General features: G+C 45.5%; 2 protein-coding genes across 2 annotated transcripts in view; one reads left to right on the top strand and one right to left on the bottom strand.

The window, feature by feature from the left end:
• RP1L1 (RP1 like 1) overlaps positions 1-3,985 on the bottom strand; it is a 20,939-nt gene extending 16,954 nt beyond the window's left edge. The window contains exon 1 of the mRNA XM_061626136.1: positions 3,347-3,985. Within this exon, the coding sequence (XP_061482120.1) occupies positions 3,347-3,985 (639 nt within the window). The remainder of the gene's footprint in view (positions 1-3,346) is intronic.
• Positions 3,986-23,416: 19,431 nt separating this feature from the next.
• C4H8orf74 (chromosome 4 C8orf74 homolog) lies at positions 23,417-71,003 on the top strand. Its single transcript, XM_061626135.1, is given in 5 exon segments — positions 23,417-23,425; positions 24,775-24,840; positions 31,003-31,195; positions 60,826-61,226; positions 70,719-71,003. Coding segments are annotated over 5 exon segments (954 nt in total).
• Positions 71,004-72,089: the final 1,086 nt, after the last annotated feature.

The following is a 72,089-nucleotide window of genomic DNA, read 5'->3' as shown; positions in this document are numbered from 1 at the left end:
TGTGGAGGCTGTCAGAGAGGTGGGGGAGTGGTTGCTTAACCCTTCCTCCTCCTCCTGCTGTCTGCCCTCTCTCATAATCTCCCTCTGCAGATTTTCTTTTTGCAGGGGAAAAGGTACCAGGATCCATCATTTTCCCTCTGCAGGTAGGAAGGAAGCTGAGAAGGGACTTGTTTTTGAGGAGGAAAAGAGCAGGAAGGGGGAAGGTTAAGGCCCTCCCCTCAAACACTTCTGCTCTTCTCTCCAGCTTCTGAAGCAGCTTTTCAGTTTAAAAGGGTTTTTAAAAAACCCACTGGTGAGCTATCCTACAAGTATCACTTGCCTAACGTTGACTCTAAGGCTGTGAACACACTGCAAAGCATTTCAGTTAGCCACACCTGGAGGGGGAATGGGTTGATCTGCTGATCAGTTGTGAAATCTCTTTGAAGCTGAATATTTTTTAAGAAAAGCACTCAAGCTGCTGCCACCAGGTTTTACAGTAAAAAGGGGCGAGGTTTGACTAGCATAGTGTGCCCGTTTTCAGAAGAGAGAGGTGGAGACGCGCTGGACCCAGCAGAATAGATTGCGTGTTTCTACCTCTAAGTCACCTAGAGAAATGAAGACTAACTTGCAAAGACTGACTTCTTAAAGAATATCCCATCCTACAAAAATGCATATATATATAAGGCAAAATTGCATACAAAAATGTGCATGTTAGGTTAAAAATATATATCAGAAACTGATGTGGATATTTGGAGAACTGAATTTAAGAGTAGAAAAATGAGAAATGCAAAAAAAACGAAATTGGCAAATTCACCAATCCTAAAAAGGTAAAGGTGTCCCTGCGCTTGTAGTGCGAGTCGTTTCCGACTCTTAGGGTGAGTGGCAGACCGTATATATGGGGTGGGATTGCCAGTTCCGTCCCCAGCCTTTCTTTACCCCCCAGCGTATGCCAGGTACTCATTTTACTGACCACGGATGGATGGAAGGCTGAGTGGACCTCGGCCCCTTTTACCGGAGATTCGACTTCCTCTTTCCGTTGGAATCGAACTCCGGCCGTGAGCAGAGCTTCGGCTGCGTTACCGCCACTTACCACTCTGCGCCACCAATCCTAGTGGGGTGCAAACTTTCTAGAATGGTGGCTATTATTTTCTGCCTGTTCAATGCATCTTTATGGGAGAAATGTACTTTCTAATCCATGATAGCCATTCTGAATGTGGAGTGAGGGTGTTAATTACGCCATACAAATTGATCTTAAGTGTGTGCATGCATGTCAAACTAGACTTGATGATAACATTGCAATCCTGTATGCGTCTACTCAGGAGTACATCCAACTCAAGTCAACAGAGCTTACTTTCAGATAAGTAGAACCTAGGAAGTGGCCTTATATGGAGACAGATCACTGATCACTCTAGCTCAGTATTGTCTCACTAACTGGCAGTCGTTTTCTGGGATTTCAGAGGTGATGGTCTCTCCCAGACCTACCTATAGATGCCAGGGACTGAACCAGCAACCTTCTGCATGCAATGCAGGTGCTCTGCTACTGAGCTACAGGCTTGCAGCCTAAATGTGTTTTTGCATTTGACGTGCAGGCTTTCAAAGGCTGCAAACACACTAGTCGCCGGATCACAGTGTTTCCATTAACCACATCTGGAGGGGGAACGGGTTGATCTGCCAATCAGTTGTGAAATCTCTATGAAGCTGAATGTTTTTACAAAAAACTGCACTCAAGCTGCTCCCACCAGGTCTTACAGGGGAAAGGGGCATGGTTTGACTAGCGTCGTGTGCCCCCGTTTTCAGAAGAGAGAGGTGGAGACGCGCTGGAACCGGCAGAACAGTGAGTGTGTCTCTACCCTAAAATGTAAACACCATCAGGGGAACAATATGGAATCGCAGTAGGTGTGGAGGGGGGCAAAATTTAACTGTCCCTCTTCTGGTGTTGTCCTAAGGAAAATCCATCTTCTTCTGAAGCTGCTATTGGCTCTGGGGTGAAATCCCCAGTTGGCACAAAATAACACCTTCAGAGGAAGGGTTTTCCTCAGGATTGCAACAGGGGAGGAATGGGTTAAAATTCTCCCCTCCACAGTTGTTGTGATCCCAGTAATTATCAGGGGTCCCGCCACTTGATGTTATTTACTTTAAAAAAAACTTATATTTTTAAAAACTTGCAAAAACACATTCAACATCACATCTGGTTTGGCCGAGTGTGAGCCTGTGTTTGTGCACAACTTCTCAGAAATGGCTGCAGTTTTTAATTCCCCTCCCCTCTTCCGGAAACTTGTAAAAACTATTTTGTTCCGGTGAGCCTTTGGTTGGGACTGACGGGTCAGCCTGACACTGTTTAAAGTTTTTTATCTTTTTTTTTATCTTTTAAGGTTTTTTTTTATTCTCACTCTCTTATATGTGCATGCACATATATACATGTATGTATGTTTGTATGTGCATGCATAATGCATTTTATGTATGTATGTGCATAATGCATTTTATGTATTTTAATAGTATTTTGTGCATTTTAATTTACTGTAATGTTTTGTGTTTTTATTGTGTATTTTATTATATTTGCGTGCGATTTTATTGTAGCCACCCTGAGTGCCCTATTGTAGGGTAGAAGGGCGGGATAGAAATATTGTAAATAAATAAATAAATAAATAAAAGGCTTGTGGGTGAGAATACTCTGCTTTGTCCCCTGGCAGCATGGAGGCCTTCTGCAGCATTTCTGAGTAGTGGATAAGGTTGGCTTATGGACGGAATCACTTAATACGTACAGGGATACACACATCTAAGCCTGTGACTTGCATCTGTGAACTTGCACATAAAAATGCACCAAACTTTGTCACAATTCTGTATGGCTGCTTGTCCGTGGCAGGGAGGCCCAGACGGTGGTGACGCTCAGATCACTTATTGCTAAGAGCTCAGTGGCAGAAAACCTACCTAACATGCAGAAGGTCCCAGGTTCAACCCCAGGCAACCCCAGGTAAGGGTTGGGAAAAGACTCCTGCCTGAAACCCTAGAGAACAGCTGCCAGTCAGTGTAGGCAGTACTGAGCTAGACGGACTGTTGATCTGACTCAGTTTGAAGCAGCTTCCTATGTTCCTAAAGGATTGGGTTTTAAACATCCTGCCTCCGAGACACCCATCCCACATGGACTTATCTGCCAAGGACTTCCCCTGCCGATCCATAAGTCAGGCATGGAACTTCAGTGCTTTGGTGAGGATTCTGAGCCATGATCCAAGGCGCATCCTCAGTGTACACTGAGCACTACCCTGACCTGGGGGGGCTTTCATCATTACTCCATGTGATCTGAATCTTGAAAGCTGTCTCCCAGCTCAGGCCCTTCTTATGTGAAGTGATCCGCAGCACAAAGGCTCACCCTCTTCCCATCCACCGTGTAGACCTTCTTCACTGTGAACTGCATAATCTCTGAAATCTCGTCCAAGAGGGTCTTAAAGCTCTGTGCATTCCTGTGGTTGAGGATAACTGGCCACCTGGTGGTGACATCTCTGTTCTTAACCAGAGTGACTTTCTTTGGTATCCTCGGGCTCTGTTGGGTGAAAGCTGTTGAGTAGCCTTCATGCTTGACGTCCTGGGCCACCCTCCTTAAATCACTGGCCGGTGGGTCGGTCTTCTGAGAACCTGCTCTCCACCAGGCAGGGCCGATGCTGATGGGCGTGATGTATTTCTTATCGGAGCAGAGGTAGCATCCTCCATCCTCCAGCTGGTCCAGAGTGTTGATGCAGTGCACTCCCCGTGGTGTCGTGATGGTCCGCACCCCAAAAGGCAGGGGGACCCTGTTTGAGAGGTCATCCATCAGGGCATTGAAGCTCTTGAAGCTGCGCTGGTTGATGGCCATCTTGACCCCTCCAAACTGAGGGTCTCCACTCTTGTAGAAGGTTGTCCTCTTGGCAGGGGGGACCTGCATGACAGCACTCATCCGCGCCACGGAGGGAAGAGGCTGCTCATAGTTGTAGGGGCTGGCAGTGGAGAGATAATCAGAGGGCACTTGGCTCATCCTGACGAACACTTAGAGGTAACTGCAATACAAGAACAAAAGGTCAAGATATGATTTATATTTGTCTTTTTCAAAAAAATTTTTTTATTTATTTTATTTATTAAATTGACATCCCTGCCTTTCCTTCCAGAAGGAGCCCAGGGTGGCAAACAAGTCTCTGCCCCTAGGTGCTTGTAGTCTAAAATTTGACACAGATGAGACAACAGAGATTGGAGGAAGAGATGAAGGCGGGGGGAGAGGTCTTTATTTGGGCTGCATGTACTTAGGCTTAGTTAGGGTGGGGCATGGGCTAAGGAGTTGTGTCAAAAGGCCTCTTAGCAAAGATGGCCTTTTCAGGAAGAAAGTTAAGAGAGGTGGCCTCACAAAGGCATTCTGGGAGGCAGTTCCGGCCATATGGAACACCAAGGAAGGAGTCATTTGAGGGAGTGGGAGATAAATCAAAATGTGAAACATAACATCCTAAATATTGTGAAATCACCAACACTGGAGGTATTCAAGCGGCAGCTGGACAGCCACCTGTCGGGGATGCTTTAACTTGGATTCCTACACTTAGCAGCGGGCGGACAGGGGTAGTTCAGTAGTGGAGCATCAGCCTTGCATGCAGAAGGTCCCAAGTTCAATCTTTGGCACCTCCAGGTAGGGCTGGGAAAGATTTGTTATCTGAAACCCTGGAGAGCTGCTGCCAGTCAGTGTAGACAGTGCTGGGCTAGATGGACCAATGATCTGACTGAGTATAAGGCAGCTTCCTTTGTTGGGTTGGATGCCTTATAGGCCCCTTCTAGCTCTACAGTTCTAGGATTCTAAGCCTCTGCTCCAAGATCTTGTACTATTTATTTTTGTATTTATTTATTACATTTATACCCTGCCTTTCTTTTTTCATGAAACCCAAGGCGATTTTCATGAAACCCATATGATTCCCAGGCAATCTTCCATCCAGGCACTGACCAGACCCGACCCTGCTTAGCTTCAGCAGGGAGCTGGCCACATGTGCCTTCAGACCATAGCCTGGGACTGCTTCTGGTATATGCTACCATTTCCCAGTCCACACTCTGTGGCCAGCATTAGTGGGGTCATCAGGCCTTTAAGAGGGCCCACAGACTTTTGAGGAGCTCACCACGTGGATCCCTGCCAGCAGTGGAGATTGGTGGCTCCAGTGTCAGTGGGGCAGTGACTCTGCTCCGGATTAATCAAAGCTCTGCTTTGATTTGGATTCCTGCATTGCGCAGGAGGTTGGACTTGATGGCCTTATAGGCCCCTTCCAACTCTACTATTCTATGATTCTATGATTAGTCTGAACCAGCCTTTCCCAACCAGTGTGCCTCCAGATGTTGTTGGACCACAACTCCCATCAGCCTCAGCCAGCATTGCCAATGGTCAGGAAGATGGGAGTTGTGGTCCAACAACATCTGGAGGCACACTGGTTGGGAAAAGCTGGACTCTGAATGTTCAGTGAGCTGTCCACAGTGCTGAAACATATTCCCACGATAGGTTCAGAACCTGGAGTGGATTCACTGCCCCACAACTTACAAGAATGAAAATAAACAAACACAAGCCTGCAATCCTAAGCACACTTTCTCGGGGAGCGGGGCGGGAATGAAGCTCCATTGAACACAGTGGGCCTTACTTCTCAGTAAACAGGTGTACGATTCTGTTAGATGAATGAGCACATAAAGGGAACTGAAGGCCCTCCGACAAGGCCCTCCAACAATCCAGGGTGGCAGCACAACAGAGGCCAATGCGGGCTCGGCAGCTGCCACTCAAACTGTCCTCAAAATGGCTGAGCATGCAGCTCACAGAGTTAATCGGGAGAGTGTTGCTAACATTAGACAGCAAAGCCGCCTAATCGCTTCGAGAAGATCTTCAATTCCACGTTCCTCTTTAGACACAGCACATGTTGCTGGCTCTCACCTCCGCACACCCCCTCCGCCAAGCACACCTTGCTAGGATCCAGACCACCAACTTAATTTCAGTAGGGCTAGTCCAGATTTGCAGCAGGGTTATAAGTGAAGAACCTGCCTTGCAGAGACGGAACAGCTTAAGAGCAGATAAACACGCCTGCGCCCTCATTCAAGCCCACACAGAAATATAGGAATTTATAAAGCTTTATAAAGATTCAGACCATTGCTTCATCTAGTTCAGTATTGTCTACAGCAGGGGTGGGTAGCCTTTTCCATCTTGAGGGCCGCATCCCTTTCTGAGCCGCATTCCAAGGGCCATGTGCCGTTGGTGGGTGGAGTCAGAGGCAAAACTGGGTGTGGCATCAAAGGTACATTTTACTTTGGTACAGCAGGCTAGCTTCTAGGGATGGGTGAGAATTTTGATTCAGTTCCCATTTCAAGCAGAATTTATTAAATTCGCATGTTCTGAAACTATATGAGAAACGAAACACAGCCGTCCTTCGAAATTCGCATTTATTAGGATTTTGGGATGCAGTTCGCCAGCTAAGCAACATTTACAAAAATGCATTATTTGTTTATTTATTATTTGATTTATATCCCGCCCTTCCTCCCAGCAGGAGTATTAGGAGAAATTCCCAGTACTAGGGGAAAGTGTGTGTAAAAATGAATAAATGAGTGAAAATAACAGGCAAGAAGGCATCTTGTGATGAGAAATGGCTTGCAAAAATGTGTACCTTTGCCAACACTGCCTACAAAAATGTGTTTATTTGGAGACATTCGCACTAATATGGTGGAGAATTTTCATGAGGATATTTTTTGAAAAAAATCTGCTGCAGAAATGTTGTTGTTGTTATGTAACTTCAAGTCGATTATAACTTATGGCAACCCTATGAAACAGTGACCTCCAATAGCACCTGTCATGACCCACCCTGTTCAGATCTTGTAAGGTGAGGTCTGTGGCTTCCTTTATGGAATCAACCCATCTCTTGCTTGGCCCTCTCTTTCTACTCCCTGCTGTTTTTCCCAGCATTATTGTCTTGTCTAGTGAATCCTGTCTTCTCATTGTGTGTCCAAAGTATGATAACCTCAGTTTCATCATTTTAGCTTCTAGTGATAGCTCTGGTTTAATTTGTTCTAACACCCAATTATTGGTTTTTTTCGCAGTCCACGGTATGCGCAAAGCTCTCCTCCAACACCACATTTCAAATGAGTTGATATTTCTCTTACCAGCTTTTTACACTGTCCAACTTTCACATCCTGTTATCTTTTCGGCGCCAGGTCAAGACTTTCCTTTTCTTTCAGGCATTTTAGCATGTGTTTTATACTGTTTATATTGTTATGAGCATGGGGGGGGGGCTGGAATGGATGATTTCTGTGGGTCACCTTTCCAGCCTCTGATTTGGAATCCTATGCCTGGGAGGCTGGCTCTGCTAGCCAGATGAATCTCCTTTGTTAATCAAATAGAGTGGCCAGGTAGTTAATGGTAGGACTAAGAAATTAAGGTTGATATAGTTATGAGAATACTCAGTGTAAATTTAATAAAACATGAAGACTAATATCAAGCTACAGTGTTTAAAGAAGTGAATGTCATATTTCTTTGGATATCGTTATATTCAATTTTTGTTGAAGTCATATTAGCAATTCCTTTAGTTATCGCATTATATTCAATTTCTGTTGAAAGTCATATCAGTAGCCATTGAAAAAGACAACTGTCGAAACGCGTCTGGCTGGACTTTTTTAACAAAAAATATATTTCTCTTTTCTCTATAAAAGAAACGGACCATTTGAACAAAATTTGTACACGTCAGATACATTCTTCATGATGTATACTGTTTTAGTCACATACTTTTGAAAATCATAGTATCATGTTTGTTATTGTTTGATTTTTGTATGTTATACTTTTTATATTCCTTTTTATTGTATTTTTATATGTTTTATTAAATTTACACTGAGTATTCTCATAACTATATCAACCTTAATTTCTTAGTCCTACCTCCAGTATCTGTTAAGGTTCCATTAGACTTGTCTTGATCCCAGGTAGTTAATGGGCCTGTTTAATTGCCCTGGCAACTGGTGAAAGGGCTAGGAAGATCCTTTTGTCATTTTAAACTCTACTGGAGGAGAGTGTCTCCCCCCCACTCTTGGGCGGGCAGAAGTGTGTTTGTAGTTGGTAGTGTGTGTTCGGGAAAGAACTAGGGCTGCAGGCATGTGGAGAGGCTGGCTCCCTGCATCGTGGCGATAGGATGCCCCTGCACCTAGATGGAAAAGCTGGATATTAGACTGCTGATGCCTTGAACCCCTACATCCTAAGCTCAGGTTGGAATGTGTGTAAATAAATAAACCATATTTCATAAAGACACCGCAGTCTCCGCTGACCTTCTTCCCAAAGGAAACCAAACCCTGGATGGGCGCAGGGACCCCCCTGAAATCTCACCGCTCGGAGATTGGGGGAGGCGCGCAACAATATTTTTAAATTGTGTTTTAAATTGTTTTTATAAGATCTGTTTTAAATTGTATTTGTTTTAATGTTTTTAGTTACTGTAAACCACCCAGAGAGCTTCGGCTATAGGGCGGTATACAAGTACAATAAAATAAAGAAATAAAGAAATAATCCATACATAGAGATCGGGAATACCATGGTCTGGATGATCCCGACTTTAGTGTTCAGTGATACATCTTTGCATTTGAGGACCTTTTCCAGTTCTGCCCTCTCCAGTCCTAGCCGCCTTCTGATTTCTTGACTGTTGTCTCCATTTTGGTTAATGACTGCGCCGAGGTATTGATAATCCTTGACACGTTCAGTGTCCTCGTTGTCAACTTTAAAGTTACATAAATCTTCTGTTGTCATTACTTTAGTATTTTTCACGTTCAGCTGTAGTCCTGCTTTTGTGCTTTCCTCTTTAACTTTCATCAGCATTCTTTTCAAATCATTACTGGTTTCTGCTAGTAGTATGGTATGGTCTGAAACTGAGAGAACCGAAACTGACAGATCTTTCCATCCCTACTAGCTTCTAAACACACACACACACACACACTCCAACCAGGTAAGCAAGAGACATCATCAGAATTCAGAGTTCTTCGGGCCAGGCAAAAACACTTGGGGTACGAAGATGGGCCAGCAAGGGGCATGGCCTTGGGAGAGTTCTGAGGGCCAAATAGGGATGCCTGGAGGGCCGCATTTGGCCCTTGGTCTATACTGACTGGCAACAGCTCTCCTGGATACCAGGCCAAGGTCTCTCCCAACTCTACTTGGAGATCCCAAGGATTAAACCTGGGATGTTCTGCATGCAAAACAGATGTTCTACCACTATGCTGCAGCCATTCCCTGTCAAGGGATACTCTTGGGTTAACTCCACTGCATACAACACATTTTTATACCTAGGAAGCATGAAACTCTTTGAATGTGTGTGTGTGTGTGTGTGTGAGAGAGAGAGAGAGAGAGAGAGAGAGAGTGAGTGAGTGAGTGAGTGAGTGAGTGAGTGAGAGAGAGAGAGAGAGAGAGAGAGAGACATTCTAGTTAACATTTAAAGGTGATCCTACCTAATCTGCACCTTTCAAAACAATATGGGAACTGAAACACAGCCATCCTTTTAAAGGTGCACTTCTCTGAATTTTGTGCACTTCTCTAGCCAAGCAATGTGTACAGAACTGAAAATAATATTTAAATGTGCATTACGTTAGGGGAACTTGCTCCATAAAAAAATGTGTGTGCTGGGCAAAACTGCATACACAAATCTATATATGTTAAGAGCAATTTGCGTTAAAATGCTGGTGACATGCCATGAGGCCTTTATTTAAAAAAACAAACCTGCAATGTGATGTGGGAATGTGAAGAACTGGCTGTAAGCACCACTGAATGCAGCAAGGCTTGCCTCTAAGTAATCGTGGAAGGGATTGTGTGGCATGAATGACCTACATGCGCAGTACCAGAGTCATCGTTTTGGTGGCGGTGGGGTGCTTTGGAAATCTAGACCTTTGCTTAGTGAATGAAATCTAGCACAAGAGCATCTCCAACAGGTGACTGTCCAACCTCTGGCTGAAGACCTCCAATGATCAAGAGCCTGACCCAGGTAACTTTCTTTCTTTCTTTCTTTCTTTCTTTCTTTCTTTCTTTCTTTCTTTCTTTCTTTCTTTCTTTCTTTCTTTCTTTCTTTCTTTCTTCCTTCCTTCCTTCCTTCCTTCCTTCCTTCCTTCATTCATTCATTCATTCGTTCATTTAGTTCCAATTCCTAAGAATTTTAAAACACCAATGTTGATATGGGACTGTTTTATTGTGGCTAGAATGTTGTCTGTAGATGGGAGGGGCGATCTCTAGGTCATTCATCTTGTGATGTTAATTAAAAAAAATCTGTTCAGTGAGTGGAAGCAAAGGTGGATCACAGAAAAGAGCTTAGTTTTTGGCAAGTGGAACCTGGGATTTTGGAATGGACAAAGATGTGGCCTGCCTGACAGATTTTGGTGCGTCAGAAGGCAACAGTGCTCTTGCGTTAAGGTCCTGGTCGCGGGCTTGCCACAATAGGCTTCTGGTTGGCCACTGTGAGAACAGGATGCTGGACTTGATGGGCCACTGGCCGGATCGAGCTTCAGGGCTCTCCTTATGTTCATGTCAATTAATATAACAAGAAGCTCCCCTCTGCTCTAAAGTCTCAGTTTAGTCAGCAAAACGGTTCATACCAAAGCCAATGTTAAGCTACAATACAAATAAAAATAGGAAGGTTTGGCAACTCTAAGAGTCCTTGAGGGTGTTTGTGTGAGTTTGTCCCAAAAGAGTAAATGGATGTGTTTGCAGTTGTTGGTTAAACACAGGCTCCTGCCTCCATTCTGAAAATATTTCACGACTGCCTTTGAACACACACGAAAGAGGCAGGTTTCGGCTTTGTGGAGGTCATCAGGACCTGGGCTTGGTGTGTGTTTGACTTGAGATAATCCTGCCCATGTTATCTGTTTGACTGTGCTCCTCCATTTGGCCTCTGGCTCAGACCGGCACACCAGGCTAAGATGTAGTGTTATTGAAAGCCTAACGTGATCAGGAGGCCAGATTTTGCCCTTCCTTCTATCTCTCATTGAGCCGACCATTTCCATCTGTAAATAGTGCTTATTTGGTAGGATGCCATCCATAGAATGGAAGTGAGGGCCAACAACTTTAAAAGAGAACTAAACAAATTCCTGGAGGATAAGACAATTAGTGGCTACTACCCATTATGGCTAGCTCTACCACCATCGTCGGAGGCAGTGTGCTTCTGAACACCAGTTGCTGGTGTTATTGTGCTCAGGTCCTTCTTGTGGGCTTCCCAGAGGCCTCTGACCGGCCATTGTGATCACAGGATGCCAGACCAGATGGGTCTTTGGCCTGATTCAGCAGTCAGGCTCTTCTTACATTCTTTTGAGAGCCAATGTGGTATTTTTGTGATCGTAAGTTGTTTTAAATTGTTCTTAAGATTGTATTTTAAATTGTAATAATAATAATAATAATAACAATAAATAGCAGCAATGAGTGTTGGACTAGGATCAGAGATACCAGCATTCAAATCCCCATTCAGCCATGAAACTCACTGCATTACCTTGATCTAGTCACCAACTCTCAGCTCAATGTACCTCACAGGGTTGTTGTGAGGATAACATGGAGAGGGAGGAGAACCACATACACCACCTTGAACTCCTTCGAGGGAAAGGTGGGATATAAATGTTATGAGCAGAAGAAAGTAAGATAAACTGGCAGCCAACATTATCAGGAGAGACTGTATATTATATGTCGGTATGGCTTGTATTTCTGTGCACTGCTTGGATACGCTTTACATCAGTGGTGCCCCAATTTCCCCCCCCATGGAGCACTTGAAAATTCCTGGGGGTCTTGGCAGACCACTTAATGACTGTTGTAGCAATCCGAATGCACAGTATTAGATGCTGCATGATTTTTAATTATATTTGAATTGCTTCTTTTGTTTCTTATATTGTATTTTATACCATTAATTAAAAAACACAAAATCATAGGATCATAGAGTTGGAAGGGGCCTTGTAGGCCATCGAGTCCAACCCCCTGCTCACAGCAGGAAATCCACAGCTACAGCATCTCCCGCAGATAGCTGTCCAGCCTCTGCTTGAAGACATCCAGCGAAGGGGATCCCACCACCTCCCTAGGCAGTCGGTTCCATTGCCGAACCGCCCTTACTGTCAAGAAGTTCCTTCTAATGTCCAATCTGAATCTACGCTCCTGCAACTTAAAACCATTAGACCTAGTCCTCCCCTCTGGGGCAGCAGAGAACAAATCTGTACCCTCCTCTATGTGACAGCCCTTCAGGTACTTAAAGAGTGCAATCATGTCACCCTTCAGCCTTCTCTTCACCAGACTGAACATGCCAAGTTCCTTCAACCTTCCCTCATAAGACTTGTTCTCCATACCGGCTATCATCCTCGTCGCCCTCTTCTGAACCCGCTCAATATGAATATTTTATGTGGACATGTCACGGACCACCTAAATCAAGCCCACCGTTTGGGAAGCCTCGCTTTGAATGACAGGCAGCATAAAAACCTCCCCTTCACTCTGACGACGGGCCTCTCACTGGTGGGCCCTACTAAAGACAAAAAGCCTGTGCTCCACGCAACTCTTGCCCATCATCAATGAACTTGCCTGGGCACTTAGATGAGCCTTTGCCAACCTGGTGCCCTCCAGATGCTCTGGACCTCAGTTGCTATCAGAATGCTGGCGGGGGCTGATCAGAGTTTTTTAGTTCCATGTCAGAGTTCAACGTCTGGCTCAGTTCAATGTCAGAGGCTCTGCTCTACATCCACAGCCCACTGAAGTCTGGAACAGGGGTCAGGAGCATCCGGTAGGATAAAAATATCTAAATAAATAGCTAAATTGAGTCAGACCATTGGTCCATCTAGCTCAGTATTGTCTCCACTGACTGGCAGCAGCTCTTCAGAGTTTCAGGCAGGGGTTCTCTCCCAGCGCTACCTGGAGATGATTGCCAGGGATTGAACCTGCAGCCTTCTGCATGCAAGGCAGATGGTCTACCGCAGAGCCACAGCTCTTCCTCCTGTGTATATCTGATGCTAGTCCTATTTGGATCCTACGGCCAAGCTCAGCCAGGCCATATGCAAATAGCCAAGGGTGGAAATTAGGGGGAGATGACAGGAGGGAGTGGAGACCACCCACCTTTATAGAAAAAATGTGTGTGTACATGGGGGGGGGGATTGAGTGAACCCTTTGCCTGATCCCAACTAGGGATGGGTGAGAAATTCTATTCAGTTTGCATTTAAAGTTGAACCTATCAAATCCGCACATTCTGAAACAATGTGAGAACTAACACACAGCAGTTCTTTCAAATTTGTACTTACTCGATTTTTGCAGTCCAGTTCACCAACCAAACAATGTTTACAGAAATGCATATGTTAGGGGAAAGGGTGCATAAAAAGGAATATATAAATATAAATAACACACACCATTAAATGATGAGCAATTGCTTGCAAAAATGTTACATTAGTCACAACTGCCTGCAAGAATGTGGTTTTTTTAAGGAGAAATTTCACACTAAAATGCTAGAGAATTTTCGTGAGGATTTTTTTTTTAATTGCAAATTGCTGCAGAAATGTGGAGAACTAAAATTGAGATTAGAAAAATAAGAAACCGAGAGAACCAAAATTTAAAGATCTTTCCATTCCTACTCCAAACATCTCCCCAAATCAAAGGTCAATGACACTCCCTGTAGGCCAACTAGGGAAGGTTTGATCAACATTTAATAAACAATGGCTAAGTTGTGTCACTTGGGCAACCCTGGTCGGAAAAAGGTATGAATTGGTTTTGAGGTGGGGGAATATGACTTATTATTATTATTATTGTTGTTGTTGTTGTTGTTGTTGTTGTACTTATATACTGCCCCATAGGCAAAGCTCTCTGGGCGGTGTACAGTAACTAAAAACATTAAAACAAATATACAAATTTAAAAACACATCTTTTAAAAACAATTTAGAACACATGCTAAAATGACTGGGAGAAGAGGAAAGTCTTGACCTGGTGCCAAAAAGATAACAGTGTTGGCGCCAGGCGCACCTCATCAGAAAGATCATTCCATAATTTGGGGGCCACCACTGAGAAGGCTCTCTCCCTTGTTGCCACCCTCCGAGCTTCCCTTGGAGTAGGCACCCGGAGGAGGGCCTTTGATCTAGAACATAGTGTACGGGTGGGTTCGTATCGGGAGAGGCATTCCATTAGGTATTGTGGTCCCAAGCCACATGATTTTCTTGAGCCCACAACAATTTCCAGGACGTTTGAGTGTAAGATATCCTGCTTTGAGGATGCATGCTAAACTAGGAAACTGGTCGATACTCTTCCAATTTTTAGGATTCCAATTGCACACAGGACCAAAATTGATGACAGTTCCAGCTCAGGAAAATTTCATTTCGTTTTCATTTCATTTTTAATTTGTATACTGCCTTTCTACATCACTGCACTCAAGGCGGTTTACAACCACAGAAATGTCAAAAATATACAGAAGTAATCATACTATCATCCTATAATAACACAAAATAAACTTAAACAACAAATGTTACAAAAATACACGATATTACATATACAAGTGTTGCACCAATACAAATTGCTCTCACCCAGGACCCAAACACAACTCACCCACAGAATCTCGCAACACAGAAGGGACCTGGGAACTGCTTACATCATCATCAAAAACAACTTGAAGCTTGCTTTTATGAATAACACTAAGGTAAAATGTCAGCTTCTGTGTGCTGGTAGCGTGCATAAATCAGGCACAGTTTGGCTTTTGGCATGGAATCAATCACGAAACATGGCTTTATTGCAATGCACCAAATTATGAAGCTGAGCTGAATTCAACCCATGTTGGAGTATATATATGGCCATCTCAGCAGAGGCTGAAGCATCTGGAAGTCAGTGCAGCCAAGACACACAGGTTAGACTCAGTAATCACAGTGTACCAGGCCAATTTCAATGTGTTACTATTTGTATATAAAGCCCTTAACAGTCTGAAACCAGTTTATTCGAGGGTTCACCTTACCCCATATATCCCCACTCAACTTCTTTCATCTATGGAACTGGCACTGTTTCAAACTTGTAAAAAATCAAACTTTTAGCATAGCAGCACTTTGGAACTCCCTGCCTATTGACATCAGGCAGGCACCTTCACTGTACTCTTTTCAGTGCCTGCTAAATATTGTTTAGGCAAGCATATCCAGTCGTGTAGAAATCACCATGCATTTTAATATGTTTTTATCTTATTGTGGATTTTTTATTTTTTTACATTTCTGTTTTTAACTCTGTTTTTATTGATACTTTTGTTTATTTTTTGTAAACTGTGTAGAGGTTCTATTTACAATCCAGCAGTATATACATCTTGTTCCTTAGATTTAAAAATAATCAAGTGTGCTAATGTTCTTGGGGGATTCCCAGAACTAGGGATGGATTAATCTGACAATTTTGGGTTTCTCTCAGTCACTCATTTTCCCATGCTTAAATTCAGTTCACCCGAAGTCTGCATCAATCTGCATTTTTTTCTATAAAAATTTGTATGCTTTAACATACAAAAGATGTGTTTCTGAAAGCAATTGTTTGTTGGGGAACTACATCACAACATTTGGAGAGTTGAGGGGAAATAGCTCTGTTTTCGGTTCAGTTACTGGTTCAGGAAGTCTGAGATAGCAAGTTCACATTAAAATGCAAATGGAACAAATTTCTCCCCCATCTCTGCCCAGATCTATATGCATGGTTCAAAGCTCTCCTCCTGCCTCTCTCCCCAACACGAGAACGCTGCCCTGAACACCCACATTCTGCAATCAGAGTCAAATAATCAAGATAAAATATATTTCTTTTGTTTTGCATATTTTCTATAATCCAAAGTTGTCTTTTTAAAAATGCCTTCTTAAATTTAACTGAGGTGGGCATGATATGAATGGGGGAATTGCATGGACACATTTTCAATGGGTTTGTTACTACTATGAAATCTAGGAACTTGCCATTTTTAACACACACACACACACACACACAGAGAGAGAGAGAGAGAGAGAGAGAGAGGGAGATGAAGTTGAAATGCTCACACATTGTGCCAAATATTAGATACTATTTTCCCCTTGGAAGTTTTTCACTCAATCAGAAGACCAACCAACAAACCCATTAAGCATCAATTTTAGGGTCTGAGCCAATTTAGGATTTAAGCCACAGAACATAAATCTTAGAGCCCCTCTATTGACTTTAACAAGGCTGCTCTAGAGTAAATGAATAGAGGACTGGAACCCTGGTCCCATCAACATCAAAGGGGCAAGACTCAAACATTAATGTTGATATGTTTCTATTGTTTTAATATTTTATAGTGCTGGTCTTTGACTGTAATAAATGAAATGAATGAAGGAGACATAAACTCAAGTTAGTTGATGAACCAGGTTGCAGATCAGGGCTTGACATACAACAGATCTAAACTGCATCTCATTCTTGACTTACCAAGATCATCCAAGGACATCACTTAGTTCTTGCCCTCCTCCTCCAAAGCAAAGCCTTTCTCCTTTTCCAAACAATGACACAGAATATCCAGAGTTTCCAGGAAATGTTTTCAAACTGAAAAGTTTGTTGCAGTTTCTTGGGGATGACCCACTGGCATTCTCATGACTGGTGAGAAGGGATCTCACGGCAGTTCTGAAATCAATCCATCCTTTCCCCTTTGGGATCATGGCTCCACACTGGGCCACGTGAGAGGAGACTGGCTTCTCTCAGCATATGAAGAACAAAGTGGTGGGTTGCTCTAGCCCTGCACTGGCCACTCTGAAGAAGATTAGGACGAAGAGAAAAGCTGCTTACAGGGCAGGCGCCGTCTGCAAACTCATGAGCCTAATGAGGTTATGAAGATTATTTGGGCACAGCTGATGGGGGGCCCTCATTGCAAGAGCTCAGGCCCCCTATGGTCTCTGAAAACTTCCCTGAAATGAGTTCTCTGTGAGAGTTGAGCCGTGATCTTAAATATTTTCTCCTAATGGCCTCCAGTGTCTGCTACTCATTGCATCCATTATCAGAGACAGTAATACCAGTGGCTGGGAATCACAAATGGGGCAGGGAGGATAGGGATAGGGGAGGAAATTCAATTAGGTTCAGATTTTCATGTGAACCTACCTCATTCACCCTTCTAAAAACTTTGCATTTCTCCAAATTTTTGGATGCAGGTCTCCAGCCAAATCATGCGTGCAATCATGTGTATATTGTGGGAGAGTGTCCAGAAGAATGCACGTATTCGTGAAAAGAACATATCAAATGCACTACACTAGGTGAAATTGATTGCAGTAATGTGTATATCAGGCAAAATCGCATACAAAACGTGTATATTACGAGAAATGTGCATTATGATCCTGATGAATTTTCATGACAAATTTTTTAAAAATGCAAACTGCTGCAGAAATGTGGAGAACTGAACTTCAGACTGAGAAAATGAGAAACAGAGAGAAACCAGAACAGACGGATTTGTGCATCCCAGGGAGACTGCCATTGCGCTCAGGTCCTGCTTGCGGACTTCTGGTTGGCCACTGTGAGAACAGGATGCTGGACTAGATGGGCTTTTGGCCTGATCTAGGCTGGCTCTTCTTAGGTTCTTATCTTCAGCTCTCTCTTTTCAACTCAACTCTAGCTTTTAATTGCATGTTCATCTGCTGTTGGTTTTCTTGCTACTTATTGTTTTAGATTTTGTAACCTGCCTTGAAGTCCTTGATAAAAATGCTGTAGAGAAACATATAAAATGTAATAAATTAAAATGATCCCCCAGATGTTGGTATGTTGCCCCGCTGACAGCCTGCTTTGTTCACCTGGGTCATGACTTCCTTCAATGGAGGCTAGTCCACTAGGGCTACTGGGACACAGCCTTCCCAATGAGAATGTCAAACTATTTTTAAAAGCATTCCCCCCCCCCAAAAAAAATCTCAGCACTGCACACTCTTTCCTTCACACGATTTTATCATTTTTTGCGGCGGCTTGTGAAGGCATTTCCATCAGTCTGTTATCTAGCCAATCAGCTTCCTATTCTCTGACCAATCAGCTCTCTGCACCACTCTGCCAATCCTAATCCAAAAGTGTAGCAAACGTGTCAAAGAGGTCCCTCCCTGGACTGCCCTGCTTATCAGCCCTACTATGAAAGCTCCTACTCCATCTGTTGTTATAAGGCTTATCCTGCAGGACCATTATAGCTGATTAGGAAGGAGTTAGGCCTGCTTCAAGAGCAGCCCTACCAGGGCCAGCCCCAGCCATGCCAGGGCCTTTGGTCACCAGCCGGCCCTGGCACCTGCATGAACACCCCACCTACCTACCAGGTGGGCGGAGGAGTGGGAGGTCGGGCGGGCAAGGGGGGTGGGACAGCAGGCGAGTGAGCAGGGGAGGGTGAGTGGGGGCAGATGGCAAGCAAGCGAGCAGGTGGGGGAGGGCGAGTGGGCATGGGGGAGGGCAAGTGGGGGGGTCAAGCGAGGGAGTGGGGGGGTGGCAGGGGGGTGGGACAGTGGGTGTGCAAGCAAGTGGGGACGGGGGAGGGCGAGCGAGCGGGGGGAGAGAGCGAGGGAGCAGGCAGGGGGAGGGCAAGCTGGGGGGAGGGTGAGTGGGGGGGATGGTGAGCGAGGAAGTGGGTGGGGGGAGGGCAAGCAAGGAAGTGGGTGGGGGCAGAGGGTGAACGTGGGAGAGCAAGCTAGCAGGCGTGGATGGGCCAGCAAGTGGGTGGGCAGCTCCCTCCCTGCGATCTGCAGCAGGGAGCCTGCTGCGGACGGGGAGCGCTACTCCATCACCATAATGAGGGGCCATTCAGGCGCCCCTGTGTGCCATGGGGCCCTCAGCCAGGGCCCCACCTGGCCTCCCTTTAGAGCTGAGCCCTATGTGGTACCCTTAGTCTGATTCTGAGCATGCTCAGAGCTGTTTGCCTAAAGACCAGATCCCCTCATTGGAAGCAACAGAGAGTGTTTCTTACTTTGAGGAACTTTTTTTAAATTTAGTGTAGTATTTTTGTGTGTGTGATCTTGCCAGAGAGAGAGACACAGACAGACAGACAGACAGACAGCAAGCAAACAACAGAGAGTCTCTTTTTTATTTTTTACTCAATAATTTTGCATTTATTTTTGTGAATTGGGAAACTGGCGGGAGAAATACTGGATGACTTATGTATGTGTTGCAACAAACTCTGTGTTAACCATTTCCTTGCATTCACTTATTAAAAGCTGGGTGGAGCAGGCCAGGTTGATCTAAGCCACTTGCAATTTCAGAATATTTTTCAGAGTACTTTCAGAAAACTTGTGTGGATCTGTTTCCAACAAGCCCCTTCCATAGCTTAAGTTCATAATATTTCACTGCAGAGTAATGGAGGGAAATTCTAGTGCTATTACTGCTAGCTTTCCCCCCAAAATAAACAAAATATAACCATAACCAATACAATAAGCCCACAATTACACTATGTAGATCATAATCATATTGCTTGTAAAGATTACATTTTGATTATCCATAGTGAATTATTAATGCAATTTTAATTCATACATTGATACTGTTCCCTTTCTTTTTCTTTCCTGCAGGATTTTTGAATAGCATTCCTATCCTTTCATTTATTGTACCATTTAATAATAGGGCCATATCCATGTGTATGCCATTGGCAGGGGGATCTTTATACCTTGTAGATTTATATAATTGATAAAATTGTACCATACTGAAATGAAATTAGTCCCTTTACTTTGGCTTCTTGCTCTGTTTAAATTATCAGTTCGTTTTTCGAGTAGAGCTCTATCTCAAACTTTTATACCAAGAATCTATATTTGCTCCTTCGAGGTCTTTCCAAGATCGTACAATAGTAATCCTTGCTGCTGCTAACAAAAAACTTACGAACTTCTTATTTTTAATATCAAGATCTTTATTCAGAAATAAATGCAATATTGCTAATTTCTAGCTTTATGAGTTTTGTCAGTGATTTCTAAAATGAAAAGTTTGGGCTCTATGCCTGCCTGGATGTGGAGCTTCATCCTTTCCCAAACCTGCAGATATTCTTCCTAATTTCTGACATAACAGAGGCTGGTTGTGATTAGTCTGGTGTCAATCTAGCGCTCTGCCAGTGCATTTGCACCATGCTGACCTCACCAGTGCCTCTCCTCTCCTGTTAAGCCACGGTGATGCCAGTGAGGTCCAGTCAGGCAAGCGTCAGCACTCTGCACTGCCAAACCACTCCTGCCAGTAGCCTGACCTGTATAAGGCAGGTACTGAGGTAAGGGCCTTTTTAGTTGTGGCACCTACTTATAGATTGCCCATGCCCACCCCCAGGGTTGTTTGCCTGGCAGCACCAAATGTGATGTCATCATGACACCAGGCATAGGCTTTTTCCCCAGCATGCAGTGGGGACAGTATTTAAAAAGGGATTTATCCACTCCACTGAATTTGTACTGCTGTTGATCTGTTCCGCGGTCTTGTCTTAATTGTGGCTTAATTAGGGTTTATTTGTTTATTTTATAGGTCTTGTTTGTGTATTAGCTTTAGAGGTGAGTTGCCCTCTCTTTTCTCAAAACGGACACATGATGTTACTCAAGCTCCACCCCTTTGTATTCTTAAGACCTCGTCAGATCAGCTCCAGGTGTTTTTTTTAAAATTCAGCTGATTTTGCAGCTGATTGGTAGATCGAGCTCTTTGTCCTCCAGGTGTGGCCAAAGGAAATGCTTTGTTGCAGGCTCAGGCAGAGACAGTGATTGGCCCAGTGCTTTGCTGTGGGCAGTCCTGAAAGGTCTGAAGGCAGCAGTGGGAAAGGGAAGTGTGGAAAGCAGAGGGCACAGTTGCTTCAAAATGCAGCCAGAAGAGCCATTCTGGCTGCTTTTCAAGCGACTAGTGTGCCTTTCAGGACCCCTCCTGTATCTTCCACCCCGTCATGGTCCCACCTCAGGGTCCTGGTCTCTTAACGGGTCTCTCACCGGCCCTAGCACAAATCTCTCAAGATCCCACTGCTAGGCAGCACCACCTGACACTCCCTGTAAACAATATTGCCTCGAGACTGTGCCTTCGTCTCCTCCTGGCTTATTGCTACATTGTGTCTGGGTGCACTTGCAGGCCACAACCCCCCTGTACCTTTGTGCCTATAAAGATTACAGCCTTGACTTACTCTGGATACCTGATGATGTTACATTATCTCTTCATCGCTGCCACCATTGATACTGTGTCCCAACCTTGGTATATGCCCTGCCCACCCCTCTGGTCTGTGAAAACCCAGCCGAGGATCAGGCATTCTGGTAAACCAAGAAATATTTATTTATATATGCAGGGAATAACAAGATTACTTAAAGGTTCAGTCAACAAGCGTGTGGTTTCATAAGATGCGTTACTCTTTATATTTCTTAGTCATAGATAACCTGCCTCACTACCCGCCTAAATCCAATACACCCAACAACCCTCTCCAAAAACCCCTCTCAGAACTCCAACCAACCACCCTCTCCTTCAGCTTACTCCCCTCAACAACTGTCATCCTCTCATTTATACCTTCAGACATCTAGACGCTCAGCCAATCATCACACAACCCTCCCACTCGGTCTACTTACCACATACACTCTAATAAACCCGCACTTACCATATTTACAGTAATTACATTTACAGGGGCATCACAGTGCCCACTGCTGCAGAGTCCAAGAATGGCATTGGGGCGTCAGTGCTGCAGACTGGATTTAGTGTTGAGCACTATGGGATCATAGAAACAGGGGCATCCAATGTGGTGCTCTCCAGATGTTGTGGGACTACAATTCCCACCATCCCCAGACACACAATGGCCAATGGCGATGTGGCTGATCGGAGTTGTAGTCCAACACCACCTGGAGGGCACCACATTGGCAGCATGTTAAAAATGTCCCAAACATAACAGCGACAAAATGCAATTACAAAATGCAAATTAATTGCTACCTCAGTGCTGAAAGCTAAATTAACCAACAGCAAGAACAATAAACCCCATCCAGTTCAGAATATAAAATCTAGCTTCCCAATGCATCCATTTCACAGAGGAGCGCAGCAAAAAGTATACATCATGTATAAGGGGCACAGATGGAATTCGGTAGCAGAGCAGCTGATTTGCATGCAGAATGTTCCAGGTTGAATCCCTGCTATCTCCAGACAGGGGTGGGGAAGACCCTCTGCCTGGAATCCTGGGGAGCTGCTGCTAGTCAGTGCTGACAATTCTGAGCTAGAGGGAGCAATGGCCGGACTTGGTATATGGCAGCTTCATATAGGCTGCCTGAAACAACTAAGTCTTCAGAGACTTTCTAAATAAAAAGTGTGAGATGATATCCTCTGGATATAAATAATCCCAGAACCACGAGACCACCACTAAAAAGGCCACCTCTCTCTCTCTCTCATGCCTCATCAATTGAGGAGGGCCTCTTGTTATATTGTTTTGGGGTCAGGCCCACAGCTCAGTGGTAGAGCATTTGCCTTGCACAAAGAAAGTCACAGGTTCAATCCCTGGCTTCTCCAGTTAGGTCTGGGAGAGAGCCATGTCTAAAACTCTGGGCAGCCACTGCTAGTCAGTGTCGACAATACTGAGCTAGATGGACCAATGGCCTGACTCAGTATACAGCAGCTTCCTATGTTGTTGGGAAGGCATTTCATGATGGCCTCAGCAATGCTCAGGTGATCTGTGTCCTCTGGGCTTCCTCCTTGCCTGCCATAATCAGCTTGCTTAATCTGAAATCCTGATTAGCCAGGAGACCTTGAGCTCTGGCGCTTTGCGCTCTGCTCTGTCATTTATGCAAACAGGGTTTCTAAGACTAGATGAAGAGAATGGCCCACAGCTTTCTGTGAGGGTTTCTGATGTCCCTCAGGCGCGGGGATGGAACTGTCCATGTCAGTTCTCTCTGTTCCCACTTTTTCCGGTCTTTGATTCGGTTCTACACAATTCTGCAGCAATTTGTGAAAAATCGTCCAGCATTTTACTGCAAGCTCCTCCTAATACGCACATTTCGTCTGGCGTTTTCACTAATGAACACATTTTTGCAAGCAATTTTTTCTTATAATGCATTTTTGTATGTTATTTTCACCAATATATTCATTTTTATGCAGACTGTCCCCTAATAATATATGCAGTTCTATAAGCTGTTTGACTGGAGAACTGGATCACAAAATTTAGATAAGTGCAAATTTCGAAAGATGGCTGTGTTGCAGTTACCATGTTGTTCTGAAAAGTGCGGATTTGATAAATTCGGCTTTAAATGCAAACTGAATGGAATCTCTTCCCCTATTCCTACTAGGGCGTGGCTGATATCACAGAGTTAGCAGTTCTTAAGCGCATGCTCTCATCTTTAATAATAATAATAATAAATGAATAAATGCTGGGTGATGTCAGCTTCACTTCTAGAAAGGGAAAACATCCTTTTTGTTCAATGGTTTAACAATGGTTTGGTTTAACAACAGCAACAAAAGAATGCAACACAATTAAACCCCTTTGGAATGAAATTTTTTTGACTGTCAGTGACATTCTGCACCAACCTATACCACAGGATCCAGTGCTAGTTAGCCCCCTTCTCTATTTTCAAGAGGTGTGCATTCATGGCCAACGTGAGGTTTGTTCCAAGTGGGGTCGTTTTGGCTCACAGCTCCGCCCCATAGAGCAGGGGCAGGGAATAACAGTCCATGGGACTCTCCTTAGGCCATGACCATGCCCAGGCCAAGTCCCTCCCCAGCTCTGCTCTGCACGCTCCTTGAGCATTATTTGGCTGGCTGGGACGCGCCCTTGATGATGGCTCTCGCTTGCCTGGCTGGAGAGCAGAGAGGGGTGTTAGAAACAAGCCTCCTGGACAAAGGTGAAATTGACATCCATTGCTCCGCCCCCTTTTGCCTCTGGCCCCGCTCGGCATTGGCACGTGGCCCCCGGAAGGCTGCCCAGAAGGGCATGCGGCCCTCAGGCTGAAGAATTGGCAGTCTTTTAAAACAGTTGTCAAAACTGCTCTGAGAATGGCGTGTAGGGGCATATAGTTTGTTACCTGGGTGCTACTGACATCCCCGAGGATGTTTCAATAGGCACCTGCGTTGGCCGTAACAGATGTCTTTCTGATCAGATATAGGCCTAAATCTCGAGGTGGCAAACTAGTATCTGGATGATGCCATTTAAGAATGCAGGTGGTGGTGTGGTTTCACGTGCTGGAATGCTTCTCCTTGCCAATTAAATTAAATTAAATTAAATTAAATTAAATTAAATTAAATTAAATTAAATTAAATTAAATTAAATTAAATTAAATTAAATTAAATTAAAATCCTTTCCTCGCTGAAAACTAGAATGTCAAGACAACCCCTTTCCCTTGATATGCTAGCTTTCTGTGCAGAGGAAATGTTTTTGTATGGTGGAGGTTCATTCATTGAACCCCTGCCTCCAGCCTGAAATGGCTCAGCCCAGACACAGGCTGAACCATTTCAACTAGGGCTATGTCAGCCCTCCAAATGAAGAAACTGTGTTTTCTCATTCAGTGGGAATGGAGCCAAAGACTTGCAAACACACACATGCACACACAATGCAGTTTACAGTGGAAGCACCATGCTCAGAAAGTCTCTTTCTGACTTCATCTTCCTTGCAAACGGAGGTTCAGGGTAGTTTAAAAACCTGCCAGATGCAGAGCTTGGAAAAGTTACTTTTTTGAACTACAACTCCCATCAGCCCCAGCTAGCACCATGCTTTTCTGCTCAGGAGCTACTGAATTAGCCGCTGTGTGCGTTTCTCAAACAAAGCCTGGCATTGCAAATCTTGTTCAAGATCACCAGGAGTTCAGATGCTGGGGGCTGCCGATGGTGGCCTTTGTCCCTTTTGCTCTGCACTTCAAGTCAGCTGCTTTGGAAGGGTGAGCTGCTAACAGAACCTTTCGCTTTCCCCATTCATTCCGTGGTTGTGTGCATCATAAGCCAGCGTCTCCTAGCAACTGATCCCATGAAGTATGGCCAACTTATCCGCAGAGAGTGTCGAAACAGTCATTCAGCTACAGGTAAATAAAAGGAAAGAAACATTGAAACTGATTCTTGCAGCCCGGGGCAGGGGGGGGTCTGGGGCAATCGCCCTGAAATCTAACACGAAAAAAAATGCTGGCTGGATTTGCATCAGGATGCCTCATCTCAAATGGCTGTAGCTCAGTGACATCTCCAGACAGGACTGGGAAAGACCTCTGTGTGAAATCCTGGAAAGCTGCTGTCAGTTAGTGTGGACTATACTGAGCTAGATGAGCCAGTGATCTGATTCAGTACCTATGTTTCCTTGAGAACTGAGGCTCTTAAACTGAATGTTCAGAGTCAACAGTTTGATATTTGAGGCTTAAGTTTGGAGAGATTTTTCGGAATGGATCTTGGGTTTGTATGTGCGTGTTGCTTGTAACTGTACGTGTGCACGTGTGGTTGAGAGGGGGGTCAAATTTTGATGGCACAAGATATGTGAAATTTTAAAAAATGAAGCTACCACATTCTTTTGATGTAGATTTTACTTATTTCTCAGCTTATTTATTCAGTTTACAAGCTGCCCTATAAAAAAAGATCTCTGGGTGGCATGCAAGGTAAAATAACGATAAAGTTGAAAATCACTATTTATAATGCAAAATCACAACTGTAAAATGAAGACAAATCACTTTCTCAATGGATACTGGTAGGAATGCCGAAGTTTCCACAAACCATAGTTAAGATTAATAATATTTTATTTTATTTATTAAGCTTATTACAGAGCAATCCGACTCAGGGGAAGCTGGCATAAGTGGTGCCGGCACAAGAGAAAGCGGCATAAAGTTCCGACGCATCCAAGTGCCACTCAGGAGCTTTTGGGATGAATGAATGCCGGCTTGGCAGGGAGCTGCGTGCAGAGACCAGAACGAAAAGCCTGCTCTCCCAAATACCCAGGGCAGGTGCCAGGCATGCTGGGGCCCTTGGGCACCAACCTGCACTGGGCCCTAGCACCCGCATGCATGCCCCACCTACCTTTCCCTTGAAGTGAATACTGGCCGCGCTCTGTGCACATTCCTACCATCAACCAAGATGGTGGCAGAGGCTTCTCTAAGAGGCTTATGCCTCTGCCGCCATCTAGTTGATGGCAGGCATGCTCCTGCAGTGTGGCCAGCATTTACTTCAACGGAAAGGTAGGTGGGGCATGCAGGCATGCGTCGCGGGCCTGCATGGTAGTGGGGTGCCTGGGAGCTCCCTCTCTGGTTTCCCTGGCAGGGTCGGGAGCTGACACTGCTGTGGATTGTGGAAGGGACCACTACTCACCCACCCTAAGGAGGGGCTCTTAAGGGGCCCCTTGGCCAGCGCCCAACCTGGCCGCCCTCTGGTGCCAGCCCTCCATCAACACTCCTCATTGACTTCTATTGTATTTATTTTCTTAGGCCAACCTTTTTCTCGGAGTAACTTTTGCCTGAATTGGGACCTGCAGGGGCATGAGTTAGGTGTGGCCTATGTCCCCTCACCTCGTCCCTCCCCTGACACACCCCTGGAACACCCTTTTGGGGGGACTTACGCCAGTTTCACTTACACCGATCTTGGCTGAGCTGACTGAGCTCCGGCTAAGTCAGGCTGAGAGACTTACACCAGCATAGCCCAGCTGAGCTAGGATTTAGCTGAACGTCATCAGCCGGAGATCTGCTGCATCCAGTTCCCCTCATCCCAACATAAATGTGAGTTGGATTGCACCCTTAGTCACTTACACGAGTGTCGCAAGGCGATGCTCCATTTGTTTGGTTCAAGCCATGTGTTGAGTCTCAGTTCATCTAAAACAGAAGTGAAAGCTTCCAAACTCCTGAAACGGGAGCACCAGGCTCATTCTCATCTACTAAACGATGGCTTAGCATTGCATCCGAACCAGCCCATAGAAGAACAGGGCAATGAGGAAAAGATCCTGAAACATCTTAACCTGAAGCCAGCTTCCTCATGTCTTGCAGACCTACTGGGAAGGATCAGCAGCGACTGGTTCTTAGCAATCATGGTGAGGAGCCTCACAGGATGCTAAAGAAACAGTGATTAAAAAAAGAGAGAGAGTCTGCAGCTCTCTTGTTGCCTCCCTGGGCCCACAGTGGCCATAGGGGAATGCCCCCCTGCCCTGCACAAAGCCCAAAATGGGACACAACATTATAATATCCAAAGGGGGGGTTCTGGATCCAGATTTGACGGAGCCTTCTGTTGGTGTTTCTGGATGTTTGCGTTGTCAGTGCAGCTACACTAGAGATTGAGACGGTCAAGAAACTCCAGAGGCCAGAGATAGTTTCAGAGTCCTTTACTTGGACATTAAGGCATGAACGCATACAGGCTACAAGACGAACGGTTTCACTTTTCCCTCACGACACCTGCTTCTCCACACAGAATCAAAACCCCCACAGCCAGACTGGCAGAAGCGCTCCAGCCTATATCTCGATCTGTTGCCTTGACAGCAGGTGCTGGCCTTGAGGCTGTGCCAGGCCTCTTGCCAAGGCTCTCCAAGGACCTTCAAGAAAACTTAACTCATCCTTGCTCTCAGGCTTTCAGGCTTGATGAAAAAATAACCAGAGGTAGTATTGCCTATGGGTTAACAGCTCCCACCTTTTCATCAAGACTGCACATTACAAGTACATTTCAGCAGTACATTTCTACAATACAATACATAGGTATACATATGCATCCAGTAATACATTTCAGTACATTGCAGCATACATTACATTTCAGTTTACAGTTCACACAGCTCAAACTTTATTAATCAAACTTTGGTTGTACACAGGTCAGATACAAAGGCTCTGCATCCATCTCTATTTCTTCACACATACCCGGGCCTCTGACTACACCCACCGTAAATCTGTCAGGCGGCTTTCCAATGTTAGCTCTTTCAGAGCGTCTTAAGGGAACTGGAGCTTCGGCTCCCACTGCACCACCACCTGAGCTTGTTCCTGGCACAGCTTGCTCAGGATATGTTAAATTATCAGCCTTACGTTTCTTTGTTTTACGTTTGCTCCAGATCAGTTCATTTAATGCATCCTTCAGTGGTATTTGTGTTCCTTCCACTTTCACCCCTTGTGTTGGCTGTTGCGTTGGTGTTTCGTCTGACCCATCAAGAATAACTGTTTGTCTATGATCCCAAGGCTTGTCTGAGACTTTAATGCTTCTGCTCAGAACAACCTGCTGTGTTTGTGGAACCCAGCAACATGCATATCTCTTAATATGATGCACTCTCTCAGGCTTTAGCCTGATGTCATTAAATGATGGCTCTTCCATCTGGACAGTAAATGCTGACGGTGTGCTTTTAACGGCAGTCTTCTTGCAGCCCTGACCATCATTCCTTTTCCGCCCCATTAAACTCAAGTCATTAGCACACTTCACACCCATGGTCATGCTAAACAACCCCTGCGTCATAAATCCCTTGCAAACGATCTCACCTCCTTTTTTCACAAAACATTTGTCCTTTTCAAACTCCACTTTAAACCCAGAACTGGTTAATTTTCTGACTGACAGGATATTGTTTGACAATTCAGGAACAAACATACATCACAAATAATGCCAATCTTACGTAATTTCAACGTCCCTCATGCCTTCACGGTTCACCTTGATCCATCTGCTAATAGAACAGAGTCTTGTACTGCTTTTGATGTGTGAAACAAACTCCTGTCCTTTACAAGTGTATGGGACGCACCACTGTCACAAACCCAATCAGTCTCAATAATCCGAGGCTTTTCTGTGCTAACAAAGTTCACGCTGCTCTGCTTCCAGCCTCCATCTCTGTTTCTTTGCTTGACTGCACAGTACCTTTGAATGTGCCCACGCGCTCCACAAAAATAACACGCTTTAGTGCCCTGCTGCTCTTTGAAGCTTGCCTGCTTACTTTTAACAGCTTGCAGCTCAGTCTTTTTCTTCTCTTGTCGTCTCTGCCATTCCTGGTTCAATTTTTCTTCGATAAAGTCCAGATTTAACCCCCCAGAGGGCATGGCTTCCATGGCCATCACGAAATTGTTCCAAGACTCATCCAGGGACGCCAGGACAATATAGACTTTCTGAAGAATACTATGATCCATCCCTCTATCCTCTAACTCAGCGAATAAGCGCCCGAATTCTGTGAGATGCTCAGTCATAGTGCACTCATCCGTTAAGTGCATCTGGTACAGCCGCCTTGCCAGACACAGCTTTGATCCCGCTGTCTGTTGCACATGAAGAGCCTGCAACACTTCCCAAATCCATCTGGCTGAGGGTTCATCTCTCACGTACAAAAGTTGAGAATCGGATACAGCCAAGGTAATAAACGCCTGCGCCTTCTCATCTCTGCGCTTCCAGGCCGCTGTAGGTGCCGCTGGTGGGGCCGCTTCTGTAACATCAAATAAATCCTCTTTTATCAGGAAAGCTCTCATCCTCAGCTTCCAGCTGGCGTAATTCGATTCTGTAAGCCTTTCCATCGGCATGCCTCCAGACATGTTAACAGCCATCTCCGCTCATCTCTGTCTGGCACGATCAATCAAGCTGCCCTCTGGAACACTGTCTTCAGTTCACACCAGCCTCTTACTCCCGTGTAGCATGCGCTGGATCTGGGCCCATAACCCTGTTGGTGTTTCCGGATGTTTGCGTTGTCAGCGCAGCTACACTAGAGATTGAGACAGTCAAGAAACTCCAGAGGCAAGAGATAGTTTCAGAGTCCTTTACTTGGACATTAAGGCATGAACGCATACAGGCTACAAGACAAACGGTTTCACTTTTCCCTCACGACACCTTCTCCACACAGAATCAAAACCCCCACAGCCAGACTGGCAGAAGCGCTCAAGCCTATATCTCGATCTGTCGCCTTGACAGCAGGTGCTGGCCTTGAGGCTGTGCCAGGCCTCTTGCCAAGGCTCTCCAAGGACCTTCAAGAAAACTTAACTCATCCTTGCTCTCAGGCTTTCAGGCTTGATGAAAAAATAACCAGAGGTAGTATTGCCTATGGGTTAACACCTTCAGCAAACTGCCCTCTGGTGGGCTCCTCTCTCTACTTGCTGGTCCGGGCAAGCTTGCCAAGCAACACTAAGTTGCGGGGCTGCCACTTAAATGTCCTGCAATGCCCTATGGATCTCCAGCTGTTTCTGTCTGGCCTTTAGGACTGTCCCCATATCCCTCACCACTGTGCTGGCCACTACATTTGACTGTTTGTGCCTGGCTGGAACGTTTCCTGAAAATGCCTCTTGCTTGTCTGGATGGTGGATAAAGAGGCACGCGTGTGTGCATGCAGGCGTGGTTGTGTACTCAACCCTCTGACTTTTCTGTGGTCGAAATGTAGCCAACTGTGGAAAGGTGAGAGTCACACCCATTGTTCCATCCACTTTCCTCTCTGGCCCCGTCCACCATTAGAATGCGGCCCCCGGGGGAACGGGGGGGAGTGTGGCCCTTGGGCTGAAACAGGTTCATCCCGTTTGTTCAAGTGATTGTGTCCTGGAAGTGGAAACAGAATCCAGCACTAAGCCCCAGATACACCAAAGGTCAGTCTAGCTGCCCAAGCATTCCAATTGGCTGCTTTGACTGTCAGTATGCCTACTGAAATAGCAGCATAAGGTCTGAAGGTCGCACTCTTTGAGCCCTTCTTACTGAGAAATCCTGGGGTGCCTCTGTCAGATTCTGTGATGCAAAATTTCATAGCCACATGCGAAGTCCTAGAAACAACCAAACAATTGTTATATTTATTTATATTATTATTATTAATAATAATAATATATTATTTATAGTAATAATATTTATTTCATAATATGTATTGTGTTACTTTCAAAGCAGTAGTAGTAAGAGTATTGTTTGATTCTGAATGTCGAATTTGTATAGCATTTCTTAGGTCACACCTACACCATACATTTAAAGCACATTAATATACATTTAAAGCATAAGGCTTCCTCCCCCAGAGAATCCCGGGAACTGTAGTTTCACTGTCACAGAGCTACAATTCCCAGCACCCTTAAAAAACTACAATTTCCAGGATTCTGTGGGGAAGCCATGTGCTTTCAATGTATGGGGTGGATGTGACCTTATTATATTGTTTCCCTTTTTGTCAAGATGTAAACTGCTTAGAGATTTCTGATGAAATATGTATAAGTTAATTGATCAATCAATCAATTAAATATTGTCGAGGCCTGGTTTTTTGCCCATGGTGGTGGGGTTAAGAGGCCTTAATCAGGCATTTCTTCCTCTGTGTGTTTCATCAGCAGAAAAAAGGCCGTCAGTACCTGAGAGGTTTGCTGGGGTGGAAGGAATTTGATGAAATCCGGGATTTGCGCCAGAGCATCCAACTTGACATCCATTACCGGAGCTTGGTGTTTGCTGCCGAGAAAGGCTTGTCCTGGCCGGCTGCGGCAGAAGTTGGGAGGTTGACAGCAGAGCTGCTGGAGGAAACCAAAGGTGAGACAAGCCAACATGGTGGATGGCATCTAGGGAGTAGGGATGGAGGTTTGCATTTCAAGCCAAACTTAACAAATTTGCACTTTATAAAACCATATGAGAACCAAACCAAAATTCACACTTATCCGAATTTTACAATGCAGTTCTCTAACTGCAACGTTTACAAAAATGCATATATTTGGGGGAAGTGTGCATAAAATGAAGATATTAGTGAAAAGAACATACAGCAGTGCATTGTATTAGGAAATGTTGCTTGCAAAAAATGTGTACATTAGTCAAATCTGCATACAGAAATGTGTTTATTAGTAGAAGTTTGCACCAAAATGCTGAAGAATTTTTACGAGGATTTTTTTTAAAAAGTTTTTTTGCACATTTCTTCAGAAATATGAATTTAAGATAGGAAAAATGAGAAACCATGATTTCTAGTGATAAGAGGGTGGAGAAATTTGGTTTGGTTATTTACTTCTTTATATATGTATCAGTTAACGCCGACTTAGCCTTCCAAGTAACATAAAAAACAATTACACAACCATCAAAATGTAAAACCTCTATAATTAAAGGACAGGGTACAACAAACTAATTAAAGTATTAAAATACAAACACTAATTAAAATATGCAATAAAATAATCCCATTAAAACAACACAGCAATTAAAACAGGAGACTCGAGGGAATGCCAATGTAAACAAATACATTTTCAAAAGCCGGCAGAATGCCAATGCAGATGGAGCCTCTTATATTTCAGCAGGGAGGGCAGTCCAGGGCCACCAGTGAAAAATCCTGTCTCCACATCACCACAAGGCGATAATCATCAGGCTGTGGCAAGACCTTTGGGGTTCCATTTGTCAATGTCTTTACTGGGCAATTGACTGGGGGATCAGTCTTCCAGGTAACCTGGTCCAGAGTTGTGTATGGCTTTATATGTAAGTAGCAAGACCTTAAAACTGGCTCAGTGGTTAACAGGTGTCCAGTGCAGATCCCTTAGCATGGGTATGTTATGTGCCCAATAAGGGGCATCACTCACCCGCCTGGGCTGGTTCACATTTTAATCCAAGCGTGCCTAATTTGCTTTTCCCGAAACAATATGTGAACTGAAACACAACTGTCCTTTGAAAGGCATACTTCTCGGAATGTGACAGTGCAGTTCTGCAAAGGAATGTGTACAGAAATGGTCATCTTAGCAGAAAGGGTGCACAAAATGTGTATATGAGTGAAAACAATGTAACAATAAGCGTTATTAGTGGAGATTGCTTGGAAAAATGTGTCTACTAGGCAAAATTGCATGCAAACAGTGTATATTAGGAGAAATTTGCACTAACATGTTCATGAGGACTTTTTAAAAAACTGCAAACTTATGTAGAAATGTGGAGAACTGAACTTAAAAGTGGAAGATGAGAAAGTGAGAGAAACTGAAATTGATAGTTTTGCCCATTGCTACCCCCAGGAAAGATTGCCAGCTTTAAAAAAAAAAAAAAAAACTGATTCTGCTCCTGTGCCTTTGACAGCAGAGTGATATGCAGAAATGTAAGAAGCAAAGCTTTTCCTGGCCTGGAAATAAGCGGTGGGAAAAGGTTCCCCTCCTAATTTTATAACGTGTCAGGCTGCTGTCGAACGCAGAGGAGCAGAGCTAGAGAAAGAAAAAGGTGTCCACCCTCACCACAGTTTGGCTGTGCGGGGATTCAGAGATGAAAGTGAAGCAATGGGGCAGTAACGTGCTGCATGTCGAAAAGATGGCATGAAGCAATTTCCATTGAATTACAAACAGTTGTCTAATGAATACAGAGTAGTTCTTATCACAGTATAAATGATAGAAACTACACCCCCGGCAACTTTCTGTACAGGCTACCTGTGAAGACAACATTCTTGTGCTTATGTGTAGATAAAGGGAGGGTTTCCCTGGTTCAGAGCTTCTCACCCTTGCAGGAGCGGCACCTAAGAAAATCCCTGTTTTATGAGCTCCGTCCACCTTTGCTGCTGATCCTTGCACTTTATTTACTGGGTGATATCAGCGACTAAGGCAGATCGGTCTAGATAATTGCACTGGTAGATAAGTTTCAAAGGCAATAGATGGGTGGGCAGATCATCCTTTTTTCCAGCCATGGGGCTAAAACCCAGAGCAGTAAAAACTTCCAGCCCAAACAGCTGAACCCAGCATTCCAAGAGAGAAGATCTGCAGGTTTTCCTGGTTTGCAGATGACATGCTGCCAAGCTCACTGCCTGGAAAGGGGTGACCCTGTAGTCTGGGTGATGTTTTTTGCCTGTCTGTGATCCAGGTCACAGATATAGAAGACAGACCTCACCCTCTGCCAGGCTGGCACATCTCTGCTCTGTCTTGCGCAAGTCGAGGCTGCCTGTCTATCAGTTTCTGATTAAAACCTGAATCCTGCCCGACCTCAGCTGACCTTATTCTGGTTGACAGAAAAAACAATAGCAGGGGCTTGAATTTGAGATGCTGCCTAGCCTGTTCTCACTAAACAGGAGATCAACTGGCCAGCTCTAGGGGGTGGCAAGGTGAGGGCGAAGGATGGGGTCCTGAATACGAAGGGGGGGACAACTGAGGCTTGGTTTGGCCTATGCCAGCTGTCCCTTCAGTTGTTTTTTCTACATTTCCAGGTTGAGGAAGGCTTCTCCGTTCTGTTGCTCTAGCGGCTTATCCACATGGGAGCATTTCTTTATAGCAAATACTTTTACCATCATAATAGATTTGCAAGGTCCACACTTTGTGCTCAATGGTAGCTTCAAATCCATTGTTTTCCATTCATATAAGTAGCCATTCCTCTGGGAAGGATTAGTGTCGCTGTTTCCTTGTGGCCCTGCCCTCTAATTTTACATTTTTACTCCCTCCAGTTGCTGAGTTACTGGGCATGTGCAAATATTTTTGACCTGCATGGTATTTCCACTCCCTTCTACCCCCACTGCTTCCTGAAGTTTAGTGGTTGACAAGGTGTGGTCATCTGCCCCCCCCTTTCTCCACTGCTCCTTGCTTTTTCTGAGTTAATTGCCCCCCCCCGGAAAAACAAATATACTGATATTTTAAACAACATATTGATATCAATATTTTGAGAAAATATGAACTGATGTTCAGATGAAATCTTCCTGTAACTTGAGCCCGTTATTCCAGGTCCTGCACTCTGGGATGATCAAGAAGAGATCCTGGCCCTTGCTGAGCAGGCAAAAGGGGGTTATAAAGGAGAGAGCCCAGGAAGAGAGTGTTCAGGAAGGGATGGAATAAGAAGCAGAGGCCTGAGGGAAGGATGTGAGGAGGATAAGGAGGGGTGAGAATTTTGATACAATTCGCATTTTAAGCAGAATTTACCAAATTCACACTTTCCGAATCAGTATGAGAACCGAAAGACAGCCATCCTTAGAAATTCAGATTTATTAGAATTTTGTGATGCAGTTTGCCAACTAAACAATATTTACAAAAATGCATATATGAAGGGAAATTGTGCATAAAAGTGAATATATGAGTGAAAATAACATGCAAAAATGCATTAGATAACGAGAAGTGGCTTGCAAAAGATGTGTTGTTGTTATGTGCCTTCAAGTCGATTACGACTTATGGCGACCCTGTGAATTGGTGACCCCCAAGAGCATCTGTCATGAACCACCCTGTTCAGATCTTGTAAGTTCAGGTCTGTGGCTTCCTTTATGGAATCGATCCATCTCTTGTTTGGCCTTCCTCTTTTTCGACTCCCTTCTGTTTTTCCCAGCATTATTGTCTTTTCTAGTGAATCACGTCTTCTCATTATGCATCCAAAGTATGATAACCTCAGTTTCATAATTTTAGCTTCTAGTGATAGTAATTATTGGTCTTTTTCGCAGTCCATGGTATGCGCAAAGCTATCCTCCAACACCACATTTCAAATTTCAAAGGTACAAAGATGTGTACCTTTGTTAAAACTGCTTACAAAAATGTGTTTATTAGGAAAAATTCGCACTAAAATGTTGGAGAATTTTCATGAGGATTTTTTTAAAAAATGCAAATTGCTGCAGAAATGAGGAGAACTGAATTTAAGACTGGACAAATGAGAAACTGAGAGAACCGAAATGGACAGATCTTTCCATCCCTAGAGGAGGAGATGGTGATTTAGGGAAAGGAGAGCTGAAGACTGTCTTCCCAAAGGCATTTGCAAGAATGGGGTTGACAGGTCAGGCAGGTTCTGAGGCCTCCTTGGCAGGGCTAGCGCAAGACCTTTTGCAGCCTGGAGCAAAGGACAGAATGCCCCTCCTCACCCCGCCATTCCACATTCAGAAGCTGACCGGAGCGGCAGTTCAGGAACATCGTGAGCAGCCTTATACTGAGTCAGGTCATTGGTCCATCTAGCTTTGTACTGTCGACACTGACTGGCAGCAGCTCTCCAGGGATTCTCCCAGCAGTACCTGGAGAAGCCATTGGGGGGATTGAAACTGGGACCGTCTGCAAGCAATCAGATGCTCTACCCACTGAGCTATGGCCCCTTCTCTGCGAAAGGGTGTCAGACATTACCTTATACTGAGTCTGGTCCCCGGTCCACCTGGCTCAGTATTGCCTTATGCAGGGGGTTCCCAAACGGTGATCTCTGGACCGGCAGCGGCCCACCAGCTTCATTGAGGCGGTCCACGGCATGTCCACATTAAATGCTCGTTGTGATTCTTCAGTGTTTTTATTGCTTAGTTCCTTCTATTGTATTTTATGCTATGGAATTCAAATTGTAATACAATACAACGTATAAGAAATGAAAGCAATTAAAAACCAGACAGCATTTAGCACAGCACATTGCAACCACTACAACGGGCAGAAAAATAATTTAGTGGTCCACCAAAGCCCTCAGCAATGTTCAACCACTGATCGACACTGACTGGCAGCCACTATCTAATCCAGAGATTCAGCCAAGGAGCCTCTCCCAGCCCTATCTGGAGATGCCATTGGGGACTGGCCTGCATGCAAATGAGATTTTCTGCCACTGAGCAACAGCCCTTCCGGAGTTCAATCTTCCTTTAACACCAGGGATTAGTGAGGTGGCTGCCTCATTCTGCCTAACAGCGGGGCCGGCACTAACTGTGTATTTTGGGTATCTGGTTGTCACATTAGTCAAGCAAAACCAGCAAAGCGTTTTACAAAACATTATCTGCTTGGGAGTAAGTTCTATGGTGTGCAAGAGGGCTTACTCCCAGGTAAGTGGATACAGGATTGCTTTCTAAATTATATATGATTTCTCTAAACTTGTGGATGTTTGAAGAGAGCAGCAGAACATAACATAAGATCAGGCCAGATTGCTCACCAGGGCAAGATGGTCTGAGCACAACTGGCACATACTAGCACACCTGCACTGGCTTGTAGCCACTGATAGCCTTATCCTCCATGAATTTGTCTAATCCTCTTTTAAAGCCATCCACATTGGTGGCCATCACTGCCTCTTGTGGGAGCGAATCCCATAGTTTATATCTCATAGCTGTCTGAAGGACTTTCTTTTGTCTGTTTTGAATCTTCCAACATTCAGCTTCATTGAATATCCACATCTTCTAGTGTTATGAGAGAGGGAGAAAAACATGATATAAATAATAATAATAATAATAATAATAATAATAATAATAATAATAATAATAATAGTTGTTATGTGCCTTCAAGTCGACTACGACTTATGGCAACCCTATGAATCAGCGACCTCCAGTATCATCTGCAGTGAACCACCCTGTTCAGACCTTGTAAGTTCAGGTCTGTCTGTGGCTTCCTTTATGGAATCAACCCATCTCTTGTTTGGCCTTCCTCTTTTTCGACTCCCTTCTGTTTTTCCCAGCATTATTGTCTTTTCTATTGAATCATGTCTTCTCATTTTGTGTCCAAAGTATGATAACCTCAGTTTCATCATATTAGCTTCTAGTGATAGTTCTGGTTTAATTTGTTCTAACACCCAATTATTTGTCTTTTTTGCAGTCCATGGTATCCGCAAAGCTCTCCTCCAACACCACATTTCCTGCAATAGCATCTGTCATGAACCACCCTGTTCAGATCTTGTAAGTTCAGGTCTCTGGCTTCCTTAATGGAATCCATCCATCTCTTGTTTGGCCTTCCTCTTTTTCTACTCCCTTCTGTTTTTCCCAGCATTATTGTCTTTTCTATTGAATCGTGTCTTCTCATTTTGTGTCCAAAGTATGATAACCTCAGTTTCATCATTTTAGCTTCTAGTGACAGTTCTGGTTTACTTTGTTCTAACACCCAATTATTTGTCTTTTTTGCAGTCCATGGTATGCGCAAAGCTCTCCTCCAACACCACATTTCAAATGAGTTGATTTTTCTCTTATCCGCCTTTTTCACTGTCCCAACTTTCACATCCATACATAGAAATCGGGAATACCATGGTCTGAACTTTGGTGTTCAGTGATACATCTTTGCATTTGAGGACCTTTTCTAGTTAATAGTAGTAGTAGTAGTAAGAGTAGTAGTAATTTGTTACATTTGTTAGATAGATAGCTATATTACACACACCTAAAAATACGAACAGATAAAGCCAATTAAAAACCTTAAAAAACAAAAACAAATGGCCACCCTGGGCTCCTTTAGGAGAAATGGCAGGATACAACTTTAATTAATTAATTACAACATCCCTAAAACACTCATCCAACACAATAAGGACAAGTCCTACCCCACTCCATTAAAAATGAGCACCACAGTAAAGGCTAATGTAACAAATTATGATGATAATAAACAATGACTCACTGCTCTTATTGTCGGTGGTGGAGTATTACCTTCTCCGTTTCCCTCAAGGCTTGCGTGAGCTGGTATTCTTTTGAAGCTACACAAATCTGTATCACATCTCCCTCTTGTGGCTGGGATACCAACCTGTTACCCTTAAAACAACCCTTTGAAACTAGAAACAAGTCAGTGCCAACTTGAATCACCACTATGCACATGGGGAGACCTTTGATTCAGTTGACGTTTACAGGTGAATCTACCTAATAAGGACTTTCTGAAACAAATCACAAAACACAGCCGTCCTTTGAAATTTGCACTTCTATGAATTTTGCAGCCAAGTAATGTGTACAAAACTATGTATATTAAAGCACGTAAAATGTTCATAAAATGCATAAATGAAAAAAAAAGCATTGTACTGGGGAAAATTGTTTAGCAAAACTGTGTAGATCAGGCAAAACTGCATATAAACGTGTAAGGACAAATTCGCACTAAAATGCTGATGAATTTTCATGAGGACTTTTTTAATTAAAAATGTCACAGACTGATGTGGAAATCTGGAAGACTGAAGATTAGAAAAATGGGAAAACTGGGAGGAATCAAAATTGACAGATTCGCTCATCCCTAATCACTACTCAAGGCTTCTTCATTCCTCCACAAGTGATTCGTGTGGTATGAATGGATGCACACGCCACAGCTTGATGTGTGTGCGCATCGTGCTGAGCCTGCAACAAAGCTGCAGCACATGGAACGGGAACAACTGTTCTTTATAATCTCAGAAGATTTCCGCTCCCCTTTGAGAAATTCCGTGAAATGCCTCCTCCCCCATTTTTTTTTTTGGCCACAAATTGGATGGAGAATTTCGAGCGGGCTTTTGTGCGCAGCTTTCTGTACCCCCCCCCGAAAAAAACACAAAATAAAAATATTTCAAAATCTAGCACACCAAGGTGACTAATGTTTCAATCCCTGGCATCTCCAGATGGGACTGGGAGAGGTGCCCAGCCCAAACCCTGAAAACTAAGCTAGATGGACCAGTGGTCTGACTCACTATAAGGCAGATTCCTACGAAAGTCTTGCACAAGACTGCTTTGTTATAATTGGGTAGCGTCACTATCAGAACAGTAGTCGTTTCTCTTGGTAGTTCCACTGTCCTCAGAATTTCAGTGGGTGGCACAAAGAAGGCATAGAATTCCCTCCCCAGAGAGGTGCATCGGGACCTTCGCTATACAGCTTGCGTAATATGCTGAAGATGGCCCTCTTCACCTGGCCTTTGACGCCTGAGAGAACTGTTGCTGCTGTTAAATGTATTGCCTGCCCTTCACCAGACGCTCCCAGAGCAGGTCACAATACAATATTAAAACCAGTTTAAAGCACATTACATTCACGGCTAGAGAGTGCCGAAACCCAGGGGAAAGCGGTGGGTCTTCAACATGCAACAGGAGCTGTATAATGGACCGCCTTATTCTTCTGATTGTAGATTCTTTTAACTGATTTTAGTAGTGCATTTTTTTTTAGTGCTGTAGCCCATCCTGGGACATTATGGAGAAGGATAGAAAAGTTATCTAAATAATAATAATAATAATAATATGCATTTTTGCAGATCAGTAAAATGAAATATCACTCTTATTATTATTAGTTACATTTATATACCACCTTTCCTCCAAGGAGCTCAAAGTGGTGTACACGTTTTTCTCCTCTCGATTTTATCCTCACAGTAACCCTTTGAGATTGTTTAGGCAGCGAGGCAGTGACTTGGCCCCAGGTCACCCAGTGAGCTTCATGGCCAAGTGGGGATTTGAACGCTGGTCTCCCAGGTCCCAGTCCAACTCTCTAACTGCTACACTGCACTGGCTCTTGCACAACACCTCTGTATTATTATTCATGTCCAAATGGACATTTTTTCACACACATACATACACGCAAAAAACAAAACCAAAAAAGCACAGACCTCCATTGTGCCCATTGTAAAACATGAGAACTAAGAGCTAATAATGCCTGCTCTTGGATTATAATAATTATTTTTTTTTTTGCAGGTCTAGATAATTTTTGTTAAAGTGCACAGGTACAGAAATACCTGTGCAGATGCTCATAGAAGAAAAGTGGTGGAGGGCAGAGGAGGAGTGAATAGGGGATGGGCGGGGGGAGACATACACCCTCACCACCCACCCACCCACGCACAGAGTACAGATACATCCTGCCAAGCTGTGCCCGTTGGTGTGGATGGCAAACTGCAGATTAGGGTTGAAGAACCACGACTGGAAACAACACCGCAAATGTGTGGGAGGTGTTGTGCCAAATGCGTACACTGAAAAATGTAACTGCGTGACCGGCTTGTGATATAAAGCCGCCATCTGGAAGCCCCTGCAGTGTGGCCAGGGATGCATATAAGGTGCAGGGATGGTCAGTTCTCGTTCCTCTCACTTTCTCATTTTTCCACACTTCAGTCCTCCACATTTACATGTCAATTTGCCATTTAAAAAAAAAAAGGTCCGCATGAAAATTAACTGGCATTTTAGTACAAATTTCCCCTGATATACACACTTCTGTATGGAGGTTGCCCAACAGACACATATTTGCAAAGCAATTGTCCCTAGCGATGCACTTTTTGCATGTGATTTTCACTATGATATGCACATTTATGCACACTGCTCTAGTATGTTTATTTTTCTCCACGTTACTTGGCCGGAAAACAGCACTGCAAAACTAGGAGAAACACGGATTTCGAAGCATGGCTGTGTTTTGGTTCACATAATGCATCGGAAAGTGTGCATTAGGTAGGTTCACTGAAATGAATCGGATTCCTGCCCCCAGTCCCCAGCAGGATGGCCCCTTACGCAGTGCCAAAAATGAGGAAACGAGGTTTGCATAAAACTACACATGCAAATGTATAGATATAGGTATAAATGTAGCAAGAATTACTATGAAGAGGAAATACAACGCAACAGCTCCCGTCAGACGGCGATGGGGATCATCAAAATATAAGAGGGGAAGCCCTGTTGGATCAGACGAGAGGTCTGTCTAGCCCTGGGTCCCTTAGAGGCCAACCAGACATCTCTGGGAAGCCAAGGAAGGAGGGAAGGGCCGTAGCTCAGTGGCAGAGCGTCTGATTTTCATGCAAAATGTCCCAACCAGTCCCTGCCTGAAACCTTAGAGAGCTGCTGCCAGTCAGTGTAGGCAATACTGAGCTAGATGGAACAGTGGTCTGACTCAGTATAAGGCAGGTTTCTTTCTTCCTATGTCCATCCTTCAGCAACTGGTTCTCAGGGGCGTATCGCCTTTGAATGCATATTGTCCCTTGTGAGCTGTTGTGGCTAGCCAGGGCATAAACAGAGCCTGGCTGGAGGCAAAGGAGGGAGGGACGGACACGACAGAGGTGTATAAAATCATGCCTGGGGTAGAGAAAATGGATCGGGAGAAAACTCTCATAATACTAGAACCCAGCAGAGGCACAGTGGCAAATTCAGAAGTGCAGGTCGCTTCATGATAGTTACACACACCCCTTTTTTTGCTGCTGGGTGGAGAGTGAGATCCTTGTTAATACCTTCTCCTGTAACAACAGACGTCCCTAGGAGCCAATAATCATGAAAGCTGAGAGCATTAGCTATTGAGAAGAGTCTTCTCAGTGACTCTCTTACCTCCTTTCACTCTGATTGGCTTCAATCAGCAGGAAAGGACAAGGAAGCATGTTAGAAGACTCTTCTCAGTGGCTAACACACTCCCCTTTCATGCTTGTTATATTGATCAGGATGAGACTGAGGATAAAACAGAGTTTCTGTATTTAACAATTCTTTAACAGTAAAACAACTGCACTTGTTCTGTGCTAGTCCTCACCCAGCACACACAACACTGACTAAATAACTCCAGTAACTAAATCAGTCTAGCTCCCCCTAGGGTGTGTAATACCCTCTAGAAAAAGTTAACTCTTTCTTTGCTGTGCATCTAACTTAAAGACACATCTCACTACAATGCTGATTGCCTCATAGGATGCTGGAGACATAGGGAGTCTGCTGGGACCCTGTTCCCAAAAAAGTAAGGGGTCTAAGAGCCCCCCAAGACCCTGGATAACTACACCCCTGGAACCCAGTAGAGTCATCCAGTGAAGCTGAATGTTGGGAAGACTCAAGATAGATGGAAGGAAAAACTTCTTCACAGAGCACAGAGGCTGCTTTCACACATGGGGCTAATAGCACTACTTTAATGGATTAAAATCCATTAAAATCCATTAAAATCGGGAGCTTCTGTCCCGATTTCTAAAATCCCTTTCACACTGCAGTACCTCTTGCAATAAGGAACAGGACTTTTTCAGCCGTTATAGCGGCATTTTGCGCAACTGTCTTTCACACAGCTTGTTTTCGTCCCTCGCCCATGCACACTGCTCCTCGCTGTGTAGGAGGTCTAAGATCTTGTCCCGTCGCCATGCAAGCCCTCTCCCTTTAGGATCTGACTTTTTAAATTGTTTTAGTTGTATCAAGATGTGTGTGTGTGTGGGAAATGCTTCTGCTATCTGCGCCAATGCCGGAATACAAGTACAATGTTTGTCAGGGAAAGAAAAAAACACCTGTGCAACTAAAGGGTGGGAACGCACTGCATGCTGGGATGCCTACCACGACAGCGGCAGCAGCTAGCGAAACACTCCCGTGATCTTCCGGGTTCCCAGCCTTGCTAACGGATTATTTCTGGTATCATTTATTGCGGAAATTAGCGCTACACTTGCACTACATTCCACCAGAATTCCAGAGCTACACGGTATGTCGTGTGAAAGCTCAAATATAATGTGCAAATTACCAGGTAAGTAATCGTCAGAATAACGGAATAAAGTGCAATGTGAATGCACCCATAGTTAAACTGTGAAACGCTCTGCCACAGGATATAGCGATGGCCACCAACATGGATGGCTTTAAAAGAGGATCAGACTACCTAACACTATCAATGGCTACTAGCCACAATAGCTATGTTCTACCTGCCACTGTCAGAGGAGGTATACCTCGGAATACCAGTTGCCAGAGATCACAAATTCTCTTGCACTCAGATCCTGCTTGTAGGCTTCCCATTGGGGCTGGTTGGCCACTGTGAGCCTAGGATGCTGGACTATGGTGGGCCTCTGGTCTGACTCAACAGGCCTCTTCTTATGCTCTTATGGATCAGGCCAAGGGTCTGGGCCAGTCTGGTTGGTTTCTGAACATGGAATTGGGGTGGGGTGGGGGGAGGAATCGTATCCTCCTTAGGCAGCAAAATGTCTTGGGCTGACGCTGTTCCTGCGAGGTGTCTGAGCGGCTGACCCCCATCCCAGTGCAGACTCAAGCCTCGTTGATATCCATCTATTTCAATCGCATTACCGGCTTGGCATCTAACTTGCATACACATGCTTTCGATTGCCTTGGGTTGTAGACACTGCCTCTCGATAAACAGATGGGGATTTGTCCTGACCTCCACATCTTTCTCACCGAGAGGGCTTGTGTATTTTCCCTCCTTCCCCCCCCCTTCGTCTTTGCTTTTGCCCCCATATTGCTGCCAAGAAGTGAATTAGAGGTAATCAGGCTGCTTTTGTTTGCTTACGAGATAATGCCATCAGTTCACACCATCTAGGTGTGGTGTGTGTGTGCGTTGACTTGGAGCCGAGTTTTAAAGAGAGATGGGCTTGCGGAGGCCACAGGAGCCTGTGGATCCAGGACCATGGTGTGAATCATTTCAAGTCAGGTGTGGGGGCCGAATGCAGAGCTCCAAGCATCCCTTTCTGGCCCTCAGAACTATCCGTGGGCCACACCCCCTCTCTCCAGGCCACCCCCCTCACTGGCCCAGCTTCATAGCTCGAGGGCTTTCACCCGGCTGCTATGTGTCCTTCAACTCTGACCATTAATCTTGCTTGCCTGGATGGAGGCTAGGAAGGGTGCGGAACAGCCTTAGCGTACAAAGGTAAAACGTACATTAATTGCCCTTCTCACTTTTGCCTCTGGCCCTGCCCACTAGTATGTGGCCCCTGGACAGTTGCCCAGAAAAGAATACGGCCCTTGGCTGAAAAAGGTCCCCCACCCATCCGATTTAAATGCAGGCCATCAGCTCTAAATGTGTTTTCAGAGCAGAGTATATTCCCAGACAGAGCCAGGGTGCTTCTACACGAGCTGAAAAGTCGCCGGAGTTCTGAGACGCTCCAAAGGGAGTTGTAGTGCAAAACATCTGGAGGGTTTCAGTTTGGTGAAGGCTGCAAGAGGACCAACCAATACGTTGCTTTTACTCTGGCGATTCTCCTGGAGTCCCAGTTCCATTCAGCTCCTGTGATAAAATTCCACCCACACAGGAGAGAGTCTGATCAGACAGATTAGTTTGCTATCAAGAGAGATTATCCCACCACTATAGAGAATGATGCCTTGGGTGGAGAACATCGGAGCCTGCCATTTTCAGATTGACTGTTACTCTGTGTTTTGCAACTGTTACTCTGTGTTTTGCAACGCTGCCACATTTACACATTCACACACACACATAAGCAACAAAACACACTAATCCATGCTCAAGATTTTGTTGTTTGCATGGCCTGATAGACTCCCAGGAGTTTGTCACGTAGGAAGTGAGTGAGTGAGTGAGTGAGAGAGAGAGAGAGAGAGAGAGAGAGAGAGAGAGAGATTCAATTATCAAGGGGCACAGCTGCTCCTATGGGCACCCAGCTTGGTTTGCAGGGAGTGTGCAGGAACATGGGGGGCCAGCAACATACTGATGGGGACAGCACCACGCTCTTTCAGGGCTTGCTTCTGCTTATTTGCTTGTAAATATAAAATACTTGGACCTTATATCCTCCTTCCTCCGGATCCATTTTCCTTTTGTGTTGTGTCTTTTAAAATTGTAAACATGAAAGCAAGGAACAGTCTTCTCGTTTTGTTTTGGAGATCTGTAAGCCTCTGTCTTTCATGTGTGTGTGTGCTTTCTTTGGCTGAAGAGTGGGATAAAAATTCCTTAAATAATCAATGAATAAATATTTACAGGATAGTCAAGCTGGTTCATGTCCGTCGTCGTTTTAGGGTGGGTGGCGGCAGCAGCAGCGGGAGCCTGATGTAGGTTTCGAAGGCCAGGTGTCGTGGGCAAATGCTGTTTGCTCTCTGAAGATTATCCTGTGTATATAGAGCTGGCCCAATACCTTAGCTAGCTCTGAACATAAGAAGAGCCTTGCAGGATTAGGTCAAGGATCCATCTAGTCAAGGATCCTGTTTCCCACAGCGGCCCACCAGATCTCTCTGAGAAACCCCCACGCAGGGCTTGAGGGCCACAGCCTCAGCCAGCTCTTATTCGCCATCAACTGCAGGTTGGACTCAATGGGCTTAGAGGCCCCTTCCAGCTCTATGACTGTATGACTCTAACTGGCATTTTGTGGCAAAACTGCTGCTGCAGTTGGAGGGTCTATAAATAAATAAATGGGAGCAGAGTTGCCAATCTGCACTTGTTTATCCCACGTTCGGAACGGAAATCAATCGATATTCGCTGTTGTTGTTGCTTGTTGTTACAGCAAACGATATGTAATTGATAATGGGGTTTTTTTGCTCTCTCTCCCCTATGCAGTGCGTTTCTTTTGCATTGAAATGAATGGGGTGGATGTAATGACAACATAACTTGTATAATGTACATAATTAATTACAAAACTTATGGAAGTTACTGTAATTTCGCCACAGCAGACAGCAAGACAAATAGCGTAGGTTTTGGCAGAAGACAAACTGTAGCGTAACAGAAACAGTGCTGCGTGCTTCAAATATAGGAGGGAATCGAAAAGGGTGCCTTCTTACGTCCCTATATAATAAACAGAGGGTGGCTAGCATCCAAATGGGCAATCAAAAAGAGAAGGTCAAAGACCAAGATGCTGGAGAGTGGGAACTTTTATTTTTGATAAAACCCAACGTGTTTCAGCCTGTTATCTACAGGCCTTCATCAGGGGATAATAGCTTGTAAGATTAAAAGACGAGCAAATCGCTTTCTGTACTGTACCAATAAGCCTTAGGTCCAGGGGTCAAGTGAGGTCCTTCAGGCTTGTCTAACTGGCCCTTGGGCTCTCTCCAGGCCACACCTCCTCCCAAGGAGACGCACCCTCTTTTCCCAAGCCACAGCCCTCCCCAGCCTTGCATTGCAATCTCCTTGAGTGTCTCTCCCGGCTCGAATGTGAACTCTCATAATGCCTGTTGCCTGGATAGAGGACAGGCAGCGATGTGTGGGAATACTACACCAAGGTAGAATTTACATTTGTTGCTTCACCCATTTCCACTGGCAGGTGGTTCCCAGAAGGTTTCCTGGAAGGGAGCATGGCCTCAGTCTGATTCCTTCTGCTCTGCCTTGATCACTGAGACTTTCTGGAGGGACCCTTCTTGTGGTTCCCCATGTGCCCCCCCTGAGCTTCGGTCAGCCTCTTCTAGGGACTGACCCTTTAGCGTGGCAGGCCCTGTCGTATGGAACTCCCTGCCAGTAGAGGAGGGGTGGAGAACCTCCGGACCATGGGCCAAACATGGCCTGCCTCGCCTCCCCGTTTGGCCCTCGAGGTCCTCTTGGGGAAGCCACGCCTACGCACCCTTCATGTGACATCATATATAATAACATCAGGTGTGGGGCAGGTAAGAGTGGGACTTAAAAGCAACAATTGGGATGGGGAACATTAGGCCCCCAGGAGCAGGTGGACGCCAACTCCCATCAGCCCGAGCAAGTATGGTCAGCGGGCCAGGATGATGGTTCAATTGATTGCTGTATCTCAGTGGTAAGTAGAGCACCAGGTTTGCATGCAGAAGGCCCCAGACTCAACCCCTGACACGTCCAGGTATGGCTGGGGGAGATTCCCTGTCTGAAACCCTGGAGAGCTGCTGCCAGTCAGTGTAGACACAACTGGGCTAGGAGAACCAGTGGTCTGACTCAGCTTCCCACATCCCTATGCTTCCCCAGATTATAAACAAAATGAACAAACATCTTAGCACATTGAAGCCAGCATGACAGAGAGAGCCAGGCACTCTGGTTCTTCAGTGATTAGCTCCTAAATAGGTCACAGGTGGCAAGGGGAGTGCAGGTGTAGGATCTCCTGATGCCAGCATGAGGAGGGCGCGGCTATGTCTGCACCTCTGTCATCCCAAAACAACATAAGAACATAAGAAGAGGCTGCTGGATCAGGCCAGTGGCCCATCTAGTCCAGCATCCTGTTCTCACAGTGGCCAACCAGGTGCCTGGGGGAAGCCCGCAAGCAGGACTCGAGTGCAAGAACACTCTCCCCTCCTGAGGCTTCCGGCAACTGGTTTTCAGAAGCATGCTGCCTCTGACTAGGGTGGCACAGCACAGCCATCACGGCTAGTAGCCATTGATAGCCCTGTCCTCCATGAATTTGTCTAATCTTCTTTTAAAGCCATCCAAGCTGGTGGCCATTACTGCATCTTGTGGGAGCAAATTCCATAGTTTAACTATGCGCTGAGTAAAGAAGTACTTCCTTTTGTCTGTCCTGAATCTTCCAACATTCAGCTTCTTTGAATGTCCACGAGTTCTAGTATTATGAGAGAGGGAGAAGAACTTTTCTCTATCCACTTTCTCAATGCCATGCATAATTTTATACACTTCTATCATGTCTCCTCTGACCCGCCTTTTCTCTAAACTAAAAAGCCCCAAATGCTGCAACCTTTCCTCGTAAGGGAGTCGCTCCATCCCCTTGATCATTCTGGTTGCCCTCTTCTGAACCTTTTCCAACTCTAGAATATCCTTTTTGAGATGAGGCGACCAGAACAGTACACAGTATTCCAAATGCGGCCGCACCATAGATTTATACAACGGCATTATGATATCGGCTGTTTTATTTTCAATACCTTTCCTAATTATCCCTAGGATCCTTATCCCTGAGGTTCCTGCACAAGAGGAGTCCAGAAAATCTCAGTGATATCTAAACAGGTTTTAAATATGCTTAAATATGGATTTAAATACGTGGGGGGAGGAACTAGGGATAGAAAGATCTGCCAGTTATGCTTCTCTGGTTCCCATTTTTCCAGTCTCAGATTCAGTTCTCCATGTTTCTGCAGCAACTTGCTGCAGGTCGCTCGCTGTTGTGGCCCTTAGCATGCTGATCCTGGAGATGTGGCTCACTCCATGCGTAGTTCATAGGCTGTAGGGACGTGTACATTTTGGAAGTTAAATGTACACCTTTTTTGTGGAATCACCTGCCAGCCACCAGACCCCATGCTCCTGACTCCCTCATGTCGTTGTTGTTATGTGCCTTCAAGTCGATCACGACTTATGTCGACCCAATGAATCAGCAACCTCCAATAGCATCTGTCATGAACCGCCCTGTTCAGATCTTGTAAGTTCAGGTCTGTGGCTTCCTTTATGGAATCAATCCATCTCTTGTTTGGCCTTCCTCTTTTTCTACTCCCTTCTGTTTTTCCCAGCATTATGGTCCTGTCTTCTCATTATGTGTCCAAAGTAGGATAACCTCAGTTTCATAATTTTAGCTTCTAGTGACAGTTCTGGTTTGATTTGTTCTAACACTCAATTATTTGTCTGTTTCGCGGTCCATGGTATGCGCAAAGCTCTCCTCCATATGAGTTGATTTTTCTTTTACCCGCTTTTTTCACTGTCCAACTTTCACATCCATGTATAGAGATTGGGAATACCATGCTCTGAATGATCTTGACTTTAGTGTTCAGTGATACATCTTTGCTCATATATGCTTATATGCTCATATGACTCCCTCATATAATTAAAAAAAAATCTAAAAGACCACCTCCTTCCCTACAGACCCTGTTGGGTGTTAAGATCAGCGGGGCCCTCTTGGCCCACTGCCATTGGCAGGAATGGAAACAGTTTGGGGGCAAGAGGCGCCTGACGTCGCAGGCCTTCAGTGAAGCTGATGGGATGGGCCCTCCTGTTCACTGAATGCATGAGGGGGGTTGTCAGAACACCCCCTTAGTCTATCCTATCACAGAGATCTTATCTACCTGTGTTCATCTGACAAGGGTCAGAGGGAGAGTGGAAAAGGCCTGGGGGGGTTGCTGGCAGAGTAGAGTAGGAACCTGCACCTGTCTTGCCCTGCCAGAAATTCAGCCCTCCGCTCTTCTCCATTTTCCAATTTGCCCAACTGAAAACACACACATGCACAAAACCACACAGAGGCAAAGATAAATGACTGATTGAAGTCTTGCAAAAGAGGCAGAGGTAGCCAGGGAGGTAATCTCCAGAAACAAAGGTTTTGTGGGGGTAAAAAACAAACAAGAATCCATTTCAGATTAAGCATCACAAACTTTCCGAGGGATAGAAGCGGCTCATCCTGCAAAGTGGTGTTTCGGAGGGGCTTTAAAAACTCACCGGCGGAGCCTTTGACACAGCTGTGCAATGATCCACCACCCAAAGATTTGCTCGCCGGGCTCAGGGCCAAATTCGATGTTACACATTTGGCTCGGGGCCAAATTCGATGTTACGGATTCCCCTGATGGCCTTCCCAGCCACCCCAAGCCAAAGCCAGCTTCAGAAAGAGATAGTTGAGAGCACAGGAGCAGATGAAATGGGATCCTTAATCCTTTTCCCGCTCCAGATAGGTTCTAGGCCACCACTGCTGTTACTCTCTAAAGGACTTTTTTTTGGGGGGGGGAAGAACTAGGGATAGAAAGGTCTGCCAGTTATGCTTCTCTGCTTCCGGGCCAGATTCAAAGTGTTGGTGTTAACCTATAAAGCCTTATACGGCGCGGGACCACGATATCTGTCGGAACGCCTATCCCGATACGAACTGGCTCGTACACTACGGTCTACTACGAAGGCCCTCCTCCGGGTTCCGACGCATAGGGAGGCCCGGAGGGTGGTGACGAGATCTAGGGCCTTCTCAGTGGCGGCCCCCGAATTGTGGAACAGTCTCCCCGAGGAGGTACGCTTGGTGCCGACACTATCATATTTTCGGCGCCAAGTTAAAACCTTTCTTTTCTCTGAGGCATTTTAATCTTAGTTAAATGTTTGTAACTTGGTTTTAGATTGTGTAGTTTTTATATGCTTGTTGTATCAGATTCTGTAATTTTATTGTATATTATGTTAACCGCCCAGAGAGCTATTGCTAGTCGGGCGGTATATAAGTTTAAGAAATAAATAAAATAAAATAAATAAATAAATACATTTTTAATGTTTTTAATTGCTGTAAACCGCCCAGAGAGCTTCGGCTATGGGGAGGTATATAAATGTAATAAATAAATAAATAAATAAATACATATTTTTGCAAGCAAAATATTATGTATTTTGTGTTATTTTCTCTAATATACTATTTTTATGCACACTTTAAGCTAATGTATGCATTTTGGTAAACATTGGATGGATAACTGCATTGAAAAATTCGGATAAGTGCTGTGTTTCGGTTCCATATTGTTTTGGATAGTGTGGATTTGATAGATTTGACTTTTGATAGGGTGGCAAACTGATGGAAGAGCACTAGAAACACATTAAAATATATCTTAAAGAACAATTCCAATTACAGATGCAGACTGGGATAAAGCATCTACTTAAAAAGCTTGTCGAAAGAGGAAGGTCTTCAGTAGTGGCCAAAAAGAAAACAGAGATAGCGCCTGTCTAACATTTAAGGGGAGGGAATTCCAAAGGGTAGGTGCCACAACAGTAAAGGCCTGCTTCCTATGTTGGGTGGAATGGACCTCCTCATAAGATGGTATCTGCAAGAGGTCCTCACTTGTAGAGCATAGTTTTCAACTGGGTATATAAGGGATGAGACAACCTTTCAGGTATCCTGGTCCCAAGCTGTGTAGGGCTTTATATACCAGCACCTTTAAGTAAGCCCAGTATGCTAAATAAAACAAAATTTCTCCTCCATCCTTATGTGCAACTCTATCTCCATTCATCATCTTTCACTTCCATCATGGAAGCTGCACTGTTAGTGAACATTCCATTGCTGGCACCTTTCCCTGCAAGCAGTTAGAATGTTTGTGAACACATCATCGTATTTCACGACTCTTTTATTTCCATAAAAGAAACTTTATTTTATACTCCTCATTTCAAGATGGTTTGTTTTTAACTATCACTCATTAGGAGGCTACTTCTTGTCCCTTGTATTTTAAGTACGGTGGTCCACTTGTCTTAGAACAGAGGGCCAACAAATGCCTGAGGAAGGGGGGAGAATGCAGCAGCAACAAAGGTAATGCCTGCTTAATTCACATTCCCAGCCAAACTCCCATTAACAGGATCTCATCTCTAAGCTGGGAAATGTGAAGGCTTGTCTGTTTGCGTTGATTTGTAGAGTTTTCGGATGACACATGCAAACACAGAGAATGTGTACAAGGTAGAGGTGAGGCAAAGGACACGTACTTGCCACACTGAGTGTTGCAAAATTGCATTCGTGTGTCTAAATATCCCTACCTAGGGCTCACGGACAAATGTGATTTTGGTTATCATTTTAATGCTAACCTACCTCATTCGCACCTGTCAAAATAATGTGTGCAGTGAAACACAGTCATCCTGCAAAATTTGTACTTCTCTTTATTTTGCAGATTAGTTCTCCAATGAAGGAATGTGCACAAAATAATGCATAAATTAGGAGAAAGGGTGCATAAAATGCATGTGCTGGTGAAAATAAAACTGCATTCTTGCTTGCAGTTAGGCAAAATTGCATTCAAAAATGTGCATACTAGGATAAATGCACACTAGCATGCTAACAGATTTTCATGAACACTTTTTTTTAAATTGCAAACCGATGCAGGAGTATGGCAAATTGATTGGGAAAGAGAGGGAGAGAAATCAAAATGGTCAGATTTGTCCATCTCTACCTTTGTCCTACTGAGAGCTGAGTCTATATCAGGAGCAGAATGAAGTGGTACAGTCCTGAGGTGGGAAATAGACTCTGCCACTCCAGACTGCACACCGGAGGTCACTTTTTTGGGGAGAGGGGGATGCTCTCCTAGGTGGAAAAGTCCTGGCAAGTAGGAAACTAGCAAAGTACAGAGTAAGGTGTGTTAAAGAACCTTTCTCTCTGTTGTGCTATATTTTTCACACTGGGAGATTCCCCCCCCTTTTATGAGAGAAGCTGAGCAGAGAGAGTGGAAGCCATCTCCAAAGCAGGCAGGAGCCATTGTGCAGAGGAGGCTGGAAGCCAGTTCTTCCATTATCCAGTCCTGATGACCCTCCGAGAGGATGTCCCTCATGAGTCACAGCCTGATCATCAGTAAAGGCCACAAAGGAGGTAGGAGATGGACAGAGCTGGAAATCCACATGAGAAAAGGTGGAGAAAGCAGAGGCAGAAGATGAAGGAACTCTGTCGCTCTCTCAGGACAGAATGTGTAGTGTAGTGGTAAATCCAGACATGCAGAGTCCCTTCATGATAATCACAGCCATGCCCCCTCCCTCCCTTTTTTGCTGCTGAGTTGAGAATGAGCTCCTTCTGAGTAGCTAACTCACCTCCTTTCACTCTGATTGGCTCCAATCAGACAAGGAGGACAAGGAAGTATGTTAGAAGACTCTTCTCAGTGGCTAACACACTCCCCTTTCATGCTGATTGGCTCATAGGATGCTGGAGGCGTAGGGACCCTGCTGGGACTCTGCTCCCAAAGCAGTAAAGGGTCTAAGGCCCCCTGAGACCCTGGATTACTACACCCCTGTGGCCCAATGGTGTGATTCGCTACATGAAAGCTTCATATTGCCATATTCAGCCTGCTTCCCCAAGCGGTGAGAAGTTCCAGGGGTGCAACACTTATCCAGGTTCAGTGTCCTTTGGAAGGAGGCCACCGGAGGCTTATTGGCATTTTGCAATATTTGAGTTTATTTACAAATATACAGGTTGGGCACGGGCAGAGTGCCAGATTCCATTGGTCGCACATCAGATCTTCAGAGGGAGGCAGCCAGCACTCTAAAATGCTCTTAGTTTATAGAGGCCAAACTCACTTCTCTCTCTTTTTTGGAAAAAGTCCAGCCTGTAATCCTCCGCTCCCAGCTAGCTTGCCCCTTCCTCCTGGCTAGAGGGGATTATGGATGAGTCATCTCCAGGCATTCTTGGGCCATCATCTTTAGCTTTATCAATGAAGTGTCTCGCAACTTTGCTGCAGCCTATCAAACAACATTTGCAGTCATGAGATCGGAAAGAAGAGCCCCACAGCTGGATTAGAACAAAAGCCTATCTAGGGTAAGAGCGCCAGAGCTTGGAAAAGTTGTTTTTTTTAAAACTACAACTCCCATCAGCCCCAGCCAGCATGGCCACTGGCTTGGGCTGATGGGAGTTGTAGTTCAAAAAAAGTAACTTTCCCAAGCTCTGGAAGAGCCGTAATGATAGAACTGCTTTGCATGCAGAAGGTCCTGGGTTCAGTCTCCAAGGGCATCTCCAGGTAGCACAGGAGAGCTGCTGCCACTCTGTGTAAACAATACTAAACTAGATTGACCAGGAAAGGGGCCAGGAGCCATCTCAATTGCTTAAAGAGTGGGAAAAGGCGTTCCCAACCCCTGGTCCCAGTTACTATATCAGCCCAGTGGCTCTGTTTTGAATAAATGGCAGTTTTCAGACAGTTTTCAAAGGGAAACCCACAAGTAAAACACTGCTCCTTTGACTATCCTTAGGGGAAATTGTGAGTGTCAGCTCTCAAAGGGAGAGCTTTGTTACAAGAGGAATCTGACAGTTGCCTGGAGAAAAGGTCTACAATGGGTTCACAGGCGGGATACCTCTGAGGTCTTGCTAAGGGGGAAATGTTTGCAGAAATGTAATTTTTTACAAAACAAATTGAAAGGGACAAGAAAACCCAAAATGCAGCCTAAGAAGGACTGAATGTCAGTTGGAAAAGAAAACCAAAATAGAGAGGGGAAGGGATGGGCATGGCTGGCTGGATCACTGAACAGAAGCACCGGGTGAGGATACACTGCAAAATTTTGTTGCAGGCCCCAACTGGTAAAGTAGCCATCTTTTAACAAAGGATTTTCAAAGGGACACTGCAGCATGAAGCCATTGAATATATATTATCTCTTGTGGATTGAATCAGCACAATAGATTTTAATCACACTGCCTGTGTTAATCGGTATACCGATGCCAGGATGTCTGTGTTATCAACAACTCATTTTTATCACTGTCTGTATTTTTCTGAATTTCCTTTCCTTTGGAATGCACTGTTTACTCTGAATCTCCGGATAATGGTTTGTGCATCTGATGAAGTAGACTGTAGTCCGTGAAAGGTTATGTGTTAGCGTTGCATACAATGTGGTGCTAAGGCAATTGTTCCTTCAGCACAAAAAGTTAGTTGAATACTGCCAGTAGTCTTTATGGTGCCATAAGACTTTCATGTTTATCCTGAAAGCTGTTACTACCCCCCCAAAAAAAATTAACTAAAGCATCCATTTTTCAATAATCTTATCATTGTGTTCCCTGAAACAAACCTTCTTGCTAAAGCACACTAGTTTAGTCACCAGAGCAATATTCCAGATCCTTCTGAGCCCACCTAAAACTGATGATGCTGAACTACAATATCTTATATGTAGTGGAAATTGTACTTCAATGTTTTTATTGGATGGTTTTGTGCGATCATATGCACACCAATCCTTCATGGCTTTAAGTTAGAAATCTAAAGCAAACAGAGGTAACTGTTGCCTGCTCTTGTCTCTCAAGCAAAATGATCAACGCTATGTGAGTGCGGAGGAGGAGAAGCCATGAAAATCACCTCGCATGGTTTGCCTTGTGACCATTTCTCAAACTTTGTTTCGCGCTTTGTGGATGGAACACAGTCCTTCTTGCTTCAGCCAATATAATCCCAAATCCATATTTATTGGGATCTGTCTAGCACCGCCTTATTGACCTAGCGTAGCTCTCTCTAAACAGTACCCAAAAGGAACAAGGATCTCCCGTTCTCCACCCGCCCCGGGACAAGAGCCTTTAAATATAAACTGGGTTGGATAATAAATGATGTCATCTGTATGTGTCCCATAATATAAATATTGCTCACTATTAATTGCTTTGTTGTTCAAACACTGGCTCCAAAATGTCTGCTCTCCTATTGAGACACCTTTAGTCCCTCTTCAGGCATTCAATCTGTGCCCAGATTAACATGTCTGGAGCAAGGGAAGAGGGATATTTGGGACTGGGCCTGCTGGTCCCACCCCCAGCCAGTGGTGAAGTGAGGTCATTTTAAACACTAGATTTAAAGGTCTTAGGATACCTTGAGATGGAAAGTTGTGTCGATTTCTATTCCCTCAATTTCTCATTTTTCCAGTCTGAAATTCAGTTCTCCACATTTCTGAAGCACTTTGTAATTTCAAATCCTCATGAAAATTCTTCAGCATTTTAGAGTGAACTTCTCCTAACATACATTTTTTAAATGCCATTTTGACAAGTGTACCCATTTCTGCAAGCAATATTTGCTACTATAATGCATCTTAATAGGTGATTTCCACTAATATAGTCATTTTTGACAGCCAGTGTGGTTTAGTGGTTAGAGTGTTGGGCTATGACCTGAGAGACCAGGGTTCGAATCCCCACACAGCCATGAAGCTCACTGGATGACCTTGGGCCAGTCACTGCCTCTCAGCCTCAGAGGAAGGCAATGGTCAACCCCCTCTGAATACCGCTCACCATGAAAACCCTATTCATAAGGTCTCCATAAGAGCCAGTGTGGTGTAGTGGTTAAGGTGCTGGATTGCGACCTGGGAGACCAGAGTTCGAATCCCCACACAGCCATGAAACTCACTGGTGACCCTGGGCCAGTCACTGCCTCTCAGCCTCAGAGGAAGGCAATGGTAAACCACCTCTGAATACCCCTTACCATGAAAACCCTATTCATAGGGTCGCCATAAGTTGAGATCGACTTGAAAGCAGTCCGTTTCCATCTTTTTCATTCATTTTTATGCTCACTTTCCCCTAATATAAGCATTTATGCAAAAGTTGGAGAACTGCGTCACAAAATTCAGATAAGTATGAATTTCAAAGAATGCCTGTGTTTCGGTTCAGAAAGTGTGAATTTGATAAAAAGGTAAAGGTGTCCCCGCACTTGTCGTGCGAGTCGTTTCCGACTCTTAGGGTGACGTCTTGCAACGTTTACTAGGCAGACCTTATATATGGGGTGGGATTGCCAGTTCCTTCCCCGGCCTTTCTTTACCCCCCAGCATACGGCAGGTACTCACTTTACCGACTTCCTCCTTCCGTTGGAATCGAACTCCGGCCGTGAGCAGAGCTTCGGCTGCGTTACCGCCGCTTACCACTCTGAGCCTTTAAATGCGAACTGAATCAAATTTCTCCCTGTACACATACCTTCTTAGATGGTATTGTGCATTTAAAAGAGGGATGGCTGACACAGTGCCCTCCTGATATTGCTGGACTACATTTCCCATCAATCAGCATGGCCAACGGTCAGGGATGATGGGAGTTGTAGTCCAGCAGCAGCTGGCGGGCACCACATTCCCCCCATTGTATTATTTCACTTACTTCAAGAGCTTTTGGGGGGCTTCCTCCTCATTCTGCTGAGTGGGGCATCTGCCCGCAAATCCTATCCTGAGCCCACCGTTGCCCCTGGTCTCTGTGCATTCAGTGTCCTGCTCCTATATGCCTAGACTTGGAATGCACAGCCAGTACTCAGAGCCTGTGCCTGGTGAAAGGCTATGACTCAGTGGTGGAGCTCCTGCTTTGCATATAAATGGTCCCAGGATCAATCCCCAGCATCTCCAGGTAGGGTTGGGAAAGATTTCTGTCTTAAATGAAGCCCTGCAGAGCCGCTCCCAGTCAGTGTAGACAATGGTGAACTAGATGGCAAGGTCTGGCTCAGTGTAAGGCAAAGTCCTGCATCCTGTGCAGATGGAACCATAAATGAACGTGGAGGTTGGCGGCGGGGCCAGCAGATGTGATCCTGACACTCTTCTCCATGCATACATCTGCGCTGAGATTGAAACCTGCGCTAGGTTTCCTCTCTCACGTCCAGGTATTTTAGTTTTCCGTTCAAAAAGCATGAGACGGATGCATTCGGAATAACCACAATGAGCCAAACGTAACATTTGCATAGGGCCAGTTAGTGGTTGATGCTTGGGTGATTGCTCTTGGACTGCATTGGCCTCCAACTTTCTCAGTGCATTCCCCTTCCCTGCCCAGGGGCATCTACCACCAGCTCCCCTATGGAACGGTTCCAGTGGACAAAGAGAGGTAAGCGAAGAAGGCATGAGGGCCTGCTTGTGCTGGACTTCCACCAGCTGCCCTGGAAGGGAAGGATCTTGACAAATTATTATATTTTAACATTGTTACTGTGGATGTCAGCATTCACATGTGAACCTCTGGTGCACTCAGAGGGTGTAGAGGGGCTCAGGGATCAGTGCAGGTATCATCCTGCTGTGTGATGCCTCCTACCTGCTGAGCGGAGACATCATTCATACTAAGCAGCCGTCCATCTGATGAAGCCTTGATCTTCACCCTTCCAACACAGCCTTTGCCAACCTTGGTGCCGTCCAAAAGTTGTGAACTACAACTCCCAGCGGCCCCAGCCAACACAAAACATCTGGAGGGCACCAGGTTGGCGAAGGCTGCTCCAGAAACACCTCCCCTTAGAATGCCTTTGTGACCTTTCTTGGCTTATTTATTTATTTATTTATTAGTTTACTGTTTGATTTATATCCTGCCCTTCCTCCTAGCAGGAGCCCAGGGTAGCAAACAAAAGCACTAAAAACACTTTAAAACATCATGAAAACAGACTTTAAAATACATTAAAACAAAACATCTTTGAAAACATTTTTTAAAAAAAGACTGGGATAAGTTCTCAACTTAAAAGGCTTGTTGAAAGAGGAAGGTCTTCAATAGGTGCCAAAAAGATAACAGAGATAGCACCTGATTAATATTTAAGGGGAGGGAATTCCACAGGGTAAGTGCCGCCACACTAAAGGTCCGTTTCCTATGTTGTGCAGATCGAACCTCCTGATAAGATGGTATCTGCAGGAGACCCTCATCTGCATAGCGCAATGATCGACTGGGTATACAAGGGGTAAGACGGTCTTTCAAGTATCCTGGTCCCAAGCTGTAAAGGGCTTTGTACACCAAGACTAGAACCTTGAACTTGGCCCAGTAGCGAATGGGCAGCCAGTGCAATTCTTTCAGCAACGGGCTGACATGTTGGCAATACCCTGCCCCAGTGAGGAGTTTCACCACCACATTTTGGACCAGCTGCAGCTTCCAGACCAAACTCAAGGGCAGCCCCACATAGAGCGCATTACAGTAATCCAGCCTAGAGATTACCAGTGCATAGACAACAGTGGTCAGGCTATCGCGGTCCAGAAACAGCTGCAGCTGTCTTACCAGCCAAAGCTGGTAAAAGGCACTCCTAGCCACTGAGGTCACCTGGGCCTCTAGTGACAAAGATGGATCCAGGAGCACCCCCAGACTATGGACCTGCTCTTTCAGAGGGAGTACAACCCCATCGAAAGTAGGCAACTGACCAATTATCTAAACTCAGGAACTGCCATCCCACAGCGCCTTCATCTTGCTAGGATTCAGAGTCAGTTTATTGGCCCTCATCCAGCCCACCACCGAGTCCAGGCAACTGTCTAGGGCTTGCACGGCCTCTCCTGATTCAGATGTTATGGAAAAATAGAGCTGGGTATCATCAGCATACTGCTGACACCTCATGCAAATCTCCTGATGACCACTCGCAAGGGCTTCATACAGATGTTAAACAGCATGGGGGACAAGATGGTACCCTGCGGCACTCCACAACACAACTGCCAGGGGGCTGAAATGCTATTCTCTGAACACGACTTTGAAGATAGGATCGGAACCACTGTAAAACAGTGCCTCCAATACCCATTTCATCAAGTCGGCCCAGAAGGATACCATGGTCAATGGTATCAAAAGCCGCTGAGAGATCAAGTAAGAGTAACAGGGTCGCACTCCCCCATCCTTCTCCCAATAAAGGTCATCCATCAGGGCAACCAAGGCCGATTCAGTCCCATAACCAGGCCTGAACCCAGACTGGGATGGGTCAAGATTATCTGTTTCATCCAAGAGTACTTGCAATTGCTGTGCCACAACCCTCTCAATCACCTTCCCTAAAAAGGGGGTATTTGCGACCCAATGGTAATTGTCGCAGACCAATGGGTCCAGGGTGGGCTTTTTCAGGAATAGTTGGATCACCACCTCTTTCAGGGTGGCTGGAACCACTCCTCCCACAAAGATGCGTTGACCACACCCTGGATCCACTCTGTCAAACCCCCTCAGCAAGCTTTACAGGCTGCATCAACTGAAACTGTTCCCAAGAAGTTGCAGCAGATGTTGCACTGGACACCTCATTGGGGACTTCAGTAGATGTGGATGGGGCATCAAGACTGCTATGGAGACGAGCAACTTTACCCTCAAAGTGCCTTGCAAACAATTCACAGTGGGCCTCTGAAGAGTCTAAAACTCAGTTTCCTGGATGTGATGTCAACAGACCCCTGACAATACGGAAAAGCTCCACTGGACAGCTACTTGTGGATGCAATAGAGGCAGAGAAGTGGGCCTTCTTTGCTGCCCTCACCGCCACACAGTAGGCACAGTTCTGATGTTTTACTCGTGCCCAATCAGCCTCACAGCACGTCTTTTGCCACTTGCGCTCTAGCCGTCGTCCATCCTGTTTCATTGCCCTTAGCTCACTGGTATACCAAGGTGCAAACCAGGCTCCACAGTGTTGGAGAGGGCGCTCAGGGGCAACCATGTCAAGAGCCTGACGCGCCTCACTGTTCCACAGCATGACAAGGGCTTCAATTGGGTCACCTGCACTATCTACTGGGAACTCCCCCAGGGCATTCAGGATTCCAGTGGATTCCATTAGTCTCCGGGGGTGGACCATCTTAGTCTGTCCACCACCCCTGCAGGGAAGGATTGGAGCCATCAGTCTAAACTTCACCAGGAAGTGATCTGACCATGACAATGGGGTGACATCCACCATCACCCCATCTCCAGACCACCCCTTCTTCCATCTGGAGCAAAAACCAAGTCGAGGGTGTGTCCTGACCTATGTGTTGGGCCAGTGACAACTTGAGACAGCCCCATGGCCTACATGGAGGCCATGAAGTCCCGAGCCAGAACACTAGTGGCAGCCTCAGCATGGACATTGAAATCACTCAGGACTATTGTTCTGGGCTCCTCAGCCAAGATGGCCTCTACCAGCTCAGTCAGAGAGGCTGCCGGGCAGCAGGGTAGATGGTACACCAACAGTAACCCTAGTTTCCTGTCTCCTTGGCTTACTTCCTTCATCCCCCTTCTCAGAACCCACTTTCCCTTTAGACCCTGTGCCTTTAAAACCCAGTACTCTACTATGGCCAGCCTAAAAAGGTGTCGTTGAAATCATCACATCTTCTCACCCACTGTCTTTATTTTCCACCCCCTCTCCCTTTGTTTCATCTCTCACATCCAGTTTTGATTGTAAATTGCTTGGGGTGGTGACCTTGGACATCCTAAAGTGCAGAATGAAAATGATGAGGAACCACTCTGAGAGAACCTCAGGTAAACTGCTCTGGGCTTCCCTGAATGGAATTAAATCGATCATGTTATTTATTTATTCCATTTTTTAAAATTCCACTTGTGGATCACTTCCTGCAAAATATCTCAAAGCGATTTCGCAGGGAAAACATCAATGAAAACCAACATAAAAAATAATCTCAATCGGCCATGAAGCTTACTGGATGACCTTGGGCCAGTCACTGGCTCTCAGCCTAACCTACTGCACAGGGTTGTAGTGAGGATAAAATCGGGTGGGGGAGAACCATATTTGTACACCACCCTGAGCTCCTTGGAGGAAAGGTGGATATAAATGTAATAATAAATGAACAGAATATGCAAATATGTGGAAACAATTTAAAACAATTCCATAGAATATGTTGTTTTTAGATGTTCTTAATGTTTTAAAATGCTTTAAGTACGTTTTTATTTTATTTTCAGTTGCATTGTTTTGCTGCTTTTCTGTTTACTGCCCTATGCGAGGAAGGGCAAGATAATAATAATAATAATAATAATAATAATAATAATAATAATAATAATAATAATTTCCTTTCCCTGTGCCGCAGGCTTGCCCCTTTCACAAACCATCAAACTCCTGCAGGAGAAACTTGTTGCCTTCCGGGTGAAGCTCCCTGCTTTCCAGCTGTGTGCCATCTGTGATTACTTTCACAACACGTTCATCAAGCATCACTGGCTGTACCAGTTTGTGCTGGCCCGGGAGAGAGACCGCCATCAAACCTTTGCCAGCCTAGAGGTCTGTGCTCCTCCCCGGCCTCTCCCGCTGATGGAGGGCATGGATGTCGAAGTCTGGAAGTACAACCAGCAGCTGGCTGCTCTCTTGGCAGCTGAAGATGAAAAACGGGCCACCATCCTGCAGATCCGGGAAACCTTGCGAGTAGAGAGGGAAAACCTGCTTCAGGGAGTGTACAGGAGTGTCAGAAGGCAGACAGAGGCCCTGGGCACAGAGGTAAATGAGGAGAGTTGGTGGTACAAACAGATTTATTTAAAACATTTTTGTACCACTTAATAATTTGTATTATAAACATGACAGCATAAGGAGAGCCCTGCTAGATCAGAGTAAAGGCCCATCTAGTCCAGCACTCTGTTCTCACAGTGGCCAACCAGATGCGCCAAGCAGGACCTGAAGGGCAACAGCACTCTCCCCTCCTGCGGCTTCCGGCAACTGTCACTCAGAATCATACTGCCTCCGACATTGGAGGTAGATATCCCCCGTGGTATTCTGTATGGTGCGGAGAAGTCGTTCAGGAGAAATGTTGCTCCCTCTCCCATCATACTAGAGCTCAGTGGGGCCATCCAGTGAAGCTGAATGTCCGAAGATTCAGGACAGACAAATGGAAAGACTTCTTTGCACAACGCTTGTTTGGAGCTATGGAATTTGCTCCCCCAGGAGACAGTGATGGCCACCACATTGGATGGCTTTAAAAGAGGATTAGACAAATGCACAGAGGACAAGGTTATCTGTGGATGCTAGCCATGATGGCTATGCTCAGCCTCCTCTGTTGGAGGCAGTATGCCTTGGAATACCATTTGCTGAAGGACATAAGTGAGAGAGTATTGGTGCATTCTGAACAGTGAAAAAAGCGGATAATAATAATAATAATAATAATAATAATAAATTTAATTTCTTCGTCGCCTATCTGGCCAATGGCCACTCTAGGCGACTTACAAAATTGTTAGAATACAATTAATAAAATACAGTAATACAATATAAAAACAATACATCTGCAGCAACAATATTAAAACTGGGCAGGAGGCATTACAGTTATAACAATTAACCCTCCCCGGATACCCCGAAGGCCTGCTGAAAGAGCCAGGTCTTTAAGGCTTTCCGAAACACATTTAGGGAAGAGGCGTGCCGGAGATCTTGTGGGAGGGAGTTCCAAAGAGTGGGGGCCACCACTGAGAATGCCCTCTCTCTAGTACCCGCCAATCTGGCTGTTTTTGTTGGCGGGATTGAGAGAAGGCCCTGTGTGGCCGATCTTGTCGGGCGGCATAATTGGTGGCGTTGAAGGCGCTCCGTGAGATAAACTGGGCCGAAACCGTGTAGGGATTTAAAGGTCAATACCAACACCTTGAATTGGGCTCGGAAAACAACTGGTAGCCAGTGTAGGTCGAACAACACTGGTGTGATGTGATCTCGGCGGCGACTATTCCTAAGTAGTCGAGCCGCCGCATTTTGTATCAGTAGTAATTTCCGGACCGTTTTCAAGGGTAACCCCACGTAGAGCGCATTACAGTAGTCCAAACAAGAGGTGACCAGGGCATGTACCACTAGTGGGAGCTGGTGAACAGGAAGGTAGGGTTGCAGCCTTCGTATGAGGTGTAGTTGGTACCAGGCTGCCCAGCTCACTGCCGAAATCTGAGCCTCCATGGACAGCCTGGAATCAAGCACAACCCCAAGGCTGCGGACCTGGTCCTTTAGGGGTAGACTCACCCCGTTGAACTTCAGGTCAATGTCGCCCAACCTTCTGTTGTCCCCCACAAGTAGTACCTCGGTCTTATCAGGGTTCAGCTTCAGCTTGTTCCTTCCCATCCATCCACTCACGGATTCCAGGCACTTGGACAAGGTCTCCACAGCCAACTCTGGTGAAGATTTAAACGAGAGATAGAGCTGAGTGTCATCCGCATATTGATGACGCTGCAGCCCAAATCTCCTGATGATTGCCCCCAGCGGCTTCATATAGATGTTAAATAGCATGGAAGAGAGGATAGAGCCCTGTGGCACACCACAATTGAGAGGCCAAGGTTCTGATACTTCCTCCCCCAACGCTACCTGTTGGTACCTGTCGGAGAGAAAGGAATGGAACCACTGTAATACAGTGCCTCCAATTCCCAATCCCTCCAGGCGAAGCAGAAGGATACTGTGGTCGACAGTATCAAAAGCCGCTGAGAGATCGAGGAGGACAAGAAAGGTGGATTCTCCCCTATCTAATGCCCTCCTCAAATCATCTACCAGAGCGACCCAGGCTGTTTCAGTTCCGTGACCAGTCCTGAAACCTGATTGGTATGGATCCAAATAATCCGTTTCATCCAAGTGTGCTGACAACTGGTTGGCCACCACTCGCTCAGTGACCTTGCCCAGAAATGGTAGATTCGAAATTGGGCGGAAGTTATCAAATACTTGGGGATCCAAGGAGGGCTTCTTTAAGATGGGCTTTACAATTGCCTCCTTGAAGGCTGATGGCATCACACCCTCTTTCAAGGATGCGTTTACCACCGCTTTGATCCCCTCGCCCAATTTCTCTCTGCAGCTCACAAGGAGCCACGAAGGGCAAGGATCAGTAAGACAAGTGGTTGGCTTCACAGATGAAAGCACCTTGTCCACTTCCTCAGAAGGGAGAAGCCGAAACCGATCCCAATTTACCGGCATGCAACTGGCCAACTCTGGTTCATCCATTGTGTCCACGGCGCACGGGATCGAGCTCCGTAAGTGTTCGATTTTATCGGCGAAGTGTTTTGCTAATAAGTCACAGGAGGCTTTTGACTGTTCCAAGGGTTCCTGAGCAACTGGACCGACCAGGCTTTGGACCACCTGGAACAGCCTCCTGGGACAGCACTCCGCAGACGCAATAGAGGCAGCAAAGAAAGCCTTCTTTCCTACCTTTATTGCCACTTGGTAGGCAGCTACTGCTGCTCTAACCTGTGTCCGGACATCTTCGGAGCGGGATTTCCGCCACCGGCGCTCTAGTCGTCTCACCTCCTGTCTCAGACTACGCAACCGCGGTGTATACCATGGTGCTAGCTGAGTTCTATTCAGGGGGAGAGGACGTTTCGGAGCCACCCGGTCTAATGCCCTGGTGATCCCCACATTCCACTCCTTCACCAGGGTTTCGACCGGGCGACCTTCAGCAGGCTCCAATTCCCCAAGCGCATCAGGAATCCATCCGGATCCATCAGGCGTCTGGGGCGGACCATTTTAATAGGTCCTTCACCCCTGCGGAGGGGGCATGGCAACGAGAAGTCCATATTTACCAGGTAGTGGTCTGACCATGACACAGGAGTGGCAAGAATCACTCCCAACTTCAGACCACTTCTCTCCTCTCCCAGGACAAATACTAGGTCGAGAGCATGACCGGCTACATGGGTGGGCCCAGTATTACTTAGGTACAGTTCCCAGGAAGCCATGGTTTCCAGGAAATCCCGAGGGGCTCCTATGAGAGCGGCCTCGGCATGCACGTTAAAGTCACCCAGAACCAACAGCTCTGGGGACAATGCCCGTACAGCCGAGACCACCTCCAGCACCTCGGCCAGGGGATCTGCCGTGCAGCGGGGTGGGCGGTACACCAGCAAGATCCCTAAACTGCCCTTCGGGCCCAACCTCCAGTACATACAATCAACAAATTGAGTCCTATGGAGGGGAGGTCTGGCAAAAACCAAGGACTCTCGATAGATGACTGCCACACCCCCTCCCCGCCTTCCCACCCTCGGCTGCTGTGCGTAACGGAAACCTGGCGGACACATGGCCTCAAGAATTGGAGCAGAGGCTTCGTCCAGCCAAGTTTCCGTAATACATGCCAGGTCTGTGCGCCCATCCAAGATCATATCATGGATGAGCGAGGTTTTCTGAGCCACAGACCTGGCATTACATAACAGCAGTCGAAGGTCGGTAGGAACCTTGCGTCCCCCAGTTTTCGTCTGGTTCTGAGCAGACCCGGAACATGGGATAGATATAATGCATCTGTCCCGTGTTCCCCTATTCCGGCGTGGTCTGCTAACAGCACCCTTCCAGCGCCTGCCACCCAAATTTCCTATAACTTGGCCCCGCACCTCCCTCTCCGGCTTGCACATGCCTCAAACCCTATCTGCTTATCAGCAGGCCATTTGAAATGTGGTGTTGGAAGAGAGCTTTGCGCATACCATGGACTGCGAAAAAGACAAATAACTGGGTCTTAGAACAAATTAAACCAGAACTATCACTAGAAGCTCATTTGAAATGTGATGTTGGAGGAGAGTTTTGCACATACCATGGACAGCGAAACAGACAAATAATCGGGTGTCAGAAAAAATTAAAACAGAACTGTCACTAGAAGCTAAAATGATGAAACTGAGGTTATCATACTTTGGACACATCATGAGAAGACATGATTCACTAGAAAAGACAATCATGCTGGGAAAAACAGAAGGGAGTAGAAAAAGGGGAAGGCCAAACAAGAGATGGATTGGCTCCATAAAGGAAGCCACAGACCTGAACTTACAAGATCTGAGCAGGGTGGTTCATGACAGATGCTCTTGGAGGTCGCTGATTCATGGGGTCGCCATAAGTCATAGTCGACTTGAAGGCACATAACAACAAACATTTGGTGCATTCACATCCTGCTTGTGGGCTTCCAGATGAGCCTCTGGATGGCCACCATGAGAAGAGGATGCTGGACTAGATGGGCCTTTGGCCTGAGCCAGCGGGGCTTGGCTTGTGTAATCATACTAATTCTTAACACAACATGGAAGATTTAGGGCTGGAGTGAGGAAATTGTTTTCCGCCCAGAGGCCCACGCTACCTTGTGGGCAACATTCCGGGGGCCACATGCAAGTGGTGTGTGGGGCCAGATGCGAAAATGAGCAGAGCAACAGATGTGAGGTTGCGTTGCAGCCATGCAAGAGTCAGAGGTTTATTTGTACACAGACAGGCACGTGCACACCTCTGTCTTCCACCCAGGCAAGCAAGAAGTATAAACACAGTCCCAGGACACATCTAGCCAGGCCAAAGCACTTGAGGGGTGTGGCCTGATGGGGAGGCGTGGCCTGGAGAAAGCCAGGCCAGATACAAAGGCCTAGGGGGGAGCATACTTAGACCCCAGGCCTGAACCTCCCCTCTCCCAATTTAGACCCTGACCATTTTGAAAGTCTTGCTGGTTGCTCTCACAGCCCACGACTGTGGCATCCAGCACCATCGCCACCTCTCTCCATAACCTGCTACTGCCTGGTGGTCTCCGGTTACACCCTCCCCAACAACCCTAGCTTCTGTCTTCCCACTGCTTGACGTGGGAAGGCACTCATTGCCTCTTGGCCCAATCAACACTTACTTAAGAAGTGGAGTGGGGCAGCACATGCCCAGGAACTGCTCGCTGCTTCTCTTATTTATATTTATGTCTTTTGTTTATTTACGACATTTATATACCACTTAATCATTAGCATTTCTAAGTGGAATACAAAAAATGAAACAATAAAAATGTATCGTAAAGCCGAACACTACCTTAAAATGCCTGCTGGAACAAGAAAGTCTTCGTCATGCACCTGAAGTTCAACAAGGATGGTGCCTGTCTAATCGTAGTTGGGAGGGAGTCCCCAGAGACTTGGGCCCCACAACAGTGAAAGCAGGGATTCTAGTCCTTATGAGCCTTGCATCTGAGCCATGGGGGACCACCAGCAGAGACTCCCCCAAAGATTTCAGCGATTGGGCTGGGATATAAGGGATCAAGCGGTCCTTAAGATATCCTGGGCCCAAGTTGTGAAGGGCCTTTTGAGCTTGCTTGCTTTAAGCTTGCAGAGAACTATCTCCAGCAGATTTTGCTGCAGTTTCTCCTGTTACTGCACTGAACTGTTGCCTTAAAAACAGAAGAAGAGCCTGGCTGTTGGATCAGACCACAGGCCTGATCTGGTCCACAATGCTGACTGCACAATGGCCATCCAGATCCCTCTAGGAAGCCCACAAGTCTTCAACCAGTGAACCAATCACAGTTTGCACTGTTTATTCCATTATTTGGATCTCTCAGCTAGGGATGGGCGAGAATTTCAATTCAGTTCACATTTGAATCTACCAATTCGCACTTTCCAAAACAATACAAGAACCAAAACAGAGCCTCCCTTTGAAATTTGTACTTACTCTAATTTTTCGAGGCAGTTTGCCAGCCAAACAATGCTTACAAAAATGCAGACTAGTATAGGGGAAAGTGTGTGACTGTGGAGATAACATGCAAAAACACATTATATGACAAGAAGTGGTTTGCAAAATAACAAACACATTTTAGCAAACCATTTCTTGTCATATAATACATTTGACAAGAATAGTAGTCAAAACTGCCTAGAAAAATGTGTTTTCTTAAGGAGAAATTTGCACTAAAATGCTAGAGAATTATCACGAGGGCTTTCTTTTTTAAAAAAAAATTGCACATTGCTGCAGAAGTGTGGAGAACTAAGTTTAAAACTGGAAAAATGAGAAGGGCGAGAACCGAAATGGACAGGTCTTTCCCTCCCAGCTCTCAGCTCCAGCTCGCAATTGACAGCATCTCAAAGTGATATGCTTCTGGCTGCCTCTTCCAAAACTCCAGCCTTGCTTTGCATAATCAAGCGGTGACAAGTCTATCGCCCTCCAGACAGAAAACCTCCACCTGCCGAGACTCGCTTCCTCGCTGCTCCTCTGCCTGGGAGCACATTGTTTGAGAAACTGAATGAAACTCTGAAGTGTTGTTATTGTCAGCTCAAGTACGGAGTGGAATAAGTGGGCCATTAATGCCTACGCGTGTGCATCTCACCACGCTGCCAGCAACCGTGGGTGAGCTCCCAGAAAGTCACCTTTTGAACTTAACACAAATCCTGGAGCATTTCAGGGGATTGTTCAACATACCACCCTGTGCGCAGCTGGAAAGAAGCCTCCCAGCTTTCGCCCTTCCTGGTTCCTTGAAACTCCTGGATTTGGTCCCACCACAGGAGAGGCCCTCGAGATCGGATGGATCTCCTCCAACCTCAATAGCTCCTGGGAGATTGGCTGGGGGCCAGTTGTCACAGCTGCCTGATGGCTTCTGTTGACAAGCATTGCACACTCATCCGCTGTGCTGCCTCCCTGACCCATATGGGCCTCTACGCTGTCTCGCTGGCCCCTCCCCGGCCTTCTTGCCAGCCTGAAGTTCTGTTCCCAAGCCCCACCCCGGCCTCGCCGAATGTGCGGGGTCGAAACTTTTGTAAAAGCATAGTCATAGAAGAGGGACAAATCATGGAAATAGCGGGGGGTGAGGGTCCCAGTGTGTGATGTGGCTCAATTAATGTATCTCTCTTGTAAGCTTATAAAGTGAGAATGGGGATCTAATTTTAAGAGCAAAAAGGGAAGGCAAATGTCAGAGGCCACTAAATACCAGTTGGTGAGAAGTGGAGAGAGTTGCTGTTGATCTCAAGCACTGCTTGCAGGCTTCCCAACAACATCTGTTTGGCCCCGGTGAGAAGAGGGCACTGGCCTAGAAGGACTTTTGGCTTGATCCAGCAGGGCTCCTAATTTCCTAAGCCTAGTCCCAAAGCTACTAGCCATGATGGCTATATTCTCCCACCACTTCCAAAAGCAGTATGCCTCTGAATACCAGTTATTGGAAGTCACAAGTGGGGAGAGTCCTGCTTGCGGGCTACCCATTACAGGGCACCTGGTTGGCCACTGTGAGAACAGGATGCTGGCCTAGGTGGGCCACTGGCCGGATCCAGCTATGGGGCTCTTGTGATGTCCTGACGTTCTTAATGCGTTTTTATCTCCCACTTTATCTCCACGCAGTCGGTCGCTCTCTGCATTTTCCTCCCATCCCCGCTCCTCTCTAGTCCTGGGGTTAGGCTGAGTAATGAAGGAATATAGGCAATAGACTAAGATGAAGTTTGTGGGAGAGGCCAACTTTCTGGTGTCAGCTTTGGACATTCAACAGGGGTCAGACCCATACACAATAAGCATGGCTGCTGCTGGCATATCTAGTTTGGTCAGCATCTTCCTCCAGACATCTCCTGCTCTCTCTGCCTCAGATAACCATTTGGCAACAAAAAAATGGAAATGGCCTGCCTTCAAGTTGATTCCGACTTATGGCGCCCCTATGAATAGGTTTTCATGGTAAGCGGTATTCAGTGGGGGTTTACCATTGCCCCCCTCTGAGGCTAAGAGGCAGTGACTGGCCCAAGGTCGCCCAGTGAGCTTCATGGCTGTGTGGTCTCCCAGGTCGTAGTCCAACACCTTAACCACTACACCACACTGGCTCTCTTGGCAACAAAGGAACATAGGTAACTGCCTGGAACCAATATCCTTTCTAGGCTAGTGTTGCCTACTGCTCTGACTGACAGTGGCTCTCCAGCTTTTCAGGCAAGGAGGAAACTTTCTGAGCCCTACCAGAAGATGCCTGGGGATTGAACCAGGGCCCTTTTCAATGCAAAGCTGGTGCTCTACCACTGAGGCAAGGCAAGTGATTCTGGGGTGCAGCGCTAGATAACCACTTTCAAAATCCAAGTAGCAAGCAAAGACATATTTTGCTACCAGGCCAGGTTCAAGGTCCTTGTGTTCATTCACAAACAACTTGGGCCCAAAGTGCCTTAAGGTCCATCTGATCCGTGATGTTCCACTTTGCAAGGTTTACTCTAGCGTGCTGCTAGACACATTTTGGGCAGTGTCAAAAAAATAATAATTGTGCAGCGTGAAATAGTTTTTCGTGCTGTTGAGCATATGGGATTTAAGAAGGAGCTAGGTAGTTTCTAAAAAAGAATAGATGAGAAAAGATGAAAAGAAATCGAAAATGGAGATAAATACTGCTTCCTTTCAAGCACTTGTCAGTGCTTTTTTGGTAAAAAATGAGGAGCAGATACTCATATCTTGATTAAATTACTGTGGGTGCCAGCACAAAATGGCATAGGCAGCAAGAAAGAGGTGCAGGTACTTCATACTGGTGAGTACTCTCACGAAAAAAGCCCTGCTAATAGTATATTATGGGACAAATTGCTTTAGTAGTTTGGGGCAGGCAGCGTGCTGTCTGCTTGTGTAATGGGGGGGGGGGAAGCTTAGAATAACAAACCCTGCCACTTCAATCACTGAGATCCTCTGATGAGGCACTTCTGGTGGTTCCCACACAGTTCCTGAGGTTTGGTCACCCTTTACTAGGGACCGGGTCTTTAGTGTGGCAGACCCTGCCGTGTGGAACTCCTTGCCAGTAGAGATTTGGCAGGGATCATTCTTGCCTTCTTTTAGACATCTCCAGGAAAAGGCATAATTTAGACAGGCCTTGGCAATGTGAATTTCTTTTCACCAACCAGTAATATTTTTTTATGTTTATACTTGACGTTTCTATTGATGCTTTTATTGATCTTATTGTGACTTTATATGATGTATACCACCTTGCTGTATTTTTTTACTGAAAATGTGGCTTATAAATACCTTGTTGTTGTTGTTATATGCCGTCAAGTCGATTATGACTTATGGCGACCCTATGAATCAGCGACCTCCAAGAGCATCTGTCGTGAACCACCCTGTTCAGATCTTGTAAGTTCAGGTCTGTGGCTTCCTTTATGGAGTCAATCCATCTCTTGTTTGGCCTTCCTCTTTTCCTACTCCCTTCTGTTTTTCCCAGCATTATTGTCTTTTCTAGAGAAACATGGCTACTCATTATGTGTCCAAAGTATGATAACCTCAGTTTCATCATTTTAGCTTCCACCTTGATTCTAAGTGTAGCAGAATCGTCAGAAAACCAGATGTCCTGTGTTTATCTTCCAGGCTCTTGCATCCCTCGTCAAAGAAGCCATTAAGGCCCAAGTCCAGAGTCTCCATGATGTCATCCAGAACGAGATCCAGACCACCTTCGAAATCCTGCAGCTGAAGCTTCAGCAGAAGGCCCTGATGCAAAGCCCTCCAGCCCCTTACCCCCCACCCCCCTCCCCCGAGGAACGAGGGAGAAAATCTAGCAAACCTGTGAAGAAGCCAAAGGAGAAAGTAGGAGATGAAAAGAACAAAGGGGAGAAGGACGAGAAGAAGACAAAGAAGAAGAAGAAACAGAAGTGAGGGTTGTGTTCAGGGTCACTCTGGCATGCCACGGAATACTTAATCGTACGACTGTGCCTCCCCCGCCCCCCAGATCTTCTACTTTTCCTATCTTTGAGGAGGATTCTCAGTGAGGCGGTAAATCGATGCCTGGGTTATTCCACTTCAGACTGCTGGTGAGGGCTCACTAGGCGAAACTCTCCCTCACAGATATCCCATAGAAAACTAGCATGTCAGAGGAATGTGTTGTGGTCTAACCTTGTCTTTGACATGCTACTTTGCTATGGAGAGTGGATTTTTTTTAAAAAAAACCCATCACGTGAATCTCTTCCAGTAGTCTTAAACGGAACAGTCCAGAAACAGGTTTACCACCCCAATGAGAACAAGGCCTAAGTCTCTGTTCACAGATTTATAAAGAAATCCAGCTGTGTGTGTCTACGTGTGGTGGATCCAGAAAAACACTGACATTCAGAGACCTTTTTCCATGGTTTCTCCAAAATATCTTCTCACTGGTCCTTTTGAAGGGTGAGAACCCGGTTTGGGATGCTGCACAGTGTTTGCAGTGAGCTCCCTCTGTCTTTACCTGATGCCCAGTGGCAACTGTTCCTAATAAACTGAAGGTTTAATGTTCCTTTTAACTCAAATTGGGGTGTGTGTGTGTTTTATATAGTTATAAGAACATAAGAAGAGCAATGCTGGATCAGGCCAGTGGCCCATCTAGTCCAGCATCCTGTTCTCACAGTGACCAACCATGGGAAGCCCACATGAGTGCAAGCCCACTCTCCCCTACTGCAGTTTCCAGCAAGTGGTATTCGGAAGCATACTGCCTGTGATCGTGGCAGCAGGGCATAGGCATCATGGCAAGTAGAGCCATTGATAGCCTTATCTTCCACCAGTTTGTCTTCTCCTCTAAAGCCATCAAAGTTGGTGGCCATTACTGCATCTTGTGGGAGCAAATGCCATAGTTTAGCGATGCACTGTGTGCAGAAGTACTTTCTTTTGTCTGTCCTGAACATTCATCTTCACTGGATGCCTCCAAGTTCACTTTCTCCACATCATGCATAATTTTAAACACTTCTGTCATGTCACCTCTTACTCACCTTTTCC

Source organism: Rhineura floridana, chromosome 4 (genome assembly GCF_030035675.1).
Source record: "Rhineura floridana isolate rRhiFlo1 chromosome 4, rRhiFlo1.hap2, whole genome shotgun sequence".
Taxonomy (NCBI): Eukaryota; Metazoa; Chordata; class Lepidosauria; order Squamata; family Rhineuridae; genus Rhineura; species Rhineura floridana.
The sequence above is the reverse complement of the archived record's forward strand: the minus strand, read 5'-3'. Positions and strand labels throughout refer to the sequence as shown.